The sequence below is a fragment of the Triticum urartu genome, chromosome 2A, assembly GCF_056163025.1.
Source record: "Triticum urartu cultivar PI428250 chromosome 2A, HENAU_Tu73, whole genome shotgun sequence".
Taxonomy (NCBI): domain Eukaryota; kingdom Viridiplantae; phylum Streptophyta; class Magnoliopsida; order Poales; family Poaceae; genus Triticum; species Triticum urartu.
Window position 1 is genome coordinate 610706243 of NC_141874.1, and position 70965 is coordinate 610777207.

At 44.3% G+C, this 70965-nt stretch overlaps 5 protein-coding genes, 2 long non-coding RNA genes and 1 pseudogene across 31 annotated transcripts; 3 read left to right on the plus strand and 5 right to left on the minus strand.

The window, feature by feature from the left end:
- Positions 1 to 2373: 2373 nt before the first annotated feature.
- On the minus strand, positions 2374 to 4975 carry LOC147986206 (uncharacterized). The gene is made up of 4 exons (XR_015617093.1): positions 4779 to 4975; positions 3310 to 3355; positions 3070 to 3217; positions 2374 to 2993 (listed from the first exon to the last, which is right to left on the minus strand). It is a non-coding gene; the product is annotated as an uncharacterized LOC147986206 (long non-coding RNA).
- Positions 4976 to 5253: 278 nt separating this feature from the next.
- LOC147986207 (uncharacterized) lies at positions 5254 to 9039 on the plus strand. Its single transcript, XM_087544539.1, has 2 exons — positions 5254 to 5512; positions 8676 to 9039. The coding sequence occupies exons 1-2, from the start codon at positions 5365 to 5367 to the stop codon at positions 8771 to 8773; spliced, it is 246 nt and encodes an 81-aa protein (XP_087400665.1). The 5' UTR covers positions 5254 to 5364; the 3' UTR covers positions 8774 to 9039.
- Positions 9040 to 11175: 2136 nt separating this feature from the next.
- On the minus strand, positions 11176 to 11880 carry LOC125537503 (uncharacterized). Its single transcript, XM_048700826.2, has 2 exons — positions 11805 to 11880; positions 11176 to 11693 (listed from the first exon to the last, which is right to left on the minus strand). The coding sequence occupies exons 1-2, from the start codon at positions 11878 to 11880 to the stop codon at positions 11176 to 11178; spliced, it is 594 nt and encodes a 197-aa protein (XP_048556783.1).
- Positions 11881 to 12772: 892 nt separating this feature from the next.
- Positions 12773 to 14299, plus strand: LOC147986208 (uncharacterized). Its single transcript, XM_087540001.1, has 2 exons — positions 12773 to 12949; positions 13619 to 14299. The coding sequence occupies exons 1-2, from the start codon at positions 12773 to 12775 to the stop codon at positions 14297 to 14299; spliced, it is 858 nt and encodes a 285-aa protein (XP_087396127.1).
- A 1821-nt stretch (positions 14300 to 16120) lies between these two features.
- Positions 16121 to 17588, minus strand: LOC147986209 (uncharacterized). Its single transcript, XM_087540002.1, has 3 exons — positions 17571 to 17588; positions 16535 to 17485; positions 16121 to 16447 (listed from the first exon to the last, which is right to left on the minus strand). Exons 1-3 carry the CDS (start codon positions 17586 to 17588, stop codon positions 16121 to 16123), a joined length of 1296 nt encoding a protein of 431 aa, XP_087396128.1.
- Positions 17589 to 17872: 284 nt separating this feature from the next.
- On the minus strand, positions 17873 to 18950 carry LOC147986210 (uncharacterized; annotated as a pseudogene).
- A 6922-nt stretch (positions 18951 to 25872) lies between these two features.
- On the plus strand, positions 25873 to 33586 carry LOC125539173 (uncharacterized). Of its 10 annotated transcripts, XM_087544545.1 has the most exons (11): positions 25873 to 26926; positions 27038 to 27426; positions 27509 to 27623; positions 28101 to 28185; positions 28672 to 28785; positions 30072 to 30143; positions 31184 to 31511; positions 32367 to 32596; positions 32685 to 32798; positions 32868 to 32938; positions 33033 to 33586. In XM_087544545.1, the coding sequence occupies exons 3-7, from the start codon at positions 27515 to 27517 to the stop codon at positions 31359 to 31361; spliced, it is 558 nt and encodes a 185-aa protein (XP_087400671.1). In that variant the 5' UTR covers positions 25873 to 26926; positions 27038 to 27426; positions 27509 to 27514; the 3' UTR covers positions 31362 to 31511; positions 32367 to 32596; positions 32685 to 32798; positions 32868 to 32938; positions 33033 to 33586. The 10 variants fall into 10 exon arrangements, with proteins under 10 accessions (XP_087400671.1, XP_087400670.1, XP_087400666.1 ...); XM_087544544.1 differs by having other exon boundaries at positions 32685 to 32938; XM_087544540.1 differs by having other exon boundaries at positions 32868 to 33586.
- A 176-nt stretch (positions 33587 to 33762) lies between these two features.
- Positions 33763 to 40536, minus strand: LOC125539172 (uncharacterized). Of its 16 annotated transcripts, none has more exons than XR_015617097.1 (8): positions 39957 to 40535; positions 39801 to 39862; positions 39315 to 39375; positions 39115 to 39198; positions 38453 to 39026; positions 37119 to 38313; positions 34677 to 34878; positions 33763 to 34132 (listed from the first exon to the last, which is right to left on the minus strand). It is a non-coding gene; the product is annotated as an uncharacterized LOC125539172 (long non-coding RNA). The 16 variants fall into 16 exon arrangements; XR_015617096.1 differs by having other exon boundaries at positions 39115 to 39225; XR_015617104.1 differs by having other exon boundaries at positions 39315 to 39407; positions 39953 to 40495.
- Between the last annotated feature and the right edge of the window lie 30429 nt (positions 40537 to 70965).

The window sequence follows — 70965 nt, forward strand, 5'->3', positions numbered from 1 at the left end:
AGTTCTCCACGGGCTAGATCCTAGTTCATGCGATTCGATCTCCACAGGGTTAACGATACATCCTTCGCAATTCGCATGGAGCTCTACTGTCCTCCGCCAAGCGGCGCTGCCCGTCCGAAGAGTCTTCAGGCTCGAGTCTTGACCCAATTGCGGCACCGGATGATCAGCTTGATGAGAAGGCCGACAAGCTCTCGCAACCGAAATACACTATTTACAGTCCAGGACAGCTGTAGCAAGCAGGCAGCAAACACTTGGCATCAGTAAGTCAAATGCCACAAGCGAATGCATGGTAAGCGAGAGTAAGAGACAATACTGCACTATTTACTGTGTCCTGCTGCAGTAGATACTAATTAAGTGCTAAAAGTGGCTGACAAAATTAACCTTCCAGTAAAAGTTCTTGTCGATGAATACCGCCCAGAATCCGCATCTTTCGCCTTGTTTTGTATATTGCTCCACACATATGACATTCAAGATCCAAAATATCTCGGGAAGCACCGCAGCGAGGGCAACGGTCAAGGCGAAATAGGATAACTCTGGCACCCACTGCCCCTGTCAAAGTTCATTGGAGCCAGAGACACATTACATAATTTGCTTATTTTATCTCGAGTAAATCACACAAACTATATATTGCCTCCGTTTCTAAACACGTGTCATTCTAGCATGACTCCGACCATGGAATATATGGACAATACTACATTATCCTTTTCAATTCACTCACTCAGTGCTTTAGGATGTACTCCCTCCGTAAACTAATATAAGAGTGTTTAAATTACTACTTTAGTGATCTAAATGCTCTTATATTAGTTTACAGAGGGAGTACTCTGTAAATGTGTGGAAACGACATCTGAAAAAAGTATGCTTTGGAGATGAATGAGGATGGTAATTTTATCTGTCTTGTTATGTACAAGGAATGCATAGAAGAGACCATATACTATGTACCCTATTTAATTAGCTAATTTTATAGCTGTGTTTGTATAACATTATAGTAATAGTCCATAATCGGAACTTACTAAGACTATAATTAGTCAGGAGTGAAGCAAGTACTTTTTATTGAAGCAAAGTGCACATATATATTTTAGAATGGAAATTTGAAACTACTAGCATCACGTTAACTTACCATTGAGATCCTCCTGCATAGGTTGCCAGCAGCTGCTAACAAAATAGCCATCCAACCGGCCACTCGCAACCTATTCCAGCAGACTTCAACGGCCAATGTGAAGTTGGAGACCAATAAGCATACAATTGCACTGATCCCGAAGCAAAGCAAGGTCTGCAGAGAAGAACTAGTCTAATGAATACCACTTGACAATCAAATGAAATGAATCAACTATGCAATGCTATGGTATGCACGTACCTTCTGAAAGTCGATGAAGCATAGGTATATTAGCCAGACCATGTTGGAAACAAGGGCAGCTCCTATCACAATCTTCATGCATAGGTCAGCTTCACGCCATGGGCAATTGTCTTTCTCTGGATCCGGCGGCCTATTTCTCCCACAGGTAAATGCATAAAAGTATATCCAAGCAATGGACGCCAACAAAGATAAAGCGAACCAGCTTATCAGCCAGCCGCTCACATGTACGCGGGACCCATCTTCATTACGTCTCCTGAGTCTAAAGACTCTCCAACTGCCAATCAACACATTGAAAGAAGCTCAAGTAATTAACCAGAAAATAATCAATCCTGATAGATCTAGTTGAGATGTATGATATAACTAATAAATCATTATACCCCGGGGACACAAGAAGCCAGCAGACACAAACAAAACCTGTACGTGATACAAAGGTAGTGAAAGTCAATAGCCATCAAGATTGATACAAAGAACAATAATAACTACCAGTTCTTATATGAAAGAAACAGGTTCTATACCAGACAGCGTAAATCTCATCTCATATATCATAGTGCTTGCTAAAAGTGAAAAAGTCTTCTGTGGGCCCAATCAACGCTGACAAAAAAAACACAAAATCCATAATACCACAAAGATGTGAGTATCAGAATTACATCATCAAGCCCCTTAAAGGCTTAAACAACCACAAGGAACTCAATTGGTAAGCCAAAGTACGAAATTCGAAGTCTGGTCATATTAAGTGGGACAGAAAACAGATCTTTAGGAACTAAAATAAAAGGTATGTAGTTTTTTTTTCCTTAAAAAAAGTCTACAGTGAGCCTTTTTTTTCCTTTGAGTCTGATTCTTTTAGGGGATTTCTTAAATTCTGATGGGCAAACAAAATGGACAAGTTTGAAACCTTACCAACAAGATCCAATTTGAAAACAAACACGTGTACAGTAACATGCTATTATATCAAACATACAATTTGCACGAATCCAATAAGAAATATACTCAAAAGTAGAAATTGCAGAGAGTATCTTTATTGATTCATATAATAAGCAAAGTACAATTACACGAGAAAGTGAAATCTGAAGAAGAAATAAATTACAAGCACAATACTCTGTTCTCATTTACAATTCAAGCTCCTTTTGGAGACTGGATTTGCTATGAACATAGAACAAAAAAAACCTGGAAAGTTGCAGAATGAAAAGTGTCAATAAAGGTTTTCCATCTTCGTGATCTAAAGCTCTAATTCCTTCCACAAGTTGCCTTTCAAAAATATCCAGGAATTCGACAGTTAAAGTGGCAATCCAAGTTCCATTCTCTTTTACGATTCAAAGTCTCATGGAGATGTGATTTGTTTATCAACTTTCAAAACAGGAACTAGAAAGTTGATGAAATGATAAGCGCACATAAGTTTTCCATCCTCATGACCTAAAGTTCCACAAGTTGCCTTCCAAAAGTTTTGAGAATTTGACATTTGAACTGACATCCCGAGTTCCATTCTTGTTGTCTTTGAATAAGTCGTGAAAACACTTTGACAACAAATATTCTTGATGGCATTTTCGATATATCAAAAATTGCGACAACAAGAGTTCCATTCTCATTGTATACTGATCTTGGTTCAAATAACCGAGCTTAAAATATTCGATAGCATTCCAGCCTTCACAGTAAAAAACACAAAAGTCAATAAAAGAATATAGTATAAGAATAAAAGATAATGATCAAATTTTGCATACCCCAAACCTAAGGTTGTAGATTATGATCGAGTAGTGCTGTCCAAACGATCTGAGATGAAAGGACTCCTTGCGTGCTTATCAAGAGCAGCAGGAGGAAATAGATCTGGGATAGAGCGCAGATGTCTCAAGCGTTTTGTGACCAACAACACTAACAATGAAAAGCAAACCATGAGTAACAGACCAAATGCTGACAACAACAGACGAAATACAATTAGTCTTGTATTGAGCTAAAAGACAGACCTCAAACCTCAGGCCAGTATATTATATTCCTTCTATTGCAGGGACGCTGGCACAAAAGAGAGTATCCATAAGCAACAAGTCAAATTCTTAAAACAATAATATATACTCCCTCCGTTCCTAAATATTTGTCTTTTTAGGGTTTTCAAATGGAATAGCACATATGGATGTATATAGACATATTTTAGAGTGTAGATTCACTCATTTTGCTCTGTATGTAGTCACTTGTTGAAATCTAGAAAGACAAATATTTAGGAACGGAGGTAGTACAAAGCAACACACAGTAGTAGCTCCAATACAAAGCAGCAACCATCACTGTAGAGTAGTCTTAATTACTACTTCCTCCGTTCACAACTATAAGATGTTATGGATATTTCAATATGGACTACATAAGTGAACAAACACACTAAAACGTGTCTACATACATCCGATTCAGAAAAAAGTTAGAACATCTTATATTTGTGAACAGAGGGATTATTTGTTTTACATGTCCTATTGGGATGCGTGTCTTTGACTCAGTTGTACCATCATGGAGTAACACGCTGCACAAGTATAATATATGCGGGGAGTAGATACACATAGTTCAGACAGCAATTCTAAACCTTACTGATTTCCAGAACACATACCGCAAGTTAAACTGTAACTCTGAAGATAAGCAGCTTGAGAAATGGAATTCTTGAACATCTCGGATAGAATACACTAGTTCAGGTTATAGCTTCACTTCATGCAAACACACAATATCTACAATGTCCTAATGCAACTCTGTGAGAAAGAGAAATTTATTACTAGCTGCATCAGAACTGAAGAACTGACTATTGACTAATGACTACTCTTAAGTAGTCTGAGCACTGTTCACGGCATAGACTAAGATCACAGGGATCAGGGGAAACCCGCTGCACTTCGTAAGCAACATGGGCATGAACTTGGTTGCAGCTAAAGCACTCCCTGACTGCGGTAAGTACATCACAGCAGGTTTTGTTAAAGAAAGTGCAGAAACATGTAAAAGTTGCAAGTATTTAGTCACTAAATTAGGCAATTTATTCTATCTATAATGAGCATCCGTGGAGGTCCATTTCGTGTAAAAACTAAAAGTAGTGCACTAGGGCCTGACGCCCCCGCACCTCCTGGCTCCTGCTTCTTCTTCCTCCCCCGCTCCTATTCCCCACCGACGACCACCGCGTCCTCTCGCCCACCACCGCCTCCCTTCTGCTCCAAGAAAACGAATGCACTAGGGCTTGACGCCTCCGCACCTCCTGGTTCCTCCACCGCTCCTCTTACCCACCCACGCCCACCACCGCCTCCTTCTGCTGCGCACCCCCCTCCCCCCTCCCCTGCTTCCGCGCCGCTCGGACTCTCTCCACGAGCACAACCTCGATGATCTGCCGCCGCCGGCAGCGGCGCCGTCGGGTCGAACCGAACGTTCCATCGGTAGGTTTCCCCAGACAAAACGGAGAGAACGGAAGAGCAAGTACCTGCCAGAGCAGGCGGCGCTCGGCGCGGCGAGGGTGAGGGTCCGTGTCGGGGGCGGTCAGCGGGTCGTGTCCGCGGCTGAGGAAGGCGGGGGCGGCCGGCGGGTCGTCTCCGCGGCTGAGGAAGGCGGGTCGTCTCCGCCGCTGAGGAAGGCGGGTCGTCTGCGCGGCGCGGCGGCGAGGCAGACCCGAATGCGCGCGGCGCGTGGGCGTGGTATGCTATGGAGACGAGCCGTTGTGTTTCGCAATATACGTGGAGTTGCCTCTAGCTTGGGTCTGGGCCGGCCGATTAGAGGTCTGGGACTGGGTGGATCGGTCTGACTTGGGTCAATATTTTGCGTTCATGGGCCAACAAGTCAGCTGTACTTGGGCCGAGTCTCGCACATTTTCACTGGATCCCAAAAAAAACACATCCTTGCTGGAAATCAGTGGATGGATGAGAGCCCTTAGATGCAGTTTGGATGGCAGATAGTGTGACTTGGCTCTGCCAAGTTAGAGAATCCTTCGTCCACTCGCAGTCGCACGCACGCACGCACGCACCAACTTCCCACGCCACAGCACACAGGCGGCGGCGGCGGCGGCGGCGGTGATGGGAGGCGAGGGCGCCAGTTCCAGCGGCGGGGGGTTCCGCGCCCGGATAGACCACTACCTGTACAGCGGAGAGAAGAAGCACGTAGTCGCAGGCATCGCCATCTTCGCCGCCATTTTCGGGGTGCCCTGGTACTTCATGACCCGAGGTATCGAATCCCTTCCTACACACAGAAAACCCCAATCCTTAGTCTCCCACCTCCTCTTGTTACCGTGATGATTTGTATGCAATTTGGAAGAGTCGGCGGATTCACCTAGGCGGGTCCTATTCCGCGTTCCTATCTGTTGTGCAGCTCTCGATGAGGGGAACTAGGGTTTGGTAGTTTCAGGCTTCGTAATTCGTGGTGCTGATGCTATCTCCTTTGTGCTTCTTGGATGGATTGGAACTCTGATAGTGAGGGGAAATGTTATAAAATATTCGTTTTGCGGCGATAGTCAAAGCTAGTGATGTTCTCGTTGATTTTGAGTTCTCTTCGGCCTTCGCATGCTCAAGATTGGGGCCATCTGATTATGTTGCAGTGAAATCTGGATGGAATCATTTAATCCTAAGACTGATTTTCTGCAACTACAAACCTTCTTGGGATAAACATTTTTAATGCCTCCAGTTCTTTGTCCCTCTTAGGGACAGCGTTTTCATTCCTCTACATGCCATTTTCAGCTGTCAGTTTAGAAAAACAAAAGTACTCCCTCCGTTCACAAATATAAGATGTTCTACTAACTTTTTTGCGAATCAGTTGTATATAGACACATTTTAGTGTGTTTGTTCACTCATTTCAGTCCATATGTAGTCCATATTGAAATATCCAAAACATCTTACATTTGTGAACGGAGGGAGTAGGAAACTGCTGTTACTGGAGGTCGGTCCTATATGCATATGCCTTCCTGTTGGATGATAACACATATCATTTTTGCACTGTAGTTCAATCAGTCATAACATCTGAGGATTTATTTAGCATGAGGAGACAGTTTGACATAGAGAAAACATACTCCACCTGTTCGTAAATAGATGATGGTTTGGAAATGGTTACAATCTGCCATATACAACTCTGACTGAGATTTTTCACATGAATATGATTCTTTAAAATTATTATGAGAAAATTTAGGGAAGTGTGACTGCATACACTGTAAGATGTTGTCTATTTAATGGAGGTAAGTATGTACTTGGGGATATTTCCTCAGGCTTGCACTTCAACCATGAAACAGAAAATTAGTTTTGTGGGCTCATCTTTGTCATTTTCACACATTTGGTTATCAATCAAGTAGAGTATGCATTGTTGTAAAATTACGCAGTACTACAAAATACTCCCTCCGTCCGGAAAAGTTTGTCCCTCAAATGGATGTATCTAGCATCAAGTTAGTGCTAGATACATCCATTTGTGACACAAGCTTGGGACAAGCTTTTTCGGACGGAGGGAGTATATAGGTGTGTACATTAGACACCTTGCTCGATTTGCCGTTGCGCCTTGGTTTTCATAACCTTGTATTGAAATCCACAACTTCCTTTAATATGTGCCCACAGGCATTCTGTGTACAGATGATTGAGCAATCAGGTCTGTTTTTCCTTGTAAATTATATGGTATGCCATAAACGTATAGCTTTACCATTAAATCATATGTGCATAGCATTGTTTATAAGGTGGTAAGGTGACCTAAGGTGAGCACCACCCGCTCTAGCGCCTAGATGACGCCTAAGCACCTAAGGCAGGCATATTTGTAAGCGCTGCCAGGGCGCCTAAGCGTCTAAGGCAGGACACCTTAAAAGCAATGACGCATAGGTAAGCACAAAGCTTATAGCAGGTTTTACCAATATAGCGTTATAGTATTATCAACTCTCCATCTCTTATGAACCATGTTATTTGGCACATTATATCAAGGGTTTAGTGACACAAGCTTCACATTCACATGGCACAGGACCAATGACAAGAAAAAATAGCATTGCTGTCTTCACCAAAATCATCCCTACGTTCTTTATCATCTACCTTGATTTCCACAAGTGCCATGGTGTGTAGTGTACATGCACCTGATAGGCAATTCATGCCCTATTCATTGTAAAAAAAGGGGGTCTAGTTTACAATTTTGATCACTTCTGGTGCAGCACAACGCAGTGTTTTCTGGTTGGAACAACGCATAACACTATCAAGTGTTCAAACAACTCTAGTTTGAATCTCTTGTAGGGTTGGAAGGTGCTGAAACGTAGATAGGATTATTCTGTTTCCTTTAAATAGTCTAGTCTGAGTAAGATTGGATATGCTATAGTCTAGATTGGATTATTGTTGTAGATCGGGTATGTTTCTATTGGATTTGAATGTGCTATTGTTGCTCTGTGTCTGGTAGGATTATGGTGGAAAGCGCAAAGATGTTTACATGTGTGGATTATTTTTTAGAACATGTAGTGCGTTATGTCCGACTTATTTGTTTGACAGGCTCAGCCCTTGTATATTTAGGTGGTAGGCACAGTGACGATGCACTATTGGTGCCATATTTTGAGTATTAGTATATGTTGGAACAATATAAGAAGTGAGTTACATGCTTTGCTTTCTGGTTGCCATTATTGCATATATTGTTTTCTTTGTCTTGGTAAATACTTTAAGACTACATTCCTTAGCCTGGTCTCAAACATTTTTTTTTTGGGGGGAGGGGGCATCTGTGGCGTGAGCTTATATTGTGGGGCGGAGGGAGTAGGTACGAATATAGCGAATAAAGTCTCCATTGAGGATGATAAACTGTCCCCAATTTCATCAATTTTGATCCAGGTCTATATGTGTGTGACTTCTTTTATGTTTTCAGTTTCTGACAATTGCTTAGTTTCTAGCGCATTCTGAAGGCACGATCAATGTTTAAATAGGAAAACCTGTTATAGGTTTGATTTCCATGTACTCACTGCAACTGGTCATTTTTATAGTTATTGCTGAATGAAGTTTACCATCATGGCGATGAACTTGTGTGTACTGTGTTTACACGGTGTTAGGTGTAAACAGGGGAATTAAAAGCCTTCAGTTGATACTATAGCTATTTGATGCTTACCTGTCCCGTGATATTGGTATAGCTTTGAATTCATAGCATCATGGCACACATGCCTCTATATTTTTAGGTTGATTTTCTGCATTCATCACCACTAAAACATCAGGTGGGAGTATGATTTACAATCCAACTTGATCTTCCGAATGATGCTTTGGCCATCAGATCATTATTCTGCCTGCTTCAAAGCATTTTTTGTAGTTATATAGACCAACCAGGATGCTAGTACATTTTTCATTTACTCCTTTTGGTACTCGACAACTTACTTGATTGCAATATATCTCATCAATTGCAGGGGCAAAGCATGACTCTCATCAAGATTACGTGGAGCGAGCTAACAAGGCAAGGTCGGATAGGCTTTCTTCTGGACAGCCATCATCACTGAAAGAATAAAGCAGCTGTCTCGACCGGCCCCAGATTTGCCCAACCCCTGCATATGCAGTTTGCATTATGAATCTGAAGGCTTAATCTTGTGTCAAATAAACAGACCATCTCTGTTCCTGAATCTCAGAGTAGTGCTATTGTAATACAGTAATAGAAATTTTGTTCGCCGGAATCTCATAGTAGTGTCTTTGCTATTCTAGGAGGAGATGATGGACAAATCATGGTATTTTTGTCCCACGAATTGCAGTCCGGAGCCAACTCTTGTTTGTATTCCACTGGAGGAGAGTGTGCATGCTAATTTTTTGTTGACGTTACAGGCTGGTAGAGGAGTAGCGCACATCCTGCATGGTTTTGCAGGTGGAGACTGGAGAGGAAAGGGAGAATTAGTAGAGTGAGGCGAGACGGAGCCGCGCCTGTTGGTGGCGGCGGAGGGGATCGGAAAGGAGAAGAAAAATGGGATTGAGAGAGTGCTGTGAGTGGGTGGCATCTAGCGAAAATACAAAATTGCCCCTTGCCGAGGATGACATTGCGTGGCGCCACCGTGAAACGATCCCGTGCAATCGAGGTTGTCTAGAGCGTGATCTGAAGGCTCAAAGTGTCAAATGTCGGAGATGCCCCGTAAGTTTCAGTTGTCTATTTCCTTTTGGACGGGAACTTAATCTCAAATCTGAAATCAATAACATGTAGGTCAAATGCTCAGCCATATGTGATAATAAAGTAGTGATCTAAAACGTTTACATTCTTCGCTGCAAATCACTACAGGGAGAGTTGATAATACACCTGCCTACAAAGTGCATTTCAGAAGGAAAAATCCAACTTAAAAAGGTCCTGTGAAAGAAGTGCATGGAAACCAATCCGGAATGGGTAATGGTTTCAGACGGGCGACCAGCCACAGCTTTCGCTGGTCACCTCCTACCTGAGGCTATACTTGGCCATGAAAAACCCGACCTAGGCCTAAGTTTTGAGCTCGAAGGCCGGGCTAGGCTTGGGCTTGGGCTTGGCATATTTGCGTTTTAGGGAAGAGGCCTGGACCGAGGCCCGACGGGCTTTTATGGGCTTGAAATCTAGGCCTGGCGGCCGGGCCCGAGCCTATGTTTTTTGCTACGGGCTTTATAAGGCCCGACCCGACTTATGTCCACGTATACCTGAGGCGCGTCATTGAATGGACCCGTGGCCCCTCTCCTGATGGCTTATCCCCTTTGCACCGCTTTTTGGGCCACTTATTCGGCGTGGGAGTAAATTGTACAAAACCATCACATTGAAGGCTAGATTAGTAGAAAACACAAGTTTACATTTTCTTTTGGGCAGAAAACATTATGTCTACAGTAATATTTTTGCAAATAACATTGACCAGGACCTTTAGCTCGGTTAAGCGTATTTATTATAGATGGGGCCTGCCAGTCAGACTGAAACCAATTTTTTTTCCTTTTCTCCTTCCAATGACAGTGGACCCAGTAGGGCCACACATTACCAAACGTCGCCGTTAAATCTGAGACGTTAAGTGGTGCCACATCAACCTGTGGCGGGCCCCATCTGTCATATAGTAAGACGTTAATTTTAGATGTTTTTTGACTAATGTAAGATGCTTTTGACTCTAGTGTATTGTCAAAAAATGTATTATTGTCAAAAATGTCTTATGTTATGGGACAAAGAGAGTAGTTTTCTTGTAACAAGCCTCGTAGCAGATGTTGGAGCTGTTTTATCTAAATAAAGCACCCCATGTACCCCTAAAGAAAAAGAGAAAAGTATGTTTTTGACCCCCCAAGTTTTCCAAAAGTATAGACTTGGTCCCTAAAGATTTTTTGATATACATTTGGTCCTTCAAGTCTCAAAACCGGATAAGTTTGGTCCAAAACCAGATTTTAAGCACATTGGCCGGGTTTGATTGATGAACCGTAAATTCAATTTTTTTTTTAAAAAAAACTCCAAAATTTTGTGGCAACCAAGATGCTTGGGTGCATGAAAATTTGTGTGGTGTTTCAACATCCGAGGAGCTCGTGGCAAAAACAAAAACTAATTTTAGCTAAAAAAAGGTAAATTTTGTCTTTTTTTGCTAGAGTTCCTCGGATGTTATTTGACCACAACAATTTACACGCACCAAGCGCGCCCAAGCATGCTGTCACAAAATTTCAGATTTTTTATTTTTTTGCTTTTTTTTAGATTTACTGTTCATGATCAAACCTGGTCAACATGGTCAAACCCTGGTAAGTGACCAAACTCTGGTTTTGAGTTAAACTTATCCGGTTTTGACACTTGAAGGACTAAATATATACCTAAAAATCTTAAGGAACCAAGTCTATACTTTTAGAAACTTGAGGGACAAGAACATACTTTTCTCAAAGAAAAATATGAAAAAAAAACAGCCCAGACGCATAAGCTGTGAATTCGTGCTGCACGCACGTACAGACAAGTCAAAACTCCTCGTCAGCCCTAGTCATGAAGTCGGTGAAGGCCCTGCACCGTGACGGCTGATGCAGCACCCGCGATGCAACCTTGCACCACAGCACGACGGGGCCGCCTTGCTGTCCGACGCCGCTGCGGAACAGCTTGGCCTCCACCTCGAACTCCGCGGAGTCCCAGCGCAGCTCCGCCTCCACGCGCCTCCTCACGGCGTCCGCCACGCCTGCAGCTTTGCCGCCCAGCGCCACCGCCTCCACCTCCGCCGCGCTCTTCGCTCCGACCCTGAAGCCCGGCACACGGCCCTCCGCTACAGCGACGCCCGCGTAGGACACCACCACCTTCCCATCGCTGAAGCTGTTGTCCACCCACTTCGGCCGCCTGTTCTCCACGTGCAGGGTCACGTTGAACGCCAGGGCGCTGAGCCCCGCGGGCTGGCCGCGGCCGTCGATGCCGGTGAGCTCGAGGGAGTAGACGTCCCAGTAAGAACTCCTGAACGCGTTGATGAGGGCGAGCAGGAGCACGCCTGCACCTGTTCGATTTCAAAGCTTGTAAAGCGAAAAACACAGAAACCTGGAACCATATTGATGATTATTTACAGATGCAAAAAAGATGCTGCGAAGGAGAAGGGGGGGAACCGTACCAACTCCAATCACGAAGGAAAACCAGCTAAACCAGAAAACCTCTCCCCAGTGAACATGGGTCAATTCTTTCTCCATGCTTGATTGATTGTTGAGGCCGATCTGTCCCCCCAAGCAGATCAACTTATATTGCAGGAGCCAGCGACCGCCTTGTATATATACAAAAAAAAAATATTATGGAGGTGCGTGTACGTGCAAGAGTTGGGTTACAATTGGAGACCTCATATTTTGTCTCAATCAAACTCGTAATAATCCCCGCAGCAAAAAAAAAAAAAACTCGTACCATCGATCTCTCTGCGCACTCGAACTGCGTGTGGCAGAAACTAACGCTAGACGCCGACGCACATGGGCGCCGGCCACGGCAGCGTCCGCCCGGCTGCACATCAGTGGTTCTGGGATTCCAAATGATCTTTTTCTACAAAATCTGTTTACAGAGTAAATTACATAGAAGTATCACAATTGAGTCATTGGAAACAGATTGGTAATTTTTACGTGTCAGTATCAAGATTGGGGCGAGCCGTTGCAAAAAAGACTAAAAGTGCGTTTTATACGTATTGACAGAAAAGCTGACCGGTTGGGCCCGCCCGTCAGGCGCCACGCTGGCCAGTGCGCGCGTGCCCGCGCGCTGACTCGGACGAGCCTGGGTCGAGCCGTTTAGGGCGCGGCTGGTGCGGTCGAGCCACACCCCGCTCACTCCCCCCGCTCTGCTCCGCGTTCTTCTTCCTTCTCTCTGCCTCGCCGCCGCCTGCGCCCGCCCCCGCCGGCCGCCACACGAAGCTGCCGCAGCCATGGTTTTTGAAGACGAGAGCAGCGACGACAACTCAAGCCTCCACCGATGGGCTCAACCAGGTCAATTACTCCATTGGAGCTAGGGTTAGGGCTAGGTTTAGGAAATTTTGGGGATTTTTCTGTGTAGGTGGTCTTTGGTGTGAGGATTTCGTTTGATTTGCTTTGTCCTCGTCCTCTGCACATGATGCTAACTTGGATTTTGCTTGGGCAGGTGCCTTTCTCTCTTAAGGACCCGGATTACAAGGGTCTTGAGCTAGATCTGATAGTGTTGTGCGAGAAGCATGGGAAGCCATCAGAGAGGCTTGTTGCATTTGAAGGAACAATGACTGGGAGAAGGTTCTTAGCATGTGCAGAGTCGGTATTTTTCTTGCCTTATTGATTATGCACAGAATATGTTCATTGGAAGTGACAGAGTCTTGTTTGCCAATTGTGATTCAGTTATGTGTATAGTAATTTTGTTAGTCATATATGCCATACTGTAGTTCTCATTGTAGGAATGGTGAATATTATGGTCAGTGGAGTGCATTTAGGCTAAATATAGGCTCAAGCATGCTCTGTTGTGTGCACATGAATGCTCTGTTGTGTGCACATGCTATTTATTTATGCTTGTATGCAATGTTGCTTAGTACTCACATTAGCCCCTCCATTAGCTGATGTGTGACTCTTAATAAGTAATTATTGCTTACTGCTGACAGTAGGTACTGTCATTAGCTAGTTTGTTCCTGTAGGCTAATGTAGTGTATTTAGCTAGGCTAATGTAGTCTGGTTTGATAACTCTTCATTCAGTGATTTCTATGTTCCATTTGTTAGTGATATATGGCAAAGTAGTTCACTGCTAGAGTGGTAGTGCAGATTGTAGGATTCCATTATATTAATGGCCAATTGTAAGTTGGTTATTATGCAAAGTTGAATGGAGTGTTACTCTGCTAATTATATACTGATCACCCTCTTACTTAGCATGAACTAACTGTTGCTTACTACTCATAGTAGTTATATTGTACTAAATTTTGCCTTGTTATTTTTCCAGGAAGGTCAGAATTGTGGGTTTGTTCAGTGGGTTGATGAGCAGTGGCCCCCAAAAATGGAGAATGCATTGCTGAAGCTTTGGTCAATGGTTGAAGAGAGCAAGTCTGCTAGGGTGAATGATAATCTTCAAAGTGCTTTAACTATTCACCATTTGACAGAAGAAAAGAAGAAGCTGGATGCAGATTATGACAAGTTAGTGAAAGATGTGCATCAACTTGTGGACTTTCAGCAGGATAGGGTTGTGGATTTTAGTTATCTGCAGTCAGCTGTCACATATCAGCATGAATGCAGAGCTGAATTGGTGGCTCGTAAGAATGCAGAAATGGCAAAGGAAGATGTAGCTACAGAGAAGCTTCAACAGAAGTATGAAATCATGTGCAACCTGACAAGTGCTCAAGCAATTGCCATCCAAAACTTCAAGTTAAAGAATATGAAAGAGAAGGAATTGCTGAGTGAGGCTAGGATGAATTTGGAGTTGAAGAATGCAGAGTTCACAAAGTTTGAGGAGAAGCTCACCCAAGAGAAGCTAGAGTTGAAGTTCCAGGTTGCTGATCTGCTAAAGCTCAAGGAAAACTATAATGAAGAGAAGCAGATGCAAGAGTTTAAGATAACTGAGCTCATGAAGGCAGAGGAGAAATTGAAGGAGAAGATCAAGGGGATCCAGGCCATCTTGGAGAACTGAACAAGATGAATTGAGATTAGTGGGCATTGTAGACCTTTTGGGAAGGATGGCTGTGCAATGACCTAGTAACTTAGAATTATGGTTGTGTGATGTATGGTTCTAGTACTAATTGTGAACTCTGGCTGTTTATCTACCTAGTAATATGCTATTCATCCTTTTGTGAGAAAAGGATGGATTGTGCATTTGAACTCCACTATGTAATGTGAACTCCAGTGATGCTTATGTTAGACTAAAAATGTTTACATACTGATGCTTATGTTATTCTGATGGTTAAATACTTCTTAAATGCATATAGGTAATATGTTAGAGTGATTCTTAAATGCTTAAATGCATTTGCAAAAGGAATAGTTTGTTATGGTACAGTGATGCTTTAGGTGGTTTCGTCGACTCCGAGCCACCGTAGACCCTAGTTGATGGTTTTAGGTGGTTTCGTCGACCCCGAGCCACCCTAGACCCTAGTTGATGGCTTTAGGTGCTTTCATCGACCCCGAGCCACCCTAGACCCTAGTTGATGGCTTTAGGTGGTTCCGTCGACCCCGAGCCACAAAAACCCAAATTGATCGCTTTAGGTGGTTTCATCGACCCCGAGCCACCGTAGACCCTAGTTGATGGCTTTAGGTGGTTTCGTCGACCCCGAGCCACCGTAGACCCTAGTTGATGGCTTTAGGTGGTTCCGCCGACCCCGAGCCACAAAAACCCAAAATGATCGCTTTAGGTGGTTTCGTCGACCCTGAGCCACCGTAGACCCTAGTTGATGGCTTTAGGTGGTTCCGTCGACCCCGAGCCACCCTAGACCCTAGTTGATGGATTTAGGTGGTTTCGTCGACCCCGAGCCACAAAAACCCAAAATGATCGCTTTAGGTGGTTTCGTCGACCCCGAGCCACCGTAGACCCTAATTGATGGCTTTAGGTGGTTTCGTTGACCCCGAGCCACCGTAGACCCTAGTTGATGGCTTTAGGTGGTTTCGTCGACCACGAGCCACAAAAACCCAAAATGATAGCTTTAGGTGGTTTCGTCGACCCCGAGCCACCGTAGACCCTAGTTTATGGCTTTGGGTGGTTTCGTCGACCCCGAGTCACCCTAGACCCTAGTTGATGGCTTTAGGTGGTTCCGTCGACCCCGAGCCACCAAAACCCAAAATGATCGCTTTAGGTGGTTTCGTCGACCCCGAGCCACCCTAGACCCTAGTTGATGGCTTTAGGTGGTTCCGTCCACCCCGAGCCACCAAAACCCAAAATGATGGCTTTAGGTGGTTCCGTCGACCCCGAGCCAGCCTAGACCCTAGTTGATGGCTTTAGGTGGTTTCGTCGACCCCGAGCCACCCTAGACCCTAGTTGATGGCTTTAGGTGGTTCCGTCGACCCCGAGCCATCAAAACCCAAAATGATGGCTTTAGGTGGTTTCGTCGACCCCGAGCCACCAAAACCCAAAATGATCGCTTTATACAACATATCAATAGGATCAACATATCAATCATATAAAGAACATTTTCAGCATACACAACATATCAATAACTCCATTAATATATCCAGAATATCAATAACTCCATTTTGAGTACTCATCAACATATGAATCATAAAAAGAACATACACACTATGAAGATATCCAATATAATGAGTACTCATCAATAACTCCAAAATATCAATAACTCCAGCAATATATCCAATAATATATTGAGTACTCAGCAACATATCACATGAAGATATCCAATAATATGCATCCACATGAACAAAAGCCATACATGGCATTGATTCTTAAAGTACATCATCAAAGCAAGATCACCATTGTATCATAGGATGCAAGAACAAACACATGAAGTATCTAGTTGCCACTTGCATAGAAGTACCTCCTCCATCCACTATGTGTAACACCAGCACCTGTCCCAGCAGTAGATGTGGATGGACCAGATTGCCTTGGGGCAGAGAATGTACCTCTCCCTCTCCCAGCACCTCTACCAGCACCTCTCCCAGCACCTGCACCTGCAGCACCTCTCCCAGCACCTCTACCAGCTCCTCTCCCAGCTCCTGTCCCAGCACCTCTCCCAGCACCTCCAGTTCCAGCTGTTGGTGTTGTTGTAGGAGCTGGTTGAGAAGTTCTTGCTGCTGGTGTAGTAGCAGTAGCACCAGCATTGGGATTCCTTGCAAGAGGCTTGCATAAACAAGAAGGAAAATGAGTTAGTACTTAAAAATGGAATGTACAAGAAGGAAAATATGTTACTACTTATAAGAGGATTACCACATGTTTGTTCTTCCTCAAAGCCAGCTCAGGCTTCAACTGCTTCATGCAGCTAGTGTACCTATGTCCTTGTAGTCCACAATTGCCACATGTTATAGTCCCCATTCTGGATGTGTCCTTAGGCTTTGGAACTTCAAATTTCCCCTTGATCCTTTTCTCTTTCTTTCTTCCTCTATTCACTTTAAATGCAGGTGGGTCAATGTCAGGACCAGGGGTCCTTGTCCAGTCATGCTCACCAGGAACTGGATAGATCATTGGTTCATAAGCTGCCACATAAAATTCTTTCTTGGGGAACTTGCTGACATAATCCTCTGGTTTTCTTTTGCCCTTGTTTATTGCTGAGATGGCATGGTTACATGGGATGCCACTGAGGTCCCATTTTCTGCACCCACATGTGTGCACTTGCAAGTTAACAGCATGGGTTTGCTGCCCACTTGTAACTTGCCATAAGTCCACACCAGCTTGAATTGGTTTGCAATATTGGGCCCTCTCCTTCTCAAACTCTAGCTTCTCACTATAATGGGGTGTTATGTCCCATCTAGATGTCTTTGCACTCTCCCTATTCCTATGCCACCTCATCATCTGCTTATCCTTTATTCCGTCACACATTGTCCTAATTGGTTTCTTCCTAACATCTAGGACATACTTGTTGAACACCTCAGACAAATTGTTGACTACAAGGTTAGTCTTGGAGTTTGTGTTAAATGCATGCCTTGCCCATGTTTTCTTGGGTATTTGACAAAGCCACTCCCAAGCTTCCTTACATTCAGCTCTAAGGTCATTCATTGCAATGTTAAATTTGTGTTCACTATATGCATAGGCAGCATTATCCATACACTTCTTCAGATCTTCCCCCCTAAACCCAGCAGTTTGGAAGTTTGCATAGATATGCCTAAGGCAGAACCTTTGGTTGCACTTAGGAAAGACAGCATTCACTGCATATAGTAGGCCCTGGGACACACAATTAAACTAGCTAAGCTAATATCTAGCACAAAACAACCTTATAGGAACAAGGACATAAGATGCAAGCACATACCTTTTGCCTATCTGACATTATTGTATATGGACCAAACTGTCCCTCTTCTCCTCCTAGGCAGATTTTAAGTTGGTGTAGAAACCAACACCAATTAGCTTTGTCCTCTTGCCCAACAATACCAAATGCTAGTGGGTATATATTGTTGTTGCCATCTCTACCAGTGGCAGCAAGTAGTTGAGCACCAGTAGTTAACTTAATGAAGCACCCATCAACACCTAAATGAGCAAGCAAATTCAATATTTAGAACATTCAAATGCATTTCAAGATGAAACAATATGTAACTAATGCACAAGGTGAACAAACTAACCAATGAATGTTCTGCACCCCTTGAGAAATCCCTCTCTTGCTCCATTGATGCAATGGAACATAGCATGAAATCTTGGACCTGGATGGGGGATTTTTTGCATTGGGTGTTGGAGTTACAGCAGTGACAACTACTCTACTCCCAGGGTTTGTATCCATCACTGTCTGAGCATAGTCTTTCAACCTAGGGTATTGCTTCTTGTGATCTCCTAGCACAGCATCAATAGCTAGGTTCTTTGCCCTATATGCCATTGACTTGGGCACATCCACACCATACTTCTCCATGCAGGCATCAATCAAAGTCTGAATGCCAGTTGTTAGATCAGATCTGAACAGTGACTCATACTTCTGTGCAAGCCACTTGGCACTTACCCTTGTTGTCTCTGTACTAATATGGCAAGTGTGCTTAATTCTCATCTTCTTACTTACAAAAGTAGTTTCACCTTTTATAACTGCTGCCACCATAAAGAAGTTGCAATGTTTTTGGTTGCATTCTACAATTATTCTTTGATCCGAGTTCCTATGATATCTGAAGTTTCTGCCTTGAGTGATGTGTAAGTTCAACAAAGCCTCTCTGAATTGATGTTGATCCAAGAAACACATCTTTAGACATAATTGCTCATGTGGTGCCTCCATCTTCTCATTGTACCATTTTCTAGGAGGCCTCTGCTTTGCCCTGCTCTTCCTTTTCTTTGGCAGTACAAATGACAATGGCTCATAACCATCATCATCAGCCTCCTTCAACAATCCTTTCTCTTCTTCATCAGATGAAGGTTTGAAATCAGGTTCCTCCTCTTGAACTACACTTGAATGTGTCCTTGTTGTAGGCCCTTTCCTAACTGGAAGCTTCTGTTTCTTCTTCTTCTTCTCTTCCTGTACAATTACAGTTTCTTCATCCTGTGAAACAACTTTCTCATCTTCATCCATTTGGAAAGGTTCCTCAACCTCTGTGTCACCCTCATAATGCACCACTTCTTCCACCTCAGATTCTTCATCATCTGTTTCTTCCTCTTCTATTTCATCATACTCTCTCTGTTTCTTTCCCTCCTCCATCTCTATATCACCAGCACCACCCATATAAAAAGGGTTTACATCACTGTCATCTTCACCTTCACAATCAGAACCACCACTGCCATCATATCCCTCTTCCTTTTCTATTTCCAACACAGCTTTCAGTTTTCCTTTTACATTCTTGCTCTCTTGTGTGCAAACACCAGTACCATGAGCTACACTGAAGCTGCTACTCTGACTTTCAAAGGCAACTCCTTCTTCATCAACAACATAGATGGGTGGCTCACTGAGATCATATAACACAGGCTCTTCATACACAACAGTGGATAATTCTTGCCTCTCAAACTGGCTGCAAAGAGGTGGAACAGTGGATAAATCTTGCCTCTCAAACTGGCTGCAAGGAGGTGGACATGCTCTCACTAACAAATTTAAAACCTTACACTCCTCAACCTGCCTCTTTACTAGTTGCAACTCAGCATTACTCTCTACCATCTCCAATCCTTTCTCCCCTAAATCTAGATTCTCAATGTGAAACAACAGATCATATTCACTAAATCCTTGGGTTTCCATCACTGCAATCATATTCATGTATGTCACATCTGAACTGCAGAGCTTCAGCTCAAACATTTCTGAAGCATCAAAGTGGAACCTAACATCCAAAATGTCATCATACAAACTGCAAAATGAAATAACAGACAAAATTGGTTAATAATTTTTTTTGCTTAACAGATAGGCTAACATATAAACAAAGCTTTGTTTAATTTAGCCTTGCAATATGAATAAACTAAATAATTACTACAAAATCAAACAATGTAAACAACTATCTCAATGCAACCATAATTACAGAGTGGGTACTTAACTCACAACAAACTGATGTTTTGTATTTTCATATAAGTAGTTAACAGAATTGTCCACTAATGATGCTCTGCTCTGGTCCAGTTAGGTAACACATAATGCTGCTCTGACAATTTGGACTAACAAATAACAATGTAATCCACTATACTTCTCTGCTCTAGTTAGGACTAGCTATTAGAGTGCTAAACATGCAGGCAGTAGAAACCTAACCCTAATCTCCAATTTCAGTGAGCAAGAATGGAACAGTTGACCACTTACAGAACACCACCGAAGCCATGAGTCCACTAATGGGCGGTGCTAGGGTTGGCCACCCAAATTCGCGCCAACTGCAGCCTCTGCTCCATCGACAACGCCGGCTCCGCAAAATCTTCGTCCTCGCTACTGTACTCCGAGCTGGAGTAGCCGCCACTGCCATCGAGGCCTAAGCGGGGAAGGTCGCCGCCGCTCACATCGCCCCGGCCATCGCCGCCTGCCGGAGTCGCCGAGGCCATCGTCGCCTAGGGAGGCACAACAGCCGGGGGGGAGAGGAGGGCGCGAGGGAGGAGCAGCCGCGGGGGAGGTGACAGTGCCTAAGCACTTCGATCCTAGGCTACGGCGGCGTGCTGTGGCGGGCGGCGGGGCGAGCGGGGAGGCAGCCGCCGGCGAGGGTGCGAGGGCAGAGCGGGGTCGGGGTCTGGCTCGGTCGCACCAACGAGACCTAAACGATGCGAGCCGGCCTCGTCCTAGTCAGCGCGCAGTCAGCACGCGGGCACGCGCGCACTGGCCAGCGTGGCGCCTGACGGGCGGGCCCAACCGGTCAACTTTTCTGTCAATACGTATAAAACGCACTTTTAGTCTTTTTTGCAACGGCTCGCCCCAATCTTGGTACTGACACGTAAAAATTACCAATCTTGGTACCAATCTGCTTCCAATGCCCCAATTGTGGTACTTCTATGTAATTTACTCCTGTTTACAATACACAGTCTGGCTTGGCACAATGGCCATATGCAACACGGCTTGCACCATTTAGAGACGGAAATAGTAACTGGCAAACGCCGGATATTTGAGGATCTCGGTGCAGGACCGGTGCCACGTCAAATTTTGAAACTAGTTTGCTACTTCCTCTGTTCCAAAATAGATCACCCGACTTTATACTAATTTTAGCATAAAGTTGGATCATCTTTTTTAAAACGGAGGGAGTATAAGATAAAATTCAGGGAGTGTCTTACTTTTCAAAACACCGAGTAAATTACACAATAGTACCACATTTGGGGCGATGGTGACGGATTGATACCACTTTTCGTAATTTTTACATGTCAATACCATGTTTGAGGCTGTCTGTTACAAAATAGTCTAAACCATGTCTAATAGTGTATCTGACTGTTGGGGCCCGCTTTGTCGGGTGCTGACGTGGTCTATTCTTTTGCAAAAACCCCCCTTACTTTATATGTAATCAGGTAAAATGATCCTGTGGGAGACTTTATTTTTCTTTCGGACTTGTTTGAAACTTACTTTATATGTAATCAGGTAAAATGATCCTGTGGGAGACTTTATTTTTCTTTAGGACTTGTTTGAAACTTACTTTATATGTAATCAGGTAAAATGATCCTGTGGGAGACTTTATTTTTCTTTAGGACTTGTTTGAAACTTTCCATCGAACTGGACAAATATAAAAATGAAACGTAAAATGGCGGCCAGCAGGATTCGAGCCTGCGACCCCGCAGAGAGAGCCGACGCACGCAAACCACCAGGCCACTTGTTCGCAGGTGCTGTATAAGATGCGAGCTTTCTTTTATAGCATCTTGAACACGCTGGGCTGGCTGTTGGGCCCATCGCGGATACGTTCCGTTAATTACTCATTTTTCTTTTTTTAATTATAATATTATTACATTTTTGTCCGATTTTTAACATTTCCGTTAATTTAAACATTTAATAAGAATTAAGTGGACTTTTTTAGAAGATACTATTACATGCACGGCCCAAATTTTATGTGTCTTCGCTAGGACCACAAGCATGCACAATTATTGTGTAACCTCATTATATTATTCAAATACGCAACTATTGCAAAAATTATATGCCCAACACACAGTTTTTTTACTTACTCATATATTTATTATATTTTTGTAATCACACTATTATTAAAAAGTTGATAACATGTATTAAAAAATGTTATCATAATAAATTTAGAAATAAAATAAAATAACTCATCATGTATTAAGAAAATGTTCAACATAAATTACAAAAATGTGCATCGTATATTAGAAAATTGTTCAACATAAATACAAAAATGTACACCATATATTAAGAAAAATGTGTGAACATATATGTTTGTTTGTGTTTCCCTATTTACAAAAAGTTCATCATATATTAAAAAGATGTGTATATTAAAATTTTCTTACTAAATGTTATACGATACTGAAAAAGGTTATATGATATTAAAAAACGTCATCACATCATATAATTAAAAAAATGTTCATTGCATCATATATTACAAAAGTGTATCATATTTTAATATACAATGATCTTATTGAAATATAAGATGAACATTTAAATATATGATGACATTTTTCCGTACTATAAAAATGTTCATCCAACACATACATTATATACACAATGTGTGTAACTTTTTCTATATATGATACGCACACTGCGTACGGCCCGAAGAATACCCATCTGAGAAAAGACAAAAGAGACACGCAAAAAAAAAACAGGAATAAAAACAAGTACAGGGAAAAAACGAAATGGTCCAAAGCATAAAAGCGTGCACGCCGATAGAGGAAATGTGCTCTGGTGCAATGGCAGTGGCGTTGCGCTGCGAACCCGCCATCGCTAGTTCGAATCCTGGCATCGCGCTGGGTGCGCGTGTAGTTTTTTTTTAAAAAAAATCCTGGCAGGGCCCTTTTTACCAAACCAGGAATGGATGCGTAATTAAATAAAAGGTAAGGGTCTTTTTTGGAAAAAAAAACATGCCACATCGGCACCTGACAGGCGGGCCCTAATGGTCAGATACACCGTCAATACGCGGTTTGAATCCTGGCAGGGCCCTTTTTACCAAACCAGGAATGGATGCGTAATTAAATAAAAGGTAAGGGTCTTTTTTGGAAAAAAAAACATGCCACATCGGCACCTGACAGGCGGGCCCTAATGGTCAGATACACCGTCAATACGCGGTTTGAATCCTGGCATCGCGCTGGGCGCGCATGTAGTTTTTTTTTAAAAAAATCCTGGCAGGGCCCTTTTTACCAAACCAGGAATGGATGCGTAATTAAATAAAAGGTAAGGGTCTTTTTTGAAAAGAACATGCCACATCGGCACCTGACAGGCGGGCCCTAACGGTCGGATACAACGTCAATACGCGGTTTAGACTATTTTGTAACAGGCAGTCCCAAACATAGTACTGACATGTAAAAATTACAAAAAATGGTATCAATCCGCCACCACCGCCCCAAATGTGATACTATCGTGTAATTTACTCCAAAACACCCCTGTGCACCACACTAGCTGCGGTGTGAGCTTGCGCATGGCAATTTTCTAGAAAAAACAAACATGCAGTTTATAAATTTTTGAAATATGTCACATGGCAATTTAAACTTTTTTTTCACAAGTCAAGTTGTTTCTGAAGATGGCATTTTTATTATTAGGAGATGATTTTTTTTGTTATTAAGAGATGGCCTTTTTTTAATCATGACATTTCTTCTTCTTTGTTGACATGGCAACTCAAATTATAGGACCACAGCAAGCTTAAATACATTTTTTGCCCTTTTCTTCTATGTTTTCTCGGTGTACCATGTCAGATTTATTACGTTTTGTTTTAATCCTCAAAATCTGTCATGCATGACTTATATATGATGACATTTTATGTGTGTGTTCTAGTTGTCTGTGTAGAAGTGCATGCTCTAGCCAATGCAACCAAAAGACCGATCTGATGGAAGAGACTAGGCAGCACATTATACGTCAACACCCCTCCTCACGTGTGGCTTTCTTGGGCCTAAACGTGGACCAAAAGTGGGCTGCAATTTAATTGCGCCAGCCGGATTTTAAACTCAAGATCTCTTGGCTCTGTTACCATGTAGAAGTGCATGCTCTAGGCAATGCAACCAAAAGACCGATCTGATGGAAGAGACTAGAAAGCACATTATATGTCAACAGTCTGCTATATATGAAATCTAGAGATGTGGTAGTTAGGTGTAAGGAAGCCGCAACGCCTAGTAAAAAAGTCGGCTGGTTGGTGTCGCCCTAGAGGGGGTTCTCCTGGTGATCGTTTTCGTTTGCTGGTTCGATCCCTTGCTGGCGAACCAACTCGTTGGATCGATCCCTTGCTGGTGAACCAACTCGTTCGATGCAAACCCATCCTTGGCGACCGATCGCCAGCTATTGCGGTCCATTAATAATGGAAGCTAATATGCCTACATGCACAAACACAAAGGTGGTAAATTTTAGTACAGAGTTAGATCAAGGTTTATGGACAAGCACAACTCGATCGATTGATAACCTTCTCTGAAATCGATATGTACAACTTAATCATCTTGCGGTTTTTTTTTTGAGCATATCAAACTTTTATCCTCAAATAATAGCCATGTTGTTTACAGTCTGGGGAAGAATAAAGTCAGGGGCCTCCCCCTCCCAATAATCTGAAGCATTTAAACTAAAGCAATGCTTAGCTAAACTATCCGCCACTAGATTCGCTTCCCTGTGACAGTGGACAAAAGTAATATCAGAAAACTCCAAGGCTAAGATAGTGGCTTCCGTAATGATCGGAGTATCAGGACCCGTATATGCTTCCGGATGCGCAAATACCTCCAAAGCGTTCATGCTATCAGATTCCATGATAATCTTGGTACATCCGATATTAGACGCTAGGATTATTCCACTTCGAATGGCCTTGATTTCTGCAGCTACTACGAATGATACGTGTGGTAATATCCAAGTTGCCGCTGCAATAAAGTTGCCGTGCTCATCGCTGGCTACAGCTCCGCAAGCTCCTGACATATTTTCAGCATGAAATGATGCGTCCACGTTAATCTTAACAGTCCCCTGGTTTGGTTTTTTCCACATATGATCATCCTTCCGGCAAGGGTGTTTCGGCGTACAGCTGCGAATAAAATTTGTAGCCAACATTCGAATAGTCATTGCTGTCCGTTGATAACGAATTGCCAATCCAACGCGAACCTTTCAACCTAAAAAGACATGACCCCTCCAAATCCTACATGAACTCCACACGCGAACGTGATCGATCCGGGCTGTCTGGGTTATATATATAATATACCATAATGTACTCGAGGACAAGAAACGAAAGCATCTCTAATTAACTCTCACTCTAGCCGCGCGCGTGGATACATCGAACCACCATGGACGCAAAGCTCCTACGTCACGACCGGAGCGACGAACAACAATCGATGGAGAGCCGGAACAAGCAGCCAACGGGTACGGTGACTGCCATGGATATGCTAGTCATGCTCTTCGTTCTGTGTATAGTCGGCCTACTTTTTGGGGTTCTTGCTCTGGGTCTCGTCGGCTTGGAGGCATCCCGGCGACCGGAGTTCTCCGTGGTCATGGACGGATTCTCCGACCTCGAGGACCACGTCGCGCGGATGTTCAATCTCACCATGGTTATCAACAACTTCAGGGGCAAGTCCGAGGTCTGCGTGGGCGGCGAGGCAGTGGTCTTGTACGGAGGAGTACCATGTTGTTGCCGCCGGTCTCCCTCCTTGCTCGCCGGAGCTCTACCTCTCTGTCTCACTAAGCTCTCACCCCCCACTCTCGAGGAAGAAGAAGACTAGAGGAGGAAGATGGACACAGGGACACAGGAAAATTTTCTTGGCGCACGTACGCCACCGTCGCTCAAACGGCGTCCTTTTTCCTTGAGCACAAACTCAATACACCCGGCCAGCGATACACAGAGGATCGGCGAGAGTTTATACTCACGCACGCACGCACGCACGCCGTGCCCACGGCGCTCCCACTCGCCCACGCCCCGCATCCCTCGCTATACCTGGCCCGCGCTCCCGTCACGCCCGCACGTGGACGACACGGCCACCAACAGCCTTGGACGCGGTCACACCTCCGGCTCCATCGCTAGCTAGAAACGACCCACGCGCACGCACGCGCAGTCACACACGCACACATAACCCATACATAGGTCGGACCATGCGCAGACTATGTCCAGACACACACTATGGGCATGGCTTGCTGCTAACATACCACTCGCCGGCTGCGGCGTGCAGGATCTGTGCGTGCCGCCTAAGTGTTCCACGAAGTTGGCCATTGTCGCCGCGAGCGGAGGGGTGGGTCTACCGAGGGAGCTGGCCGAGTGCATGGCCGAGGAGAAGCACGGTGGCGGCGCGGTGCAGGTAGAGGTTCGCGTCGTCTCGCCGAAGCACCGCTCATTCATGTCGTGCATGGCGCCGCTGGCTCGTGGTGCAGCGTCGCCGTCCCCATGCCAGGGCGTGTTTCTCTCCGATGAATCCAACGGCGTTAGGCGTACGGATGACCCGCCCAGCTTTCTGTTCTAACTTCTGAGAAAGCTTGTATGCCTTTGCCAGTTTGTCTGCATTTTCCTCTAATTTTCCCGTTGGTACATAATTCATGCATGTTAATGGAGCTCTTGGTTTGCAAAATATGCTATCGCCTATATGTACTTGGATCTAGCGATGAGCACGCTCCATCCTTTTGCATCGCCGTTCAGAACCTTCCTCGCAGTCAGGGTGTTACCATCCCGCCTTTTCCCTCCTTCGTCCTCCCCTTCTGCAGCCCAAGCCACGGCCTCTCCTGTGCGCCTCTGTTTTCCTCCCCGTCAAGACCAGGCAGAGGAGGAGCAGTGCGAGCCACGGAGATGACGAGGTGGTCGAGCTGCCTGTGGCGCCGTCGCCGTACCTCACGGCCCAGCTGGAGGTGTGTCGGCCGCAGAGACGGCAGAGGTCTCATCCGCTCGCTCTCTCGCCGCCATAGGAGGAGTGCGCGCAGGGGGAGTGGCGGGTCAAGATCCGGAGACGGCGGGGCGGCGACCATTCCCGTGAGGCCCGGCGGCGAGCAGAGCTCCTATTGCTGAGTGCCGAGGGGTCGAAGGGCGCTCCGGATCCGGATCCGGGCGAGGTGGCGGCCATGGCCGAGCTCGAGCTGCTTGGCGTCCCCGAGGGCGCCTCCTTCGACGAGATCCTGCGTGCCCCGTCGTCGCCTCCTGCAAGGATGACCCAGACGCCGTCGCCCAGGTCCCTCCTCCCTCCTCCCAAACTTCTCCTCCACTCCATGTTGTCCCCTTTCCACGTTTACTTATTGTTCAACTGAATCATTCGTTAAGAGGATCCTTTGATTGTCCCCAGAAGTTGCTAATTTAGGAGAAGAAGTCGCCTCCATCAAATTGGAAATGCATGAATGGCGACGTATGTATGATGCATCTTACGGTCTCATGCCCAGACCCTAAATTAATCTACTTCCTTACATAGCGAAGAAAAGCGAAGACCTGATGATCAGTAATTTGGGCAATTTGGTGCACAGTTGTTCGCATGTGATGAATCGAGTCTGTTAAAATAGTCTACTTTTGGCAGTAAGTGCGTTAGCTTATAGTGGTAGCATGATTTGAGGAGGAGGAGCGAGATTGAAAGATGGCAGCCAGTCCAACCACGTCGTCTCTTCATCCCTTTCTCCTTTTCGATCTTGGATTTGATCTGGACGCCGCCGTCGCCATGGTTGCCTCGCCGTCGTGGCTCAGGTGCCCATCCCTTTGCTTTCTGCGGTTCCCTTCCTAGCATGTGCATGTTCCTGATCTGTTTGTCTTTGCGCAATTGGACCAGGAGACGATGCGCTGTCTCGCGGCTGGACCGGAAAGGGAAGTAACCCATCTTCTCCTCTCCTTGGCAGCGACGCAGGCCAGCGACGAGGAGGCTTGCAATGGTGTGTGCCTAACAGGTGTGTGCTTTTTCTTAGTTGTCTGAATCTTGCTAAGGTTGGGATCTTTCTCTAGGATTGTAGTGAGCTTCCAGGAAGAGGTGAATGCAGCAGGACATGTGCCTTTTGGATTGGTCTGGTGCATTTGGATTGGTCCACTTGGCTCGTGTCTGTTTAGTCTTGTGTTTTTACTTGGCACCTTCATGTTTGCTTGCTGGGAAATGATGTTCTTTGTCGAGTAACATGTGAAAAAACAAAGGGTTCAGCTTGTTTGTGTTGGATTGATGCTTCTGAAAGAGAATAGGAAGAATGGCATGTTCATTGGCCTCTGTTGTTTGGTTTGGTCTGCCTAGGTTATTATGATTTGGTCTCCCTAGCCGTTGATCAATGCACTAAGCTAACGTTTATTATACTATCTATACAATTTCTGATGCACTTTCTTAGGCGACCTGACAATTCATATTTCCTCTAATATTCGTTTTGTTTATGTGTTCACAGAACATAGAAGACAAAACAGAGAAGAGAGACTACATGTTCTTGCAAGATGCAGTCGTGCTGCTGACAGGAACAATTTTATCTCAAGGTGCAAGGAGCAACACATCCCTGTAGAATACCATTACATTTTTTTCCTTTCATAATTTTCCATATATGAAGATACTATATTTCTTTTACCATTACATTTTTTCCTTCCATCATTTTTCACATATGGTTCCCCTTCTGCATGTTTGCCGTGGCTCGGTTATGAGGAGTCCTCCGTCTCACAGTCTGATGATAACCGATACACGTGAATTGCAAATTTAGTATTTTGTCAAACTCTAGCATCATCCCCACTCCTTCAGCGGCAGTGGCCGTCTCACCTCGCTCCTCATAGAAACCTCCCCGAATTATGCCATGTCGCCAAACCACTCGCCGTGGGATGCTTAACGTCGTGTTGGATTATGCCACACATGATTTAGGGCAACGACCCTGCCGCATAGGCCCAATAAGCAGACATTAATTAGCTTCATGCCTTCACCTTAATGTAGTCGAATAGTTAATTGCTGATTTTGTGGGGATCTTTTGTTGCCAGTTTCTTCATCCGACGAAGGATTTATAGTGGATGCACATCAATCTGGGAGGAATTATCAGGCACACGACCAGCGAGCGGTGACAGAAGCAACTTCTCCATTAGACTACATGGCAGGTAAGATTAAGACCTTTAGAGGTGAAAAGAAGTCTATGTGACATTGTTTTCTTCCATTTCTGTGAAGCGCCTTACCTAGAACCACGATCGTTTTGCGGTGAGAAACCATTTATTTCTCCTTTATCTTCTTGATGATTGTTTCTAATACATTTAATTTAAGAGAAAACATGGACATAAAGCTACATGGGAACACTTGATCCTAAACAGATTTTGTTTTAACGGAATGTATATGTTCTCAAACGGAGGGAATGAAAATCTCAATTAGATGAAATCTGGAGATCAAAAGAATGACCGGATGTGGTCTCCATTCCGTTTGGTGAGAAGTGAGACTTTGTTCCTTCCAGTTTGGAAAAAAAAACTACTGGTCAATCCTTATTTATCGGTGTTGCTGTCAATGGCAATATCCTGGCCTGGCGAGGAAATATGTATTATTTTGCGAACATTTCTGGTGTTGATCATCTGTTGTTCCGCGTAACCCAGTGGTGTTTTTCTGGTCTGTCGACGACATCGGTGTTGTTCTATTCGGATATGTTGGTGCGGTGTGTGTACGTGATGGGCATGCCGTTTCTATCGTTTGCTGCTGTTGTATAGCCATAAGTAGGAGAGCTGAGTTTAGCTGTGTTTCGTGCAATGGAGCTGTCTACTCCTGCCAATGGCAACCTTATGGGCCGGCAAGGTAAACTTTTGTCAGTATGCAAGCAGTTCTGGTGTTAATGATCTGCTATTCTTTGTAACGCCAATGGTGGGTTTTTGGTCTGTCAACGGCATTGATGTTGTTTCTATTCAGGTGTGTTGGTGCAGTGGGCATGTCGTTCGTGTCATTTTGCAAACATTTCTGGTACTATCGAATCTGCTATTCAGCCAATAGCATTACTGTAGCTTGGCAAGCGAAAAAAAATGTTGTTTTGCAAAATTTCTGCTATTATTGATCTGCTATTCTACATGACCCTAATGTCTGTTTTTCTGCTCTGTCCATGGCATTGATGTTTCTATTCGGATGTGTCGGTGTCTACGCCATGGGCACACGTTTTAAGTTGTTTGCCCTGCCCTATATCCATATGTAGAAGAGTCAAGTTTAGTAATGAAATTATCAGTTTTCCTGCCAATGGTTTATGGCCTGGGAAGGAAAACTTTATCATTTTGTCAATTTATTTTTTGACTTGCTTCTGATGCTCTTAGCATATTTCCTTGGCATTGCTTATGTGTATCAAATATCATCATGCACAAAGTTAAATAGTTTTATAAATTTATAATTTCCTGATCGGCGCTTTTTCTGCATATTTCAGTGTTGGTTCTCAGAAAGTGAAGCTCGCCTGCATGCACTTCCGCCAGTTCTATGAGGCAAAATGCAAAGAAGGGTCAGTACTCAGTACCTTATTATATATGCCGCACAGTAATTATTCTCCACTCTCTGTTGTTCACAATTTTTTTATGTAAACCTGCCAGCTTATTTTGTATTGTATGGCACTATATTTAGCTCATACCAATAAGTATTATAAAGAACGAACCTGCTGTTCACTTCATCTGCAATCACGTGATTGGTAGAACTTGGTTCATTATCTTAATACGCCTCCTATAACTTGTGGTTTCTAGACTTCTGCTTATACCATGACCGAGTTCTGCAAAACAGAGAAAATAATGTTTGTTCCTCTCTTATTCAAGTTAATACGATGTACTGGAGATTACTGTAAGACGAAAGAACAAATGATGATATTGTTAAACATTTTGAAAGAAGGACCTATTTGTTTAAGAGAAAACCATCGGCAATCCAGCGGTGCTGGCTGCTGGTTTTTGAACCCCTGGTTCTATCCAACATCAATGACAAATGAGCCTTTCTAACATATTTCTGCATTCACATACGTCAACTTATTATGGAATATGGTTTTCTGACCTGCGCATCAAAGCTTATGAGGGCAACTTAAGAATTGTAATACTTGCAGATGCGTTCAGACCTTGATGATTGGCTTCATACCATCGCATTGCTGTCTTATCTTACAGTTTTGTACAATATATAACTGCACCTGCCAGAAAGCATGTTCTTAAAAAGCATGTTCTAGATTCTTCTCTTTGGATTTGAGTTAAGTTTTATCTCCTGACCCTTTTTCGTTCTGATTGTTTCATGGTATCAAAGAAAACCAATGAATTTTTGGATGGGAAGGAGTGCTTCCACAGAAACTTTTTGACCTTCCGTCTAAGTGTACTGATTTTATACATAAAGTTAAATCTGGCACGACACTATTCTTGTATGATGTTGAGCACCGTAAGCTTCATGGGCAACTTCAAATGGAGCCATGAATATCATTCCTGATGCATATGCCTCGTCAGGGTTTCGGTATCTTGTCTGTTATGAATATGTTTTAGACATACCAAGCATAGTTATCTATTCCGTTTATTCCAGGGTCTCTATGAAATTTGTCAGTCACATGTCGTTGATAACCCAACTGGAGCATCTATCCTCCACTTATTCCATATTTCACGCTAATTTGTACCTTTCAGATGGTAAAAGGAAACTGTCAGCAATTTTCTGTAATGCTTTGAAAGTTGCCCTTCCTGGCATATTATCGGAGACAAACTAATACTTTTCCTGTTGTGTTCGCTAAATAGAGAAACGCTTTAAGAGGATTTGGTTTTGCAAGCCTTTGATGGAAAGTGAATTTGAAGATGCAGTACAGGATAATTAATGCTTCGCAAGAAACAAGTTTAGTTACGGTTTGACACATCAACAGGTCTGTTTCACAGTCTTCTGGTGTTATGTTAATTTACGTTAGCTACTGATCCCAGGGTGTTCCTTTGATACAGGTTGTAATTTGTAAAGCAGCATGCTTTATTATTTTAGTTAGCATTAAGCTAATCACAAATCACAAAAAATACACACGCGCACCCTTAAAGAATCGTATCTATATATGTTCCGCTCTTTACTTAATCTTGATGTTGCATATTGAACCTTATGTATATTTTCCTTGCATCTAAATTGTTGCTTTCTACTCAATATTGTGTGTATATGTCCATCTGTGCATAATATGTGGCCCAAATGATGTGATATGTTCTTTTAGCCATGAACCAATTTATGTAGCGAGGCTGACGATTTGACTGTAACATTTTTTCTCCTCTGGTTGAATACTGCGTCTTTTTTGAAATTGTCCTAAATGTTTTATAGCTCCTAAGTAATGTATTGTCGAAGCCGGTGGGAAAATATGATGTGTCTTAAGATAATTATAAATAACTGAATATATCAAAATGATAATGACATTGGATTAACTTTAGAAGAATATGCCAGAAGGTTTAACCTTCAATATTGTAGGTTTTCCTGATTGTCTGTCACCTTATTAGGAGACGACGACCGCTACCATGAATAGGTTTAAATGCCGCATTGCTTCCATTGGACAAATCATGATAGAAAACAAATGTGTCTAAACTTATAACATAAACTACTGCTGCTTTGTTGTTTTTATCGAGGATGTTTTCTTTAAGCATATGCTAATCACACACTATCTCCTATTTCACTTAGATTATTCATAGGGCTCCAGGGATAACCACATTATTTTCACTTACATGTTCCTGATTCCTTCGCCGTCTCGCAGCTGGATCGGTGGGTGGCGACACGTTCGCTGTTTGGTCGAGCCGTCCACGTCGCTGTTGCTGCCGTCCAGGATGAGCTGCTCAGCCTGCTACTCCACGAGACTCCTTAGCAACAGCTGAAGAGAGGTTTCATGGGAACAAGCACCCATCGTTGTTGTCGCCGTTAGCACCGTCCCTTAACTGCGACCCTTTGGACCCTTTGCTGATCCAGCTCCCAGATGGTCAGTGCCTGGTATAATTCCCCTTCTCTTCACCTTCTCCAACCCCTGTAGTTTCAAGTCCTGTTCTGATCCTATTTGTAATGATATTACTTGGCATAGGGGAAGGGAAGTGGTTTCTCTCTGTCGAGGAGGACAAACAGAGATAGAGGAGGCAGATGTGATATGCTTGGCATTATGCTGTGAGGATAGAGGGCCATGGATCTGGATGTGGAGGTCAGTGGCAGTATCGATGCCTTTTTCCTCTTCTACTCGATTCCTTGACCTGTTTCCTTTCACTGTTAGATTGTGAAAGTCCATGTGACGTTCGTGTCAAGATGAGCGGCCGTTCCTGCTGACATTGTGTCAACTAGATGGTTGTATTCTTAAAACTTATCAATCAATTGGAGTCGGTTTCTATAATTGTTTTCCCTTCAGAAGTTTTTAACCTGCTTAATGCTTATTGTTCAGAATTTTAGGTGCTCTTTTGTCAGAGACCGCTTGATGGTTTGGTTGGAACTCTATGATTTAGCCTATTATTGGTGGCAACTAATTAGGCATCGATACTGTGAATCAGTAAACACTTGCAACAGGACTATTTTTTTAACTTCCGGACATTTTTATTTATGTGAAAAATACTTTGTTCTATCCTTTTTTATGTGTACTAATGTGTCTTTTTCTCTATCCTTTTTCCTGTATACTAATGTGTCTTTATTTAGTGCAATGCCGAGGTTTCCTCCATGCTTCCATACAATGTCGGAGTACATCAGATGTTGCAGTCTGTTCATCCTGGATAGTGCTGAGGATGAATACAAACTTATATGTAATTGGTTGGTGCTTGCTTTACATAAGACGGCCACTGTTCCACTTCTGTTTTTTTTTACTTGGTCCTGTACATGTCTACCGTGTTGTAGTTAAAGTTTCTGATGTACACTTGTTCCAGCCACAAACATGGAAGCAAGTTGTTCCTATAAACCCATGATACCCACAAACATTTTTAGATCAATATTTACAAGTGTCATGTCGATCATTACTCACAAACCCAGCCACAGCCATATGCTAAACATGAATTTCTACTAACTTAGCATTATCTGCTTGACCAAACGTTTGGACCGGCACCCTCGCGTCAAGGCGCGATATAAATCTAGTTGGATATTACTAGAGTTTTGAACGTTCGTATGCAACCCAGATGAGCACCAGATGTCAAAAAAGAAAGAATATACTTAATAGAACTGCATCGGTAGGATCTTGTTGGATTTACAAAAGATTAAGCTCATTGACAACCATGCACTTACATTAAAAATCTCTATAGATCATTCACAACTTTTTCACCATGGTGAGAGGAGCATTTGAGGCTTTTCTAATACAATGATTATAACTTTCCTACATAACATGCTAATAGAGCCTTAACTTCTCTGTGAGAGCTTCAAAAAATGAGACTCATGGAAGGCTTAGTTTGATCTTGCGGTCTGCATCTTTGCCACAAAATAAGTGATACCCGCTTCTTTGTCAGAACGTTATCTTCAGTACCAAGAGCATTTCCAATTTTTGAAGGAAAAATCTCTAGAAATCTGCAAAAGACGGAAAAATGGTTAAAGGACGTAGCTTAAGAGCACAGTTCTTATATTTAACTTTAACATTATGAAGATCTCAGTCCACAGTGAAAATTAGACATGCAAAAAACAATTAGTTCATCTGCAGCAAGACACAATGCGTAACCTTTGATAACAAAACTACAGGTTTTATCATTATATATCTGATTCACCTCATGAATACCTTCATTTAGTCATACAGGGGACAAATTAATCAACACATGGAGCCTGTGTTTGGAGTTGACGGCCACCTCAAGGCGTTCACGACCGCTAGCGAGATTATAAACAGAAATTATGCTGGTAATGGAGAGTAATAAACATGGTGACTACGCATGTGTCGATCAACAATCCTGAGTCTCATGTCATGCATGTTAAAGATTATTGTTACCATCTTGTATCCATAAGATGGAATAAAGCTTATTCAGTTTGAATTCTGATTGCTATTTTTTTATCATGCAAACTACCACTACATACACCAGAGAACTTTTTTGCATACAAGATGCATGCAAGATCACAAGCATACCATCTATGTGTAAGTAGGTTGCACGCCATTTCGAATCCTCATCGAACTTCACCAATTTTGCTTCAATAATATTGCAATTCACTTTCCTAAATCCTCTACAAGATCCTCGGCATCACAATGCCTCTGATGTCCAAGTGACCAATTTTACAAGCATCCAGGCAAAGTCACCCATGACTGAAATCTTAATCCACGCACCACTAACCTGCACATGAAAGCATTTTCGACAATCAGGGAAAATATACAATGGCATATCTTGACAACGAAAGGAAAGCTACAAGCATGCAATGCTCAGAAGGAACACTACACTCTTCCAGGTTCTCACTGTAACTTAGTTTAGTAATGCACGAGCATGAAACAAATGGCACTAATTCTACCAAATCATGTGTCATTTGCATAAACTATCATGTAGATACTACGTGTAAGATTGAGAAGTTTCTGCTGCAACCAAGAGAGCACCACAGAGGAAAATGGGTGGGCGATCAGAGAGGAAGAAAATGAGAAAGCAATAAGAAGGGAACAAGAGTGGGGGCTAGCGGCCGGGAGAATTGGCGGCGGCTCACCTCGGCTCATCTTGTCTTGTAAGTTTGTGTACCAAACCATGTAGATTATGAGTCGATACAAATGAACATAGAGAGAACTAATCAACTACAAAGGAAATATAAACTCACCAATTTATCCCTCTAAACAAATTGGCAATATCATTCAAAGAAAGTAAGGGGCTAAGCATGTCTAAAATAATTTTAGGAGCATAATTGCAACACCAAATACCACTTCCAATGATTTGGCAAATAAAAACTTACAAGATTATTATTAATACCACTTCCAATGATTTGGCAAATAAAAACTTACAAGATTATTATTAAGGAAAAACTATTTAAATTGAATCACAACATTGTAAAATACAAGCATATTATCACACCATCATATGTTGTAAGAAATACTGTAATCAAAAGCAAGAATGCACTTGAACTGAAACACTGTTATCGTCGTCGTTATTATTGCTACCTAGAAGCATACATGAGGAAATATATAGGCGCTTATGTCTTGCTTCTCTCACATTTAATACTTTACCCTTGAGAGGAAACACACCATAGTAGTGGTCCCTTCCTACTACATCTATGCCAGCCATATGCAAAGAAAACAGGCTGAACTCTTCAGTATGAGAGTGAAATTGCATACAATGGCATTTAATAGGTCCGCGTTACTCACAGCTAGAGCCTTTGTTAAATCTCATTCAGTAAGGATCAAGGTGCACTTGTCATGTTATAAACAACACGTGATAAATTAAAGATGAACATATGGAATAAAAAAGTATGGGTGCCAAGGCATTACTGAATTAATTCATTACACATATAGTCTATAGATTTTGTCAAACAATCAGACATCAGCAGAACAATTTAGAAGAGAGAAGTATATTAAGAAAATATAAATAACCAAAGGAAGCACATAAAAGAATGAGAATCATATCCCTAAACAGAAGTATATTTCAGAAAAAATAATGTAAAACCAAAGTTGTTCGATCAATTCAAGCTCACAGGCTAATATTTGAAACTCCAGCAATACACTTCAGTGCAAATGTATAAGCATTAAATTGGACCAATTCAGTTCACATGGTTTGAAAAACTGCCGTCAGTGGTAATCTTTTAAATGCATACTTGATTAGTTTTATAAAGCTTAGGAACTAAAATCTGGGTAACCACCAGAGATACACTTGCTCGCAGAAATAATTTGGTAACTACAAAGTGGATTTTTCCTCTCAACTCATCAGATAACTTGTCTGCATGAAACAAAACAAAAACTTAAATCCCCAAATATCTATAGGTCAAAGAAGGGGGGTGACAACTCAGAGGACTGAATGAGTAACCCATGATACACCTTCTCTACTCATCGAAAAATGGTTTATGTCCCAACTTATGTTACCTCTCAAATCGATACATAGGTTAGGTTTTCTGGGTTGGAATAGATAAACATATTCAAATATAGTGTGCAGCCCATGAATAAAATGCTTATGAATTTCTCTAGTGCCTTTTCATATTAGCTTTCCATGTCATTTATCAGGCAATATGTTATATAGTGCCATTTCGTAGCAGCTGAGCTTCCACATCACAGAGCACAGAAATTCTATTGAAACACTGCTCTATCTCAACATGGATTAGAACACACAGCAGACCGAAACTTCCACATCTAAAAACACATCAGACCAAACTACTTGGACATACAAAACAAACGAGAATTAGAAAGTGGTCCTAAGAAAAAAAATTACAGAATGTACAACTGTACATGCAGCAATGAGAACACAAACAAGCATATATTGTAAACTTCAAATAACCTCTTCGGGTAGGACACTTAGTCTCATGATCTCTCAAAACTACAGACTCACAGAAATCACACACTGAGAAGAACACAACGAACAGAAAGAAGTAAAAATTGATTGGAACTTACACTCCCATGCGCTCCCCACCCGCGCCCTTGCGGCTTCCTCCAGTGGAAATTTACTGGCAGAGAAACAAAGTGGAAATTAAACCACAGGATTAGGGTTGCTCACATCCTCCCATGCGCCAGCAGCTATCTCGCGGCTTCCTCCATTGGAAGATTGGTATTAGACACATCATTGACTCACTCAAACCCACGCACGACACTCAGAATTGGATCTGAAACACAAGCTGCACCTCAATGGGGTGCTATGGCTGCTGCCACTCTCCACGGCTAGGAGAGGCGCTGGCTTCTCCCCGTTGGTGCACCCAATTTCCACGCCTCCTCGTCCGCGTCAGCTACTACTGCCTACTTCCCAGGACGAATTTTCTCCGTCTTCTTCCTGACTGCCGCGGTTCCGGGCAGAATACGTGGAAGTGGAACACTCGATCGGCAGAAAATAAAATACAAATCCTCAACAAAAAGATAAGACTCAGTAGTCAGTACGGCACCTGCACACCCACCCACCACAGAGCCGCCACGACCACCACAAGGCGGCCGACATCGAGGCCAGCCGCCACATTGCCCCGCCTGCCCGCCGATCACCACGCTGACTGCTCACCGAATCGCCCGAACTAAATAGAACGGGAAGTTGGCCGCCAGCACCGAGGGAAGCCGCTCGCCAGGCACTAATCTCGCTCAAGACTTGAAACATTTTTTTTCCAAAAATATATGAAAGGAACGGGAGTGGAATCTCCTCCTAATCCCCACGACCAGCTAACCGATCGGCGAAAAGTAAAATTACTACGGCACCAGTAGAATTTTACGTCAGTAGAGCTATGTGTTGGTTTATTTGAGCCCGTGTCCGCCAGTCTATCGACCAGGGTGAGGAATAAGTTATTCTTCACCCATATATATACCACGGCATAGATTTGTACATATATATCAATGCATGTGAGTTGCTATGTTGACTATACTCACCAAAGACAAAGACAAGATGCCTCTGCCTTTGACATTAAAACCATTATGCCACAGTTACTTTGGATCAAATTTGCATCGGAATAATAGTATTTGCACTGGTTAACTGCATTATGTGCAGCCACAAGAATCAAGTCTCTCTCGTCAAAAAATCATGTATTAGGCAGTGCCACGAATGTTGAAGTTTGTTGCATAATTTTTCCTTTAGCAACAGAGCCCTGTGTCACTTTTTGTGCTTCACCAGTCCCTGCCAATCAAAAGCGGCAATCCGATAAGGCATTTCCATGAACACTTTTGCAATCACTAATTGAAATATACAAGGTGATAAAATTGTTCACGTATTTGCACAACAACCAGAGAGTATAATAAAAGTAGAAGTTCTCTACCTGGAATCAAAAAGTTTGATCTCTTGTAGGTCCTTAATGGAGATGAATTTTCTTGAAGGGCATCCCACTGGTCACTTGGCATTCTTAGGCACTATGCATGCATCGTACTGCCCCTCATATCCCAGACTTGACTCATGTCGTATGAAGGTGACTCTGAACACAGACCATAAGAAACAAGGCTTGCAAACAAAAAGCATGAAAAGCAAAGTTTGAATCTGGAGTTCACATCCATAAGCCTTCTAGCCATCAAGTGTCAACTGCTACTGCTATCCGGCCACTACTATTTAAACCATGGACACTATACCATCCAAAAAGTTGCTCCCAGCCAAACCTATTGTTACTCCAATATCAGGTTTCTTCACTCAAAAAAAGTCAACCTTGCTGCACAACAATCTGATGAAAGCCCACGTCAACAAAAGAACATCGAATTGCAGACTTCAGCATGCAGCCGTGGCAATTCCAGGATTGTTGCTGCTGCTACTGACGAAGGGACACCACTCCCAGATGAAGTATCAGCAAACTCCTCAAATTTTATGAACGAACATGAATATGATTTCCGCATCTTCTCTCAACTCTGAAGTAAAATAGAACAAAGATGCATCAATACTGGAATTCACCGCTTATAGGAAGCATTAGTTCTCTTCTATGTCACTAGTTCATACCATTGGAAGTAGCTTAGCTCTCACCCTCTGTTATACGACAACCTATCCATGTTCATAAGAAGGCAAGGCTCCTCTCTGTCTACTCTGCACGTATGTGCACGCATTATCTGACTACACGGTATTCATGGATGACGGATCATCAGCACTAAAGAGAGGACACTTCGAAATACAGCTCGGCATAATTAGTGTACCACTCGCACCTAGACTTCCCATCTTCCAAGATTTTGATGGAACAAGCTTCTTCTTCGTGAGCATCAGAGTCTTGCGTCTCGAAAATAACAATAGAGAAGGCACTGCTATCAGTTAACAACTTTTAAACAAGAGTGAAATATGACAGTTAAAGAATGAAGAGCTGCCAACTTACACATTTTTAAGCAAATCACTTAACGAGGCACTTTGATAGCACACAAATCTTTCAATTTCTCAATTCTTAAAACCGATATTGCATTTTCAGGAGCAAAATTTGGTTCTTCCAACACGCAAAAGAGAAATAGGAGACCACGGCATAGATTTGGATAAATAGATCACATGATACTGATGAGGTAGGTAAAATTCATGAGGAACCAATTCCCAACACTAAGTTCAGGTTAAACAACACCCTTAAATCTGACCTAAACACACTTATATCTTAGTTAGAATTTTGGAGGTGCAACAGAAACCTGAATTGAGAGGAAAACAATTCTTGCCTTATCAATTTTGTCTTGCTCCTCCTCCCTCACGTACTCAAATCCAAGATCCTCCACTCCAACTACAAGTAATCATCATTCAGACATGAGAAGTGCAGACCAACGTATATGGGAGAGAAAGAGTAGATCATGGGAGAAAGAAAGAGATGTACCTACATGCCGACCAGAGACAGGGACGAGGATGGACTGGGACGGGAGTCGCTGCAGCCGGCGTCGTGGTCAAGCGGCTTGGTGGACTCAACGGCGTAGGCGGCCCTGATGGCCTGGTGTGAGCTGCCACGTGCGTCGGGGCATGACTCCAGGCCGACGGCCTCGGTGACGCGCGAGAGCGGGCAGGAGGCGTCAAGGATGAGCGCCAGGGGCGCCGGAGCCGCGCCGGCGTCCATGACGGCGCCGTGCGCTTGCGACAGTGGCGGCTAGGGTTAGGCACGGGCGCACAAGGAGGAGGCGAGCGTCGAATCGAGTTGGTGGAGGAGATAGGCCGGATCGAGGAGAACATGAGGGAGTGCTGGGCGGCGCCGGAGACCGCCGGCAACGGCCGGAATCGGCCGGCGGCCGAGAGAGGATCGAGAGAGAGAGAGAGCGCTCGAGAGAAACGGGAGGGATAGGCGTGCCTGCGAGGCCATTTCTTTTTCCTCTTTCCTTGCATAGTAAAAACGCACAGTAAAATCAACACAGAAAAGTGGACAGGTGGAGTACGCGAGCTAGCGCCCTTGATGCGCACGTTAATGTTTTGGATGGATGATTATGGTGTGACTATCGATTCCTCATGTAATGAAATTTTATCACGGGTTAGAGTGAGAGAACTTGTGCAAGCAACGCATACGGAGGCGGCTGTAGCGGAAGTTGTGACAAATGCCTCATCAATGGTTTCAGCAGTGGGGGCTGCCGGGCAAGAGGCTGATGTGCCCCTGGGAGCCGTGGGAGGGGATGCAGGAGAGGTGGTTGTTGTATCTTCTCTTGTTGTTGCGTCCAGGCGGTGAGGCGAGTGGCCAATGCGGTGAGCTCCAGGGGAGTTGGCCTTTGTAATCAAATTATATAATGCACTATTTGTTTTAAAACCTCTCTCGCTTTGGCCATTTTGATAGGCATACACAACCTATGGAGTACATTTTGTTGGGAAACGCAGTAATTTCAAAAAAATTCCTACGCACACGCAAGATCTATCTAGATGATGCATAGCAACGAGAGGGGAGAGTATTGTCCATGTACCCTCGTAGACCGAAAGCGGAAGCGTTATGACAACACGGTTGATGTAGTCGTACGTCTTCACGATTTGACCGATTCTAGCACCGAAGGTACGGCACCTTCGCGATCTGCACACGTTCAGCTCGGTGACGTCCCACGAACTCTAAATCCAGATGAGGTCAAGGGCGAGTTTCGCCAGCACGACGGCGTGATGATGGTGATGATGAAGTTACCGACGCAGTGCTTCGCCTAAGAACTACAACGATATGACTGAGATGGAAATCTGTGGAGGGGGGCACCGCACACGGCTAAACAATCAACTTGTGTGTCTATGGGGTGCCCCCCTTCCCCGTATATAAAGGAGTGGAGGAGGGGAGGGTCGGCCCTCTCATGGCGCTCCCAAGGGGAGTCCTACTCCCGGTGGGAGTAGGATTTCCCCTTCCCTAGTTGGAGTAGGAGAGGGAGGAAGGAGGAGAGAGGGAGAAGGAAAGGGGGGCCGCCGCCCCACCCCAATTCGGATTGGGCTTGGGGGGGGGGGCGCCCCCACCTTGGCATCCTCCTCATCTCTCCCACTAAGGCCCATTAAGGCCCAATGACTCTCCGAGGGGTTCCGGTAACTCCCCGGTACTCCGGTAAATGCCCGAACTCATTCGGAACAATTCTGATGTTCAAACATAGCCTTCCAATATATCGATCTTTATGTCTCGACCATTTTGAGACTCCTCGTCATGTCCGTGATCATATTCGGAACTCCGTACTACCTTTGGTACATCAAAACACATAAACTGATAATACCGATCGTCATCGAACGTTAAGCGTGCGGACCCTACGGGTTCGAGAACTATCACTAGTAGAAAAAGGGCCTTTATTGGAGGTCCACCTTTAGTCCTGGTTGGTAACACCAACCGGTACTAAAGAAATTTTATGATTTTTTTTAATTTTTTTATTTTCAAATTTCTGAATTATTTTAACCTCTAATCTCTAATCACCCCTCATCACTGCTCAATTTAACCTCTAATCTCTAATCACCCCTCATCATTCCAAATCATCTAATTTCCTGAATGGTCACCCATCCTCTCACTACTCCAGTCTGAGCACGCTTAACTTCCGGGTTCTATTCTCCCTCGTTTCCAAGTCTGCACTTGTTGTTTTCCTGACAATAGTGAGATGTCAATCCTATTAACCCTCGGGAATTTAGCTTGAGCATGAAGTCACACATTTCACTGTTTGAGTTTGAAACTATTGTTCTAAAAAACAATATTAATTTAGTAACATTAATATTTCTTGAATAAGTAGTTTGACCACAGTTTGACCATAGTTTGACCAATGTTTGACCAAAATTCAAAAAACTGAAATAATTATTTAGTAACACTAATATTTCTTAAATAAGTAGTTTGACCATTGTTTGACCATGGTTTGACCAGATTTGACCAAAATTCAAAAAAACTGAAATAATTATTTAGTAACACTAGTCTTCTTGAATAATTATTTAGTAACACTAATACTTTTTGAATAAGTAGTTTGACCAGATTTAACAAAAATTCAATAAAAAACTGAAATTTGAGCATAACTTTTTTTCCTTGTAGATATGACCGAGACTCACTCCTGGTCAATAACCAATAGCGGAACCTGGATGCTCATATTGGTTCATACATATTCTACGAAGATCTTTATCGGTCAAACCGCATAACAATATACGTTGTTCCCTTTGTCATCGGTATGTTACTTGCCCGAGATTCGACCGTCGGTATCTCAATACCTAGTTCAATCTCGTTACCAGCAAGTCTCTTTACTCATTCTGTAATGCATCATCCCATGACTAACTCATTAGTCACATTGCCTGCAAGGCTTGTAGTGATGTGCATTACCAAAAGGGCCCAGAGATACCTCTCTGATACATTGAGTGACAAATCCTAATCTCGATCTATGCCAACTCAACAAACACCATCGGAGACACCTGTAGAGCATCTTTATAGTCACCCAGTTACTTTGACGTTTGATAGCACACTAAGTGTTCCTCCGGTATTCGAGAGTTGCATGATCTCATAGTCATAGGAACATGTATAAGTTATGAAGAAAGCAATAGCAACAAACTAAACGATCATCGTGCTAAGCTAACGGATGGGTCAAGTCAATCACATCATTCTCTAATGATGTGATCACGTTAATCAAATGACAACTCATGTCTATGGTTAGGAAACTTAACCATCTTTCATTAACGAGCTAGTCAAGTAGAGGCATGCTAGTGACACTCAGTTTGTCTATGTATTCACACAAAAGTTTCCGGTTAATACAATTCTAGCATGAATAATAAACATTTATCGTGATATAAGAAAATATAAATAACAACTTTATTATTGCCACTAGGGCATATTTCCTTCACATTTGCTGGGAGCAAATTGACGTGGTAGCACCCGAGGAAACAATTAAACTAGATTTTACTATTCATGATTTGCTTGCTCTAAATCCTATGCAGCATTTCGATAGGTGTTGGGTGGCGTCTGTAGATCATTCTGAGAGGATCTTATTAGGATGTAGCCGCGATTCTTGCGATGTGGTCACTTGGGATCAATGTTCCCATTTTTTGTGGGCAATCATTAGACGTCGTGCGATGCTCAAGGAGTGGGTGGTGGTGGATGTATGGCTCCGCTGACCACGTGCACTCTAGGTTTCTTGGGGAAATCCAAGACCTGCTTGGGTCGATTTCCAGGCGTAATCTTCCTGTGGTTGTAGGTGGCGAGTTTAATTTAATCCGCTTAGGGGTAGATAAAACAACGCAATTGTTGATTGGCCTCGTGTGCTTTAACAATGCTATCGCCCTCGATTGCACTCAGGGAAGTAGCCAGATCGGGTGCGAGATACACTTGGACAAACAAACAACTCTCTCCCATTCGTAGTGTTTTAGACAGGGTTTTCATCTCCTCGGAGCAGAAGGTGTTTTTTCCTTTATGTTCTTTGATTGCCGAAACACAAACTGGCTCTGATCATGTGTCGCGTGTGCTCTCATTCAGGAAGGAGCATATTAGGCGTAGTCCAAAGTTCTTCTTTGTAACGGCATGGTTCGAAGTTGATGGCTTCTTTTAATTGGTGACTGCGTGCAGTTGTGGTGGTAGGCAGCAACAAGGCCGCATAGAGTTCTGGACGACGGCTGATGCCAATATTAGGGCCTTCCTTCGTGGCTGGCGAGCCTATCTAGATCGCGATGAAAAACTTATGAGAGATAGGTTGGTCGATGAGCTCGACAACATTTGATGCGCGGGCTAATCAACTTGTCTTCTCATAGGCAACATGGGCCCATAAGTACACACTAGAAAACCAAGTACTGACTATCTTGTGTGCCAAAGAGGAGTACTGGCGGCGTCGAGGTGGTGTTAAGTGGGTCACTCAAGACGACGTGAGTACATCCTACTTTCACGCTTACGCGAACGGGCGTAGGCGCGTAAGTGATCTATTTTGCGGTTACAATCGGAGAAGAGCTCATGGTACGTCAGGATTATATCCATACTAATTTTATATTAACCTGATGAGCATAGCTGAGTCCAATCCGTTGAGTGTGCGTCATAATTTGTGAGATCAAGCAGACAGAGTCTCGCAACTTGAAAACGGTGTCCTCGACGTTGTGGTCTATGAAAATATACACCGACACAGGTCTGGACGGTTGGCCTATTGCTTTCTTTCATAAATTTTGGCTCATCTTATAGGACGTAATGTTTGCTATTTTCAACGGTTTTGCCCTAGGTATGGTCGACATATCTCACCTCATCTTTGGGGTGATCTCTTTTATTCCCAGTGTTGGAAATATGCCCTAGAGGCAATAATAAATTGATTATTATTATATTTCCTTGTTCATGATAATCGTTTATTATCCATGATATAATTGTATTGATAGGAAACTCAGATACATGTGTGGATACATAGACAACACCATGTCCCTAGTGAGCCTCTAGTTGACTAGCTCGTTGATCAATAGATGGTTATGGTTTCCTAACCATGGACATTGGATGTCGTTGATAGCGGGATCACATCATTAGGAGAATGATGTGATGGACAAGACCCAATCCTAAGCCTAGCACAAGATCACGTAGTTCGTATGCTGAAGCTTTTCTAATGTCAAGTATCATTTCCTTAGACCATGAGATTGTGCAACTCCCGGATACCGTAGGAGTGCTTTGGGTGTACCAAACGTCACAACGTAACTGGGTGACTATAAAGGTACACTACGGGTATCTCTGAAAGTGTCTGTTGGGTTGGCACGAATCGAGACTGGGATTTGTCACTCCGTGTAAGCGGAGAGGTATCTCTGGGCCCACTCGGTAGGACATCATCATAATGTGCACAATGTGATCAAGGAGTTGATCACGGGATGATGTGTTACGGAACGAGTAAAGAGACTTGCCGGTAACGAGATTGAACAAGGTATCGGGATACCGACGATCGAATCTCGGGCAAGTATCGTACCGATAGACAAAGGGAATTGTATACGGGATTGATTAAGTCCTTGACATCGTGGTTCATCCGATGAGATCATCGTGGAACATGTGGGAGCCATCATGGGTATCCAGATCCCGCTGTTGGTTATTGACCGGAGAACGTCTCGGTCATGTCTGCATGTCTCCTGAACCCGTAGGGTCTACACACTTAAGGTTCGATCACGCTAGGGTTATAAAGGAAGCTTGTATGTGGTTACCGAATGTTGTTCAGAGTCCCAGATGAGATCCCGGACGTCACGAGGAGTTCCGGAATGGTCCGGAGGTAAAGATTTATATATGGGAAGTCCTGTTTTGGTTACCGGAAGAGTTTCGGGGTTTATCGGTAATGTACCGGGACCACCGGGAGGGTCCCGGGGGTCCACCAAGTGGGGCCACCTGCCATGGGGGGCCACATGGGCTGTAGGGAATGCTCCTTGGTCTACATGGGCCAAGGGCACCAGCCCCACTAAGGCCCATGCGCCTAGAAGGGAGAGGGGGCAAACCCTAAGGGTAGATGGGCCCTAAGGCCCATATACCCTGCGCCTCCCTCTCCTCCCCCTTGTGGCCGCCACCCCTTGGCCATCTAGGGCTGCCGCCCCCCCTAGGGGTGGGAACCCTAGAGGGGGCGCAGCCCCTCCCTTCCCCTATATATATGAGGCCTAGGGCTGCCCCAAAACACACGTGATTTGATCTCTGGTTGGTGCAGCCCTGCATCTCTCTCTCCCTCCTCTTCTGTGGTGCTTGGCGAAGCCCTGCAGGATTGCCACGCTCCTCCACCACCACCACGCCGTTGTGCTGCTGCTGGATGGAGTCTTCCTCAACCTCTCCCTCTCTCCTTGCTGGATCAAGGCATGGGAGACGTCACCGGGCTGTACGTGTGTTGAACGCGGAGGTGTCGTGCGTTCGGCACTTGGTCATCGGTGATTTGAATCACGACGAGTACGACTCCATCAACCCTGTTCACTTGAACGCTTCCGCTTAGCGATCTACAAGGGTATGTAGATGCACTCTCCTTCCCCTCGTTGCTAGTTTCTCCATAGATAGATCTTGGTGACACGTAGGAAAATTTTGAATTTCTGCTACGTTACCCAACAGTGGCATCATGAGCTAGGTCTATTGCGTAGATTCTATGCACGAGTAGAACACAAAGTAGTTGTGTGCGTTGATTTTGTTCAATATGCTTGCCGTTACTAGTCTTATCTTGATTCGACGGTATTGTGGGATGAAGCGGCCCGGACCAACCTTACACGTACTCTTACGTGAGACCGGTTCCACCGACAAACATGCACTAGTTGCATAAGGTGGCTGGCGGGTGTCTGTCTCTCCCACTTTAGTCGGATCGGATTCGATGAACAGGGTCCTTATGAAGGGTAAATAGCAATTGGCATATCACGTTGTGGCTTTGCGTAGGTAAGATGCGTTCTTGCTAGAAACCCATAGCAGCCACGTAAAACATGCAAACAACAATTAGAGGACGTCTAACTTGTTTTTGCAGGGTATGCTATGTGATGTGATATGGCCAAAGGATGTGATGAATGATATATGTGATGTATGAGATTGATCATGTTCTTGTAATAGGAATCACGACTTGCATGTCGATGAGTATGACAACCGGCAGGAGCCATAGGAGTTGTCTTAATTTATTTATGACCTGCGTGTCAACATAAACGTCATGTAATTACTTTACTTTATTGCTAACCGTTAGCTGTAGTAGTAGAAGTAATAGATGACGTGACAACTTCATGGAGACACGATGATGGAGATCATGATGATGGAGATCATGGTGTCATGCCGGTGACGATGATGATCATGGAGCCCCGAAGATGGAGATCAAAAGGAGCAATATGATATTGGCCATATCATGTCACTATTTGATTGCATGTGATGTTTATCATGTTTATACATCTTATTTGCTTAGAACGACGGTAGTAAATAAGATGATCCCTCATTAAAATTTCAAGAAGTGTTCTCCCCTAACTGTGCACCGTTGCTACAGTTCGTCGTTTCTAAGCACGCCGTGATGATCGGGTGTGATGGATCCTTACGTTCACATACAACGGGTGTTGACGAGCCTAGCATGTACAGACATGGCCTCGGAACACATGCAAAACACTTAGGGTTAACTTGACGAGCCTAGCATGTACAGACATGGCCTCGGAACACAGAAGACCGAAAGGTCGAGCATGAGTCGTATAGAAGATACGATCAACATGAAGATATTCACCGACATTGACTAGTCCGTCTCACGTGATGATCGGACACGGCCTAGTTGACTCGGATCATGTAATCACTTAGATGACTAGAGGAATGTCTATCTGAGTGGGAGTTCATAAGATGAACTTAATTATCCTGAACATAGTCAAAAGGATTTTGCAAATTATGTCGTAGCTCACGCTATAGTTCTACTGTTTAGATATGTTCCTAGAGAAAAATTAGTTGAAAGTTGATAGTAGCAATTATGCGGACTAGGTCCGTAAACTGAGGATTGTCCTCATTGTTTCATAGAAGGCTTATGTCCTTAATGCACCGCTCAGTGTGCTGAACCTCGAACATGGTCTGTGGATGTTGCGAACATCGAACATACACGTTTTGATAACTACACGATAGTTCAGTTAAACGGTTTAGAGTTGAGGCACCAAAGACGTTTTGAAATGTCGCGAAGCATATGAGATGTTTTGAGGGCTGAAATTGGGATTTCAGGCTCGTGCCCACGTCAAGAGGTATAAGACCTCCGACGGTTCTTCTAGCCTACATACTAAGGGAGAAAAGCTCAATTGTTGAGCTTGTGCTCAGATTGTCTGAGTACAACAATCGCTTGAATCAAGTGGGAGTTGATCTTCCAGATGAGATAGTGATGTTTCTTCGAAGTCATTACCACCAAGCTGCTAGAGCTTCGTGATGAACTATAATATATCAGGGACATATATGATGATCCTTGAGATATTCGCGATAGTAGAAATCAAGAAGGAGCATCAATTGTTGATGGTTTGTGAAACCGCTAGTTTCAAGAAGGGCAAGGGCAAAAAGGGATACTTCGTGAAACGGCAATTCAGCTGCTGCTCTAGTGAAGAAACCCAAGGTTGAACCCAAACCCGAGACTAAGTGCTTCTGTAATAAGGGGAACAACCACTGGAGCAGAATTACCCTGGATACTTGGTAGATTAGAAGGCTGGCAAGGTCGATAGAAGTATATTGGATATACATTGTGTTGATGTGTACTTTACTAGTACTCCTAGTAGCACCAGGGTATTAGATACCGGTTCGGTTGCTAAGTGTTAGTAACTCGAAATAAAAGCTACGGAATAAACGAGGACTAGCTAAAGGTGAGCTGACGATATGTGTTGGAAGTATTTCCAATGTTGATATGATCAAGCATCGCACGCTCCCTCTACCATCGAGATTGGTGTTTGCGTTGAGCATAGACGTGATTGGATTATGTCTACCGTAATACGGTTATTCATTTAAGGAGAATAATGGTTACTCTATTTATTTGAATAATACCTTCAATGGTCTTACACCTAAAATGAATGGTTTATTGAATCTCGATCGTAGTGATACACATGTTCATGCCAAAAGATAGTAATGATAGTACCACCTACTTGTGGCACTGCCACGTAAGTCATATCGGTATAAAACGCATGAAGAAGCTCCATGTTGATGGATCTTTGGGCTCACTCGTTTTTGAAAAGTTTGAGACATGCGAACCATGTCTATTGGTAGATATGCATGAAGAAACTCTATACAAATGGATCGTTTGGACTCACTTGATTTTGAATCACTTGAGACATGCAAATCATACCACATGGGCAAGATGACTGAAAGCCTCGTTTTCAGTAAAATGGAACTAGAAAGCAACTTGTTGGAAGAAATACATTTTGATGTGTGCAGTCCAATGAGTGCTGAGGCATGTAGTGGATATCGTTATGTTTTTACTTCACAGATGATTTGAGTAGATGTTGAGTATATTTACTTGATGAATCACGAGTCTGAATTATTGAAAGGTTCAAGTAATTTCAGGGTGAAGTTGAAAGATCGTCGTGACAAAAGGATAAAAGATCTATGATATGATCATAGAGATGAATATCTGAATTACGAGTTTGGCACAGAATTAAGACATTGTGGAAATTGTTTCACAACTGATACAGCCTGGAACACCATAGTGTGATGGTGTGTCCGAATATCATAACTGCACCCTATTGGATATGATGCATACCATGATGTCTCTTATCAAATTACCACAATAGTTTATGGGTTAGGCATTAGAGACAACCACATTCACTTTAAATAGGGCACCACGTAATTCCGATGATATGACACCGTATGAACTATGGTTTAGAGAAACCTAAGCTGTCATTTCTTAAAAGTTTGGGGCTGCGACGCTTATGTGAAAAAGTTTCAGGCCAATAAGCTCGAACTCAAAGCGGATAAATGCATCTTCATAGGACACCCAAAAACAGTTGGGTATACCTCCTGTCTCAGATCCGAAAGCAATAAAGGATTATTTCTAGAATCGGGTCCTTTCTCGAGGAAAAGTTTCTCTCGAAAGAATTGAGTGGGAGGATGGTGGAGACTTGATGAGGTTATTGGACCGTCACTTCAATTAGTTTATAGCAGGGCACAAAGAGTTGTCCCTGTGGCACCTACACCAATTGAAGTGGAAGCTTATGATATTGATCATGAGACTTCGGATCAAGTCACTCCCAAACCTCGTGGGGTGACAAGGATGCGTACTACTTCAGAGTGGTACGTAATCCTGTCTTGGAAGTCATGTTGATAGACAACAATGAACCTACGAGCTATGGAGAAGCGATGGTGGGCCTGGATTCCGATAAATGGCTCGGGGCCATAAAATCCGAGAAAGGATCCATGTATGAAAACAAAGTGTAGACTTTGGCAGAACCGCTCGATGGTCGTAAGGCTGTTGAGTACAGATGGATTTTAAAAGGAAGACAGACAATGATGGTAAGTGTCACCATTGAGAAAGCTCGACTTGTCGTTAAGGTGTTTCCCGACAAGTTCAAGGAGTTGACTACAATGAGACTTTCTCATTCGTAGCGATGCTAAGAGTCTGTTGGAATTATATTAGCAATTGCTGCATCATTTATGAAATCTTGCAGATAGGATGTCAAAACATTGTTTCCTCGACGATTTTTGAGGAAAGGTTGTATGTGATACAACCGGAAGGTTTTGTCAATCCTGAAAAGATGCTAATAAGGATGCAAAGCTCCAGCAATCCTTCTGAGGACTGGAGTGAGCATCTCGGAGTTGGAATGTACACTTTGATGAGATGATCAAAGATTTTGGGTTTATACAAAGTTTATGAGAAACTTGTATTTCCAAAGAAGTGAGTGGGAGCACTATAGAATTTCTGATGAGTATATGTTTTAACATATTGTTGATCGGAAATGACGTAGAATTTCTGGAAAGCATATAGGGTTATTTGGAAAGTGTTTTCAATGGAAAACCTGGATTAAGCTACTTGAGCATTGAGCATCAAGATCTATAAGGATAGATCAAAACGCTTAATGGTACTTTCAAATGAGCACATACCTTGACATGATCTTGAAGGTGTTCAAGATGGATCAGTCAAAGGAGTTCTTGCCTGAGTTGTAAGGTATGAAGTTAAGACTTAAAGCTCGACCACGGCAGAATAGAGAAAAAGGACGAAGGTCGTCCCCTATGCTTAAGACGTAGGCTCTATAGTATGCTATGCTGTGTACCGCACCTGAAGTGTGCCTTGCCATGAGTCAGTAAAGGGGTACAAGAGTGATCCAAGAATGGATCACAGGACAGCGGTCAAAATTATCCTTAGTAACTAGTGGACTAAGGAATTTTCTCGATTATGGAGGTGGTAAAAGAGTTCGTCGTAAAGGGTTACGTCGATGCAAAGCTTAACACCCATCCGGATAGCTCTGAGTAGAGATACCGGATACATATAATGGAGCAACAATTTAGAATAGCTCCAAGTAGAACAGTTATTTGGAATAGCTCCAAATAGAACGTGGTAGCTGCATCTAGGAGATGACATAGAGATTTGTAAAGCACACACGGATCTGAAAGGTTCAGACCCGTTGACTAAAACCTCTCTCACAGGCAACATGATCAAACCCAGAACTCTTTGGGTGTTAGTCACATGGCGATGTGACCTGTGAGTGTTAATCACATGGCGATGTGAACTATATTATTGACTCTAGTGCAAGTGGGAGACTGTTGGAAATATGCCCTAGAGGCAATAATAAATTGATTATTATTATATTTCCTTGTTCATGATAATCGTTTATTATCCATGCTATAATTGTATTGATAGGAAACTCAGATACATGTGTGGATACATAGACAACACCATGTCCCTAGTGAGCCTCTAGTTGACTAGCTCGTTGATCAATAGATGGTTATGGTTTCCTAACCATGGACATTGGATGTCGTTGATAGCGGGATCACATCATTAGGAGAATGATGTGATGGACAAGACCCAATCCTAAGCCTAGCACAAGATCACGTAGTTCGTATGCTGAAGCTTTTCTAATGTCAAGTATCATTTCCTTAGACCATGAGATTGTGCAACTCCCGGATACCATAGGAGTGCTTTGGGTGTACCAAACGTCACAACGTAACTGGGTGACTATAAAGGTACACTACGGGTATCTCTGAAAGTGTCTGTTGGGTTGGCACGAATCGAGACTGGGATTTGTCACTCCGTGTAAGCGGAGAGGTATCTCTGGGCCCACTCGGTAGGACATCATCATAATGTGCACAATGTGATCAAGGAGTTGATCACGGGATGATGTGTTACGGAACGAGTAAAGAGGCTTGCCGGTAACGAGATTGAACAAGGTATCAGGATACCGACGATCGAATCTCGGGCAAGTATCGTACCGATAGACAAAGGGAATTGTATACGGGATTGATTAAGTCCTTGACATCGTGGTTCATCCGATGAGATCATCGTGGAACATGTGGGAGCCATCATGGGTATCCAGATCCCGCTGTTGGTTATTGACCGGAGAACGTCTCGGTCATGTCTGCATGTCTCCTGAACCCGTAGGGTCTACACACTTAAGGTTCGATGACGCTAGGGTTATAAAGGAAGCTTGTATGTGGTTACCGAATGTTGTTCGGAGTCCCGGATGAGATCCCGGACGTCACTAGGAGTTCCGGAATGGTCCGGAGGTAAAGATTTATATATGGGAAGTCCTGTTTTGGTTACCGGAAGAGTTTCGGGGTTTATCGGTAATGTACCGGGACCACCGGGAGGGTCCCGGGGGTCCACCAAGTGGGGCCACCTGCCATGGGGGGCCACATGGGCTGTAGGGAATGCTCCTTGGTCTACATGGGCCAAGGGCACCAGCCCCACTAAGGCCCATGCGCCTAGAAGGGAGAGGGGGCAAACCCTAAGGGTAGATGGGCCCTAAGGCCCATATACCCTGCGCCTCCCTCTCCTCCCCCTTGTGGCCGCCACCCCTTGGCCATCTAGGGCTGCCCCCCCTAGGGGTGGGAACCCTAGAGGGGGCGCAGCCCCTCCCTTCCCCTATATATATGAGGCCTAGGGCTGCCCCAAAACACACGTGATTTGATCTCTGGTTGGTGCAGCCCTGCATCTCTCTCTCCCTCCTCTTCTGTGGTGCTTGGCGAAGCCCTGCAGGATTGCCATGATCCTCCACCACCACCATGCCGTTGTGCTGCTTCTGGATGGAGTCTTCCTCAACCTCTCCCTCTCTCCTTGCTGGATCAAGGCATGGGAGACGTCACCGGGCTGTACGTGTGTTGAACGCGGAGGTGCCGTGCGTTCGGCACTTGGTCATCGGTGATTTGAATCACGACGAGTACGACTCCATCAACCCCGTTCACTTGAACGCTTCCGCTTAGCGATCTACAAGGGTATGTAGATGCACTCTCCTTCCCCTCGTTGCTAGTTTCTCCATAGATAGATCTTGGTGACACGTAGGAAAATTTTGAATTTCTGCTACGTTACCCAACACCCAGGGGGTTGATTCTATCAAACTTTTCCGTCTCATTGCTCTTATATCAACGTTCCTTTTAAGATCTCAGGGTAGCCCAGCATGTTATTCGCAAATGCAGTCTATCTTCATCACAGGGCGGTATATTCTAGAGGGTCCGGTATCTCTTTCAGAAACCATGCACAAACTCAAACACACTAATCAATGCGCGGTCCTCCTGATGCTTGACTTCAAGAAAGTTTACGATCTACCCGCAAAAAAAAGAAAGTTTACGATCTCCCCGCAAAAAAAAGAGAAATTCCACGATTGTGTGAAGAGGAAAAAATGACAGGTCGATGTAAGTGCAATACACCCCCTCCCCCCCCACAAAAAAATAGTGCAATACAAAATATACGTAGACCTTGCACATAGATGGCCGTGACAATGCACGTTCCATATCCACTCGGCACGACAGTAGCCTCCGCTCTCCGCCCAGGGCCGCCGTGCCATGCAACACCATGTCCACCTCGACCTCGAGCCGCTCCGACGACATTCATTGGCGTAGCCTGTCGGTCAGCGCCACCTCGGTTCCGAGCGCGACCATCCTCACATGCTTCTGCTCGTGCCACTCCACGCAGAACCCGGGCATGCTCCGGATGATGAAATGATAAAGAAGTCCATCATGAAGCAATGTTGTTCATAAATATATACCTAGGAAGGGTCAAACGGGAGGTGTTGTTAAGATTAAGTTCGACAGACGGGCTACACCGAACGAACGCAAAGGGTTAGCGAAGTGTAAATTGTACCAATGAATTCCTTGGATTTTTTTATGGTGGATCTGTCTTCCATGCAGCATGCGCAGCTTCGGACAGCAGACAAAAACCTTAAGGCTTTAAATAATCCCTTGCCCAAGTACACCATCCGAAATGCTTTCTTTCTCTGATGCACATCTATTAGATATTCTGGATAATTATGGTGTGGTTGTCGATTCCTCACATAATAGGATTTTATCACTAGTTAGAGTGAGGGAACTTGCGCAAGCAACGCTTACGAAGGTGGCTGCGGCCAAAGTTGTGGCCAATGCCTTGTTGACGGTTTCAGCAGTCGGGGCTGCTGGGCTAGAGGCCGATGTGCCTATGGGAGCCATGGGAGGGGATGCAACATAGGTGGTTGTTGTATCTTCCTCTCGTTGCCGCGTCTAGGCGGTGAGGCGAGTGGCCAAAGCGTTGAGTTCCAGGGGAGTTCGCCTTTGTAATCAAATTACATAATGCATTTTTTGGAACCTCTCTCGCTTTCGCTATTTGGGTAGGCGTACACAGCTTAAGGAGTACATTTGCATAGAGCAAATTGACGTGGTAGCACTTCAGGAAATGATTAAGTCAGATTTTACTTTTCATGATTTGCTTGCATTGGATCCTATGCAGTGTTTCAACTAGTGTTGGGTGGCGTCCGTAGGTCATTCTGAGAGAATCTTATTAGGATGTAGCCGCAGTTGTTACGACATGGTCAGTTGGGATCAAGGTTCCCTTTTTCTGTTGGCAATCATTAGACACTGCCGCTCAAGAAGTGGGTGGTGGTGGTTGTGTATGGCCCTGCTGACCACACACGCTCTAGGTTTCTTGGGGGAAATCCAAGACCTGTTTGGGTTGATCTCCACGCGTAATTTTTCTGTGGTTGTAGGTGGCGATTTTAATTTGATCCGCCGAGGGATGGACAAAACAACGCAATCATTGATTGGCCTCGTGTGCATCTATTTAACAATGCTATCGCCTTGATTGCACTCAAAGAAGAAGCCAGATTGGATGTGAGATACACTTGGACAAACAAAAAACTATCTCCAATTCCTAGTGTTCTAAACATGCTTTTCATCTCCTCGGAGCAGGAGGTGCTTTTCCATTAGGTTTTTTGATCGCTGAAACACAAATTGGCTCTGATCATGTGCCGCTTGTCCTCTCCTTTGGGGAAGAGTCTATTAGGCATAGTCCAAGGTTCTTAATAACAACATGGTTTGAAATTGAGGGCTTCTGCTAATTGGTGACTGTGCACGGTTGCGCCGGCTAGACAACAGCAGGGACCCATAGAGTTGTGGACATCGGTTGCTGCCAATATTAGGGCCTTCCTTCGTGGCTGGGGAGCTAATCTGGATCACAATGACAAACTTATGAGAGCTAGGTTGGTCGATGAGCTTGCCAACATTTGATGCGCGGGCTAATCAACTTGTCTTCTCAGAGGCAAAGTGTGCCTGTAGATACGCACTAGAAAACCAAGTCATGGCTATCTTGCATGCCGAAGAGGAGTACTGGCGGCGTCAAGGTGGCGTTAAGTGGGTCACTCAAGGTGTAAGGACATATTTATCCCTAAGTGTTTTGGTGATTGATGACAACGCATTTGCGGACTAATCGTGTGCCATGAGTATTCCAGACACTTCTTTGCTAGGCACAAGACGATTGGGTGCCCCTCGAAGACTGACGAAGACGGCGTCTTTTCTACATTTCTTTTTGGTGGATTTGAGTCGTAGGAAAGCCGTACTATTAAGAGGGGGTCCGCGTTGGAAAGGTTTGGGTGGAATCATCACGTACACGTCTCCTTTTGTCCCCTCCTTCTTCCTTGGAGCTTCCTCCGTTTTCCTGCCTCCTGTGACTGGTTGCTGTTGTGGTTGCGGTAGTACTGCTCCTGGATCAACGGTAGTACCGTAGGCATCCATGGTAGTGCCGCGCAGTGGCGCGGTAGTACCGCTGGTGCCCACGGTAGTACCGCTCCCCTGGAGCCGCACTACCGCTGCCCACCAGGCTAGTGCCGCCCCTTTGCGGTAGTAGGAGCGGATGCAATTTTTTACATCCGCACCTGCCGCGGTAGTACCACACTATGCGGTCAGGCAGTAGTACCGCCCCTCGGCAGTACTACTGTGTCGGGTTTTTGCTACTTCCGTTTTTTTGCGGAAGTAGGCACGGAAGTTTCCCTTCCCCCTGGTTGGGACTTTTGCCTTGCGGTAGTACCGCATGGGGGGCGCGGTAGTACCGCGCGTGCGGAAGTACCGCCCCCAGCTTTTGCGCGTCTGTTTCTGTGCTGGGGTCGCGACAGTACCGTGGGTCGGTACGGTAGTACCGCACTGCCGTGCGGTAGTACCGCTTGGTTGCAAGTAGTAGTACCGCACGACCTTGCGGTAGTACCGCTGGCCAGGCGCGGTAGTACCGCTGGCCGCGGGCTGGTTGGTGGGTAACGGTTGGTGTTGGGTAACGTAGTAATTTCAAAAAAATTCCTATGCACATGCAAGATCATGGTGATGCATAGCAAGGAGAGGGGAGAGTGTGATCTACGTACCCTTGTAGATCGACAACGGAAGCGTTAGCACAACGTGGTTGATGTAGTCGTACGTCTTCACGGCCCGACCGATCAAGCACCGAAACTACGGCACCTCCGAGTTCTAGCACACGTTCAGCTCGATGACGATCCCCGGACTCCGATCCAGCAGAGTGTCAGGGAAGAGTTCCGTCAGCACGACGGCGTGGTGACGATCTTGATGTACTACCGTCGCAGAGCTTCGCCTAAGCACCGCTACAATATTATCGAGGACTATGGTGGAAGGGGCACCGCACACGGCTAAGAATATGATCACGCGGATCAACTTGTGTCTCTAGGGGTGCCCCTTACCTCCGTATATAAAGGATCAAAGGGGGGGGGGGTGCGGCCGGCCAGGAGAGGGCGCGCCAGGAGGAGTCCTACTCCCTCCGGGAGTAGGATTCCCCCCTTTCCTAGTTGGAATAGGTTTCGGGAGGGGGGAAAGAGGAGAGAGAGAAGGAAGGGGGGCGCCGGCCCCCTCTCCTTGTCCTATTCGGACTAGGGGGGGAGGGGCGCGCGGCCCAGCCCTGGCCACCTCTCCTCTCTTCCACTAAGGCCCACTAAGGCCCATATACCTCCCGGGGGGTTCCGGTAACCTCCCGGTACTCCGGTAAAATCCCGATTTCACCCGGAACACTTCCGATATCCAAATATAGGCTTCCAATATATCAATCTTTATGTCTCGACCATTTCGAGACTCCTCGTCATGTCCCCGATCCCATCCGGGACTCCGAACTCCTTCGGTACATCAAAACTCATAAACTCATAATATAACTGTCATCGAAACCTTAAGCGTGCGGACCCTACGGGTTCGAGAACAATGTAGACATGACCGAGACATGTCTCCGGTCAATAACCAATAGCGGAACCTGGATGCTCATATTGGCTCCTACATATTCTATGAAGATCTTTTATCGGTCAGACCGCATAACAACATACGTTGTTCCCTTTGTCATCGGTATGTTACTTGCCCGAGATTCGATCGTCGGTATCTCAATACCTAGTTCAATCTCGTTACCGGCAAGTCTCTTTACTCGTTCCGTAATACATCATCTCACAACTAACTCATTAGTTGCAAAGGGAACAACGTATGTTGTTATGCGGTTTGACCGATAAAAGATCTTCATAGAATATGTAGGAGCCAATATGAGCATCCAGGTTCCGCTATTGGTTATTGACCGGAGACATGTCTCGGTCATGTCTACATTGTTCTCGAACCCGTAGGGTCCGCACGCTTAAGGTTTCGATGACAGTTATATTATGAGTTTATGAGTTTTGATGTACCGAAGGAGTTCGGAGTCCCGGATGGGATCGGGGACATGACGAGGAGTCTCGAAATGGTCGAGACATAAAGATTGATATATTGGAAGCCTATATTTGGATATCGGAAGTGTTCCGGGTGAAATCGGGATTTTACCGGAGTACCGGGAGGTTACCGGAACCCCCCGGGAGGTATATGGGCCTTAGTGGGCCTTAGTGGAAGAGAGGAGAGGTGGCCAGGGCTGGGCCGCGCGCCCCTCCCCCCCTAGTCCGAATAGGACAAGGAGAGGGGGCCGGCGCCCCCCTTCCTTCTCTCTCTCCTCTTTCCCCCCTCCTGAAACCTATTCCAACTAGGAAAGGGGGGAATCCTACTCCCGGAGGGAGTAGGACTCCTCCTGGCGCGCCCTCTCCTGGCCGGCCGCACCCCCCCCTTTGATCCTTTATATACGGAGGTAAGGGGCACCCCTAGAGACACAAGTTGATCCACGTGATCATATTCTTAGCCGTGTCCGGTGCCCCTTCCACCATAGTCCTTGATAATATTATAGCGGTGCTTAGGCGAAGCCCTGCGACGGTAGTACATCAAGATCGTCACCACGCCGTCGTGCTGACGGAACTCTTCCCCGACACTTTGCTGGATCGGAGTTCGGGGATCGTCATCGAGCTGAACGTGTGCTAGAACTCAGAGGTGCCGTAGTTTCGGTGCTTGATCGGTCGGGCCGTGAAGATGTATGACTACATCAATCACGTTGTGCTAACGCTTCCGTTGTCGATCTACAAGGGTACGTAGATCACACTCTCCCCTCTCCTTGCTATGCATCACCATGATCTTGCGTGTGCGTAGGAATTTTTTTGAAATTACTACGTTACCCAACAGTGGCATCCGAGCCTAGGTTTTATGTGTTGATGTTATTTGCACGAGTAGAACACAAGTGAGTTGTGGGCGATATAAGTCATACTGCTTACCAGCATGTCATACTTTGGTTCGGCGGTATTGTTGGACGAAGCGGCCCGGACCGACATTACGCGTACGCTTACGCGAGACCGGTTCTCCCGACGTGCTTTGCACAAAGGTGGCTAGCGGGTGACAGTTTCTCCAACTTTAGTTGAACCGAGTGTGGCTACGCCCAGTCCTTGCGAAGGTTAAAACAGCACCAACTTGACAAACTATCGTTGTGGTTTTGATGCGTAGGGCATGTTGTGATGTGATATGGTCAAGACATGATGCTAAATTTTATTGTATGAGATGATCATGTTTTGTAACCGAGTTATCGGCAACTGGCAGGAGCCATATGGTTGTCGCTTTATTGTATGCAATGCAATCGCGCTGTAATGCTTTACTTTATCACTAAGCGGTAGTGATAGTCGTGGAAGCATAATATTGGCGAGACGACAATGATGCTACGATGGAGATCAAGGTGTCGTGCCGGTGACGATGGTGATCACGATGGTGCTTCGAAGATAGAGATCACAAGCACAAGGTGATGATGGCCGTATCATATCACTTATATTGATTGCATGTGATGTTTATCTTTTATGCATCTTATCTTGCTTTGATTGACGGTAGCATTATAAGATGATCCCTCACTAATTATCAAGAAGTGTTCTCCCTGAGTATGCACCGTTGTGAAAGTTCTTCGTGCTGAGACACCACGTGATGATCGGGTGTGATAGGCTCTACGTTCAAATACAACGGGTGCAAAACAGTTGCACACGCGGAATACTCAGGTTATACTTGACGAGCCAAGCATATACAGATATGGCCTCGGAACACGGAGACCGAAAGGTCGAGCGTGAATCATATAGCAGATATGATCAACATAGCGATGTTCACCAATGAAACTACTCCATCTCACGTGATGATCGGACATGGTTTAGTTGATTTGGATCACGTAATCACTTAGAGGATTAGAAGGATGTCTATCTAAGTGGGATTTCTTAAGTAATATGATTAATTGAACTTTAATTTATCATGAACTTAGTACCTGATAGTATTAGCATATCTATGTTGTAGATCAATAGCTCGCGTTGTTGCTTCCCTTTATTTTTGATATGTTCCTGGAGAAAATTGTGTTGAAAGATGTTAGTAGCAATGATGCGGATTGGATCCGTGATCTGAGGTTTATCCTCATTGCTGCACAGAAGAATTATGTCCTTGATGCACCGCTAGGTGACAGACCTATTGCAGGAGCAGATGCAGACGTTATGAACGTTTGGCTAGCTCAATATGATGACTACTTAATAGTTTAGTGCACCATGCTTAACGGCTTAGAATCGGGACTTCAAAAGACGTTTTGAACGTCATGGACCATATGAGATGTTCCAGGAGTTGAAGTTAATATTTCAAGCAAATACCCGAGTTGAGAGATATGAAGTCTCCAGCAAGTTCTATAGCCAAAAGATGGAGGAGAATCGCTCAACTAGTGAGCATGTGCTCAGATTGTCTGGGTACTACAATCACTTGAATCAAGTGGGAGTTAATCTTCCAGATAAGATAGTGATTGACATAATTCTCTAGTCACCATCACCAAGTTAGTAGAACTTCGTGATGAACTATAGTATGCAAGGGATGACGAAAACGACTCCCTAGCTTTTCATGATGATGAAATCGATGAAGGTAGAAATCAAGAAAGAGCATCAAGTGTTGATGGTAGACAAGACCACTAGTTTCAATAAAAGGGCAAAGGGAAGAAGGGGAACTTCAAGAAGAACAGCAAGCAAGCTGCTGCTCAAGTGAAGAAGCCCAAGTCTGGTCCTAAGCCTGAGACTAAGTGCTTCTACTGCAAAGGGACTGGTCACTGGAAGCGGAACTGCCCCAAGTATTTGGCGGATAAGAAGGATGGCAAAGTGAACAAAGGTATATTTGATATACAGATTATTAATGTGTATTTTACTAGTGTTCGTAGCAACCCCCCGGTATTTGATACTGGTTCAGTTGCTAAGAGTAGTAACTCGAAACGGGAGTTGCAGAATGAACAGAGACTAGTTAAGGGTGAAGTGACGATGTGTGTTGGAAGTGGTTCCAAGATTGATATGATCATCATCGCACACTCCCTATAATTTTGGGATTAGTGTTGAACCTAAATAAGTGTTATTTGGTGTTTGCGTTGAGCATGAATATGATTTGATCATGTTTATATGGTTATTCATTTAAGTAAGAGAATAAATTGTTGTTCTGTTTACATATATGGTTACACATCCAATGAAAATGGTTCATTGGATCTCGATCGTAGTGATACACATATTCATAATATTGAAACCAAAAGATGCAAAGTTAATAATGATAGTGCAACTTATTTGTGGCACTGCCGTTTAGGTCATATTGGTGTAAAGCGCATGAAGAAACTCCATGCTGATGGACTTTTGGAATAACATGATTATGAATCAGTTGATGCTTACGAACCATGCCTCATGGGCACGATGACTAAAACTCTGTTCTCCAGAACAATGCAGCAAGCAACAGATTTGTTGGAAATCATGCATACTGATGTATGTGGACCGATGAATATTGAAGCTCGCAGCAGGTATCATTATTTTCTGATCTTCACAGATGATTTGAGCAGATATGAGTATATCTACTTCATGATACACAAGTCTAAAATATTTGAAAATTTCAAAGAATTTCAGAGTGAAGTGGAGAATCATCATAACAAAAATAAAACTTTCTACGATATGATCGCAGAAGTAAAATATTTGAGTTACGAGTTTGGCCTTCAGTTAAAACAATGTGAAATAGTTTCACTACTCACGCCACCTGGAACACCACAGTGTAATGGTGTGTCCAAACATCGTAATCGTACTTTACTTGATATGGTGCGATCTATGATGTCTCTTATAGATTTACCGCTATCGTTTTGGGGTTATGCATTAGAGACAGCTACATTCACGTTAAATAGGGCACCATCTAAATCCGTTGAGACGACACCGTATGAACTATGGTTTGGCAAGAAACCTAAGCTGTCGTTTCTTAAAGTTTGGGACTGCGATGCTTATGTGAAAAAGTTTCAACATGATAAGCTCGAACCAAAATCGGAGAAGTAAATCTTCATAGGTTACCCAAAAGAAAATGTTGGGTACACCTTCTATCACAGATCCGAAGGCAAGTTATTCATTGCTGAGAATGGATCCTTTCTAGAGAAGGAGTTTCTCACGAAAGAAGTGAGTGGGAGGAAAGTAGAAAACTTGATAAGGTAATTGTACCTTCTCCCTTATTGGAAAGTAGTTCATCACAGAAATCTGTTCTTGTGACTACTACACCAATTAGTGAGGAAGCTAATGATGATGATCATGTAACTTCAGATCAAGTTACTACCGAATCTCGTAGGTAAACCAGAGTGAGATCCGCACCAGAGTGGTACGGTAATCCTGTTCTGGAAGTCATGTTACTAGACCATGACGAACTTGCAAACTATGAGGAAGCGATGATGAGCCTAGATTCCGCGAAATGGTTTGAGGCCATGAAATCTGAGATATGATCCATGTATGAGAACAAAGTATGGACTTTGATGGATTTGCCCGATGATCGGCAAGCCATAGAAAATAAATGGATCTTCAAGAGGAAGACAGACGCTGATAGTAGTGTTACTATCTACAAAGCTAGAATTGTCGCAAAAAGGTTTTTGACAAGTTCAAGGTGTTGACTATGATGAGAGTTTCTCACTCGTATCTATGCTTAAGTCTGTCCGAATCATGTTAGCATTTGCCGCATTTTTATGAAATCTGGCAAATGGATAAACAAAACTACATTCCTTAATGGATTTAAAGAAGAGTTGTATATGATGCAACCAGAAGGTTTTGTCAATCCTAAAGGTGCTAAACAAAATATGCAAGCTCCAACGATCCATCTATGGACTGGTGCAAGCATCTCGGAGTTGGAATATACGCTTTGATAAGTTGATCAAAGCATATAGTTTTATACAGACTTGCGGTGAAGCCTGTATTTACAAGAAAGTGAGTGGGAGCACTACAACATTTCTGATAAGTATATGTGTATGACATATTGTTGATCGGAAATAATGTAGAATTATTCTGCAAAGCATAAAGGAGTGTTTGAAAGGATTTTTTCAAATAAAGGCCTCGGTGAAGCTGCTTACATATTGAGCATCAAGATCTATAGAGATAGATCAAGACGCTTGATAAGTTTTTTCAATGAGTACATACCTTGACAAGATTTTGAAGTAGTTCAAAATGGAACAGTCAAAGAAAAGAGTTCTTGGCTGTGTTACAAGGTGTGAAATTGAGTAAGACTCAAAGCCCGACCACGGCAGAAGATAGAAAGAGAATGAAAATCATTCCCTATGCCTCAGCCATAGGTTCTATAAAGTATGCCATGTTGTGTACCAGATCTATTGTATACCCTACACTGATTTTGGCAAGGGAGTACAATAGTGATCTAGGAGTAGATCACTGGACAGCGGTCAAAATTATCCTTAGTGGAATAAGGATATATTTCTCGATTATGGACATGACAAAAAGGTTCGTCGTAAAGGGTTATGTCGATGCAAATTTTGACACTGATCTAGATGACTCTAAGTCTCAATCTGGATACATATTGAAAGTGGGAGCAATTAGCTATAGTAGCTCCGTGCAGAGCATTGTTGACATAGAAATTTGCAAAATACATACGGATCTGAATATAGCAGACCCGTTGACTAAACTTCTCTCACAGGCAAAACATGATCACACCTTAGTACTCTTTGGGTGTTAATCACATAGCAATGTGAACTAGATTATTGACTCTAGTAAACCCTTTGAGTGTTGGTCACATAATGATGTGAACTATTGGTGCTAAATCACATGGCAATGTGAACTAGATTATTGACTCTAGTGCAAGTGGGAGACTGAAGGAAATATGCCCTAGAGGCAATAATAAAGTTATTATTTATTTCCTTATTTAATGATAAATGTTTATTATTCATGCTAGAATTGTATTAACCGGAAACATAATACATGTGTGAATACATAGACAAACAGAGTGTCACTAGTATGCCTCTACTAGACTAGCTCGTTAATCAAAGATGGTTATGTTTCCTAACCATGGACAAAGAGTTGTTATTTGATTAACGGGATCACATCATTAGGTGAAATGATCTGATTGACATGACCCATTCCATTAGCTTAGCACCCGATCGTTTAGTATGTTGCTATTGCTTTCTTCATGACTTATACATGTTCCTATGACTATGAGATTATGCAACTCCCGTTTACCGGAGGAACACTTTGTGTGCTACCAAACATCACAACGTAACTGGGTGATTATAAAGGTGCTCTACTGGTGTCTCCAAAGGTACATGTTGGGTTGACGTATTTTGAGATTAGGATTGTCACTCCGATTGTCGGAGAGGTATCTCTGGGCCCTCTCGGTAATACACATCACATAAGCCTTGCAAGCATTGCAACTAATGAGTTAGTTGTGAGATGATGTATTACGGAACGAGTAAAGAGACTTGCCGGTAACGAGATTGAACTAGGTATTGAGATACCGACGATCGAATCTCGGGCAAGTAACATACCGATGACAAAGGGAACAACGTATGTTGTTATGCGGTCTGACCAATAAAAGATCTTCGTAGAATATGTAGGAGCCAATATGAGCATCCAGGTTCCGCTATTGGTTATTGACCGGAGACATGTCTCGGTCATGTCTACATTGTTCTCGAACCCGTAGGGTCCGCACGCTTAAGGTTTCGATGACAGTTATATTATGAGTTTATGAGTTTTGATGTACCGAAGGAGTTCGGAGTCCCGGATGGGATCGGGGACATGACGAGGAGTCTCGAAATGGTCGAGACATAAAGATTGATATATTGGAAGCCTATATTTGGATATCGGAAGTGTTCCGGGTGAAATCGGGATTTTACCGGAGTACCGGGAGGTTACCGGAACCCCCCGGGAGGTATATGGGCCTTAGTGGGCCTTAGTGGAAGAGAGGAGAGGTGGCCAGGGCTGGGCCGCGCGCCCCTCCCCCCTAGTCCGAATAGGACAAGGAGAGGGGGCCGGCGCCCCCCTTCCTTCTCTCTCTCCTCTTTCCCCCCTCCTGAATCCTATTCCAACTAGGAAAGGGGGGAATCCTACTCCCGGAGGGAGTAGGACTCCTCCTGGCGCGCCCTCTCCTGGCCGGCTGCAACCCCCCCTTTTGATCCTTTATATACGGAGGCAGGGAGCACCCCTAGAGACACAAGTTGATCCACGTGATCATATTCTTAGCCGTGCGCGGTGCCCCCTTCCACCATAGTCCTCGATAATATTGTAGCGGTGCTTAGGCGAAGCCCTGCGACGGTAGTACATCAAGATCGTCACCACGCCGTCATGCTGATGGAACTCTTCCCCGACACTTTGCTGGATTGGAGTCCGGGGATCGTCATCGAGCTGAACGTGTGCTAGAACTCGGAGGTGCCGTAGTTTCGGTGCTTGATCGGTCGGGCCGTGAAGACGTATGACTACATCAACCACGTTGTGCTAACGCTTCAGTTGTCGATCTACAAGGGTACGTAGATCACACTCTCCCCTCTCGTTGCTATGCATCACCGTGATCTTGCGTGTGCGTAGGAAATTGTTTGAAATTACTACGTTACCCAACACTTTGTTGCTCTCTTGGAACAACTTGGTGAAGCCAATGACATGATCGAGGCTCACGAAGACACCATCTCTAAGATGGAAGGGCATAGTCGTGACTATGCCGATGAGATTTCGGATCTTTCCAATGCTCTTGAGGAAGAGCGTGGTCTTCGTTTGGCTCTTGAGGAGTCACACAACATTGATCATGCTAAGTTAAAGAAAGATTATGATCATGTCCTCATTGTTTCTCGTGTGCTAAATTCCGAGAAGGCCAAACTCGGGGTTGATCTTGCTAGACTCAAAGAGGAGTTTGATATACTTGACAAGGCCCACAAGGCCTTGAAGGGTATTCACGCTAGTCTCAAGGAGTCTCATGATCAACTCCAAGTGAAGCTAACTAAGGAGAAAGCAACTTTTCCTCATATGGTTTTAATTGATAATGCAAATGCTACTAACCCGTGTTGTGAGCATATACATCTTGTTGAGGAAAATGCGAAGTTGAAGGAGCAACTTGAGAGAGGTCTTGCGACTTGCATACAAGGCAAGAAGAACCTCAACGATCTCTTGATCAACCAAAAGGGAGGTGTGGCCAAGGAAGGGGTTGGTTACGTGCCCGACTCCAAGAACAAGAAGAAGAATGACAAGACCAAACGACATCCTCCCCTCATGCAAACCTTTGTGAGGGAGGGAGAGAGTGCCCCCGAGGATAAGAAGAAGAACAATGTCAAGAAGGGCAATGCCACCCCTCTCAACAAAGCCGGCGATTTTAACCCTTCTTATGTGTTATGCTGTGCTAGTGATGGGCATGTTTATGCCAAATTTGTTGGTTCTCTTCATGAATACATTTAATGGTCTATTTGGGTTTCAAAAACCCTTGTTACTAACATCAAAGGACCCATTACAAAATGGGTACCTAAAACCAAGCATTGATCTCTTGTAGGTGTTTGCTTCCGGTGGGGGATCATGGTTGCTCGATAGCAGAGCTACAAATCATATGACCGGAAGCAAGGACTTGGTGGTGGACGTGCACAAGGTTCCATCTATGCCCACCAATGTCAAGTGGGGTGACGCCTCATCCTCTAAGGTATTGGGACTTGGCAAGGTGGTCATCTCTCATGATCTCACGATCGAGAAGGTCATGCTTGTTGAGTCCCTTGCATACAATTTACTTTCCGTTTGTCAACTTGCTATCATGGGCTTTGCCACTTTCTTTGATATCGATACCGTGGCCCTCTTGTGGAGCAAGACTCTTAAAGTAGCTTTTGTTGTGCATGTCGAGAACGGTCTATATGTGATTAACTTCTCGGAGCGACCCACTAAGACCGCGACATGCCTAATGGCTAAAGTTGATGTGGGATGGCTTTGGCATCGTCGTTTAGCCCATGTCAATATGAGATATTTGCAAAGTCTCCTCAAGGGGGACCATGTCCGTGGACTAACGAATGTTAGTTTTGCTAAAGATCGTGCTTGCAATGCCTGTATCGAAGGAAAGCTACATGAGAAGGCTCACCCTCCCACGACTATCATTTATTCAAAGAGGCCTTTGGATCTCCTTCACATGGATCTCTTTGGGCCTCCATCCTTCGATAGTCTTGGAGGTAGGAAGTATTGCTTGGTGATCGTGGATGACTACTCAAGGTACACATGGGTGTATTTCTTCAAGAGGAAGAGCGAGACCCAACAAACCGTCATTGACTTTGCAAATGAAGCACAACGTCAACACAATGCAAAGATCTTGAAAATAAGAAGTGACAACGGCACCGAGTTCAAGAACTACACCTTGGATGAGTTTCTTAGTGACGAGGGAATCAAGCATCAATATTCCGCACCCTACACCCCTCAACAAAACGGTGTTGCGGAGAGGAAGAACCGGACGTTGATGGATGCGGCAAGGACCATGATGGCGGAGTTCAAGTCTCCGTACAACTTTTGGGCTGAAGTCATCAACACCGCGTGTCATGCATCAAATCGGCTCTACCTCCGCAAAGGCTTGAACAAGACTCCATATGAGATACTCACCGGTAACAAGCCCAACCTCAAGTACTTCCGGGTATTCGGGTGTAAGTGTTTCATTCTCAAGAAAGGTGTTCGGTTGTCTAAATTTGAGGCTAGAGCTTATGAGGGCATATTTGTTGGTTATGCTACAAACTCTCATGCTTACCGTGTCCTCAATAGATCCACGGGGCTTATTGAGGAGATGTGTAACATGGAGTTTTATGAGAATAACGGCTCCCAAGTGGAGCAAAGTGGCACTTGTGATGTAGGTGATGAAATTCCTCCTCAAGCCATAAGAAGAATGGGTGTTGGTTTTATCCTACCCATTGAGGAACCCCTTGTGGCCGAAGGAGAAGGACAATGCTCCACTCAAGTGGAGCCATCACCAACCCAAGGCCCACACGCTTCCGAAGAACAAAGTGAAGGCCCTCAACCTCATGAACAAGACCAAGGGCATGATCATACTCAAGACGGTGTGGACACACCAAGTGATGCCCAAGGTCAAGTTCTCTCCCCCGAGCAAGTTCAAGATCAAGAACAAGTTCATGACGGCGCTCAAGATGATCAAGTAACCGCTCCTCAACTCACCACCGAGGAGGAATTAGAGCGTCGTGCCACCAAGGTTGCTTCCAAGCTCTCCACCAAGGATCATCTCATGACGAATGTGCTTGGAAGCTTAAGAAAGGGGGTAAGCACTCATAGACAATTAGCAAATTATTGTGAGCATCACGCATTTGTCTCTTGTGTGGAACCCCACAAGGTCTATGAGGCGCTAGAAGATCCGGATTGGCTCAATGCCATGCATGAAGAACTCAACAACTTCGAGCGCAACAAAGTGTGGAGATTGGTGCCAAGACCGACCGGAAATCACAATGTCATAGGAACCAAGTGGATATTTAAGAACAAGCAAGATGCCCGTGGGATCATCATTTGCCACAAGGCTCGTTTGGTAGCACAAGGCTACTCCCAAGTCGAGGGTATCGACTACGGTGAAACCTTTGCTCCCTTTGCTCGTCTTGAATCCATTCGCATGTTGATTGCATATGCTTCTCATCATAACTTTAAGTTACAACAAATGGATGTGAAGAGTGCTTTTATTAATGGTCCCATTAATGAATTGGTTTACGTCAAGCAACCCCCCGGGTTCGAGGATCCCTACTTTCCCGATCATGTGTATCAACTCAATAAGGCACTCTATGGCCTTAAACAAGCCCCACGTGCATGGTATGACCACCTTACCGAGTTGTTACAAGACCGTGGTTTTGAAGTTGGGCTAATCGACCCCACTCTTTTTACTAAGAAGGTCAAAGGGGAGTTGTTTGTGTGCCAATTATATGTTGATGATATTATCTTTGGTTCTCCTAACAAAGCTTTCAATGAGGAATTTGCCGCTCTCATGACCTCAAAGTTCGAGATGTCCTCCATGGGAGAGTTGAAGTTCTTTCTAGGGTTCGAAGTGAAGCAAAGAAGAGAAGGAACCTTCATCAATCAATCCAAATACACTCAAGACATGCTCAAGAGATTCAAGCTAAGTGACGTCAAGCCGGCTTCCACTCCAATGCCCACCAAGTGCCAACTTGACTTAGATCCCAATGGTAAAGTGGTGGATCAAAAGGTATATCGTTCCATGGTTGGATCCTTGCTTTACCTTTGTGCATCTAGAACGGACATCATGTTGAGTGTGGGAATTTGTGCACGGTTTCAAGCCGCACCTAAGGAAAGTCACTATGTGGCGGTCAAACGAATCTTTCGATATTTGGCTCATACCCCAAACTTTGGATTATGGTACCCAAGAGGATCAAACTTCAAGCTTGTAGGGTACTCGGATTCCGATTGGGCGGGAGACAAAGTGGATAGGAAGTCCACTTCCGGAGGGTGCCAATTCCTTGGTTGCTCTTTGGTAAGTTGGTCTTCCAAAAAGCAAAGTTGTGTGTCTCTCTCGTCCACCGAAGCGGAGTATGTGGCGGCCGGTAGTTGTTGTGCACAACTCTTATGGATGAGGCAAACTTTAAAGGATTACGGTGTCACTTGTGACAAAGTGCCTCTTTGGTGTGACAATGAAAGTGCCATCAAGATCTCTCTCAACCCGGTGCAACACTTCAAGACGAAGCATATTGAGATCCGGTATCACTTCATCCGGGATCACATTAGGCGAGGAGAGATCGAGCTCAACTACATCAACACTCATGATAACCTTGCAGATATCTTCACGAAGCCCTTGGATGAAGCAAGATTTCGCGAGTTAAGGCATGAGCTAAATATCATCGATTCGAGCAATGTTGCTTGAACCCTTGCACACCCCACCATACTCAACGTGTTGTCCTATTTAGATGTAGGCATGGACATAGGGGGAGTGATGTTCTCTCAATGAACTCTCCCTCCCCCCATTATGCATAAATCAATCAAGTCTTTCACATTAGCCATGTTTGATGGTACTTGTGCTTCAAAGACGAGTTTTGGTCATGGACCCAAGGATAATTCTTCGCGGTGCCATACCAATTGACTCAAACATAGGTGGCTACGGCCACCGCCCTCTCTTTTGGAGAGGTGGTGTCTTTCTGGTTTTGTGTGTTGCGTGGTCTTGTGGTGTCGTGTTGGCTCAGAGTGGTTTGTGCAAAGATCCAGTTTTTCGTGCGCTCGAAACGTGCATCTTCTTGAGCCCATGGTACTACCGCGTCTGGGCGCGGTACTACCGCTTTGGGAGGCACGGTACTACTGCGCCACATCACGGTACTACCGCGCCACAGCACGGTACTACCGCTCTGGTGCGGTACTTTGGAAGTACCGCGCCGGGCGGTACTACCGTGTCTGGGCACGGTACTACCGCGCCATCAAGGGCGCGTGGGGGTTATGACTCGGGCAGGGGAGTTCCAACTCCCCATACCCATTCATTGTCTCTCTCTCCACGTCTCTCCCTCTCAAGAACGGCGCCGGAGGCCCTCGCCGGATCTCCGTCTCCGGCCACTCTCCTCGGATTCCGACCGGTGGGATCGTTCCCCACCACTTCCTCTTGCCATGGACCAAGGTTTTTCCCCAAATCCCTCTTTTTCTTGGTTGTTCTCTTGCTTCTAGGTTTCTGGGGAGAAACTTGCCGTTCTTGAGATTTTAGGCCAAATCTATGCAAGAGTAGGATGTAGGAGAGTCGTGATGCGTAGGAAACATACTTGATATGCTGTCTTGTGGTAGCTTTGTCCAACCGTAGTACCGCCGTGGTTTCGCGGGCTTTTTCAGATTTGAACCAGTTCAGATCTGACGCGGTGCGGTACTACCGTGCCCGATGTGCGGTACTACCGCTCTTGCGGTACTACCGCCCGTCAGGTGCGGTACTACCGTACCGTGCGGTACTACCACTCTGCAGACGCGGTACTACCGCGCCGGACACGGCGCTAAGGTCGTACTACCGCTCCTACACCCGGTACT

Coding starts and splice junctions, on each gene's coding strand:
- LOC147986207 (XM_087544539.1), top strand. CDS start 5,365: ATGGGAGGCGAGGGCGCCAGTTCCAGCGGCGGGGGGTTCCGCGCCCGG. Junction 5,513..8,675: donor CTGGTACTTCATGACCCGAG/GTATCGAATCCC, acceptor CATCAATTGCAG/GGGCAAAGCATGACTCTCAT.
- LOC125537503 (XM_048700826.2), bottom strand. CDS start 11,880: ATGGAGAAAGAATTGACCCATGTTCACTGGGGAGAGGTTTTCTGGTTT. Junction 11,694..11,804: donor TTCCTTCGTGATTGGAGTTG/GTACGGTTCCCC, acceptor GAAATCGAACAG/GTGCAGGCGTGCTCCTGCTC.
- LOC147986208 (XM_087540001.1), top strand. CDS start 12,773: ATGATGCTAACTTGGATTTTGCTTGGGCAGGTGCCTTTCTCTCTTAAG. Junction 12,950..13,618: donor TCTTAGCATGTGCAGAGTCG/GTATTTTTCTTG, acceptor TTATTTTTCCAG/GAAGGTCAGAATTGTGGGTT.
- LOC147986209 (XM_087540002.1), bottom strand. Junction 16,448..16,534: donor TGAGGAAGAACAAACATGTG/GTAATCCTCTTA, acceptor TGTTTATGCAAG/CCTCTTGCAAGGAATCCCAA.
- LOC125539173 (XM_087544544.1), top strand. CDS start 27,515: ATGCGCTGTCTCGCGGCTGGACCGGAAAGGGAAGTAACCCATCTTCTC. Junction 28,186..28,671: donor AGGAACAATTTTATCTCAAG/GTGCAAGGAGCA, acceptor TTTTGTTGCCAG/TTTCTTCATCCGACGAAGGA. Junction 30,144..31,183: donor GAGGCAAAATGCAAAGAAGG/GTCAGTACTCAG, acceptor CGTTTATTCCAG/GGTCTCTATGAAATTTGTCA.